General features: G+C 36.9%; 3 protein-coding genes, 1 long non-coding RNA gene, 3 other non-coding genes and 1 pseudogene across 7 annotated transcripts; 3 read left to right on the forward strand and 5 right to left on the reverse strand.

Annotated features, from left to right (window-relative positions):
* Nucleotides 1–11,978: 11,978 nt before the first annotated feature.
* Nucleotides 11,979–12,086, reverse strand: LOC118348547. The gene has a single exon (XR_004801625.1). It is a non-coding gene; the product is annotated as a small nucleolar RNA R71 (small nucleolar RNA).
* A 4,398-nt stretch (nt 12,087–16,484) lies between these two features.
* On the forward strand, nt 16,485–16,591 carry LOC118348540. The gene has a single exon (XR_004801619.1). It is a non-coding gene; the product is annotated as a small nucleolar RNA R71 (small nucleolar RNA).
* Nucleotides 16,592–30,645: 14,054 nt separating this feature from the next.
* LOC108998469 (secoisolariciresinol dehydrogenase-like) lies at nt 30,646–34,278 on the forward strand. Its single transcript, XM_018975018.2, has 2 exons — nt 30,646–30,686; nt 33,480–34,278. Exons 1-2 carry the CDS (start codon nt 30,646–30,648, stop codon nt 34,276–34,278), a joined length of 840 nt encoding a protein of 279 aa, XP_018830563.2.
* Nucleotides 34,279–40,224: 5,946 nt separating this feature from the next.
* On the reverse strand, nt 40,225–40,330 carry LOC118348546. Its single transcript, XR_004801624.1, has one exon. It is a non-coding gene; the product is annotated as a small nucleolar RNA R71 (small nucleolar RNA).
* Nucleotides 40,331–45,852: 5,522 nt separating this feature from the next.
* LOC118348403 (secoisolariciresinol dehydrogenase-like) lies at nt 45,853–47,101 on the reverse strand. The gene is made up of 2 exons (XM_035689979.1): nt 46,905–47,101; nt 45,853–46,791 (listed from the first exon to the last, which is right to left on the reverse strand). The coding sequence occupies exons 1-2, from the start codon at nt 46,946–46,948 to the stop codon at nt 45,993–45,995; spliced, it is 843 nt and encodes a 280-aa protein (XP_035545872.1). The 5' UTR covers nt 46,949–47,101; the 3' UTR covers nt 45,853–45,992.
* A 1,110-nt stretch (nt 47,102–48,211) lies between these two features.
* LOC108998439 lies at nt 48,212–51,437 on the reverse strand. The gene is made up of 2 exons (XR_004801503.1): nt 51,260–51,437; nt 48,212–48,389 (listed from the first exon to the last, which is right to left on the reverse strand). It is a non-coding gene; the product is annotated as an uncharacterized LOC108998439 (long non-coding RNA).
* Nucleotides 51,438–52,987: 1,550 nt separating this feature from the next.
* LOC108998432 lies at nt 52,988–64,979 on the reverse strand (annotated as a pseudogene).
* Nucleotides 64,980–68,363: 3,384 nt separating this feature from the next.
* Nucleotides 68,364–71,904, forward strand: LOC108998486. The gene is made up of 3 exons (XM_018975042.2): nt 68,364–68,748; nt 70,129–70,201; nt 71,435–71,904. The coding sequence occupies exon 3, from the start codon at nt 71,454–71,456 to the stop codon at nt 71,832–71,834; it is 381 nt and encodes a 126-aa protein (XP_018830587.1). The 5' UTR covers nt 68,364–68,748; nt 70,129–70,201; nt 71,435–71,453; the 3' UTR covers nt 71,835–71,904.
* The last annotated feature ends 185 nt before the right edge of the window (nt 71,905–72,089 follow it).

The following is a 72,089-nucleotide window of genomic DNA, read 5'->3' on the forward strand; positions in this document are numbered from 1 at the left end:
TGAAACTAACCCCAACTCAAACTCTTCAAAATCCTCTCAGAATCTGAATCCTCGTAGGAATTGGTTCCTAAAGTCTAGGCAACTTCAAATTATAGCCAATCTCCTGAAGATTCATGTTGTTCCCCTCTCATCGCCTATAAGAGCATTGGCAATGGCCTAGCTATTAGCCAATGTGTAACGCCCCAAACCCGGGTGGCTTGGAGAATTACTACTTGTCACTCATAATTATGTCTCCCAACACATTCGAAGAATAATCTCCAAAAAACTTCATAAATGAAATCAATCTCAAATCTTCTCAATAATCTCATTACAAACTCCACACAAACTTTAATGCAATAATAATAAATCAAAGGGGTCCATAACCTCCCGGTAATAGTAACATACCAAACTGAAAACACCATAGGTCCTACTAAACCCAAACATATAATTAAAACTGAAAGGCAATAAAAACTAAGAACATCAAGAGTCCTTATTCCAACTACATCTCCTCAGCTTAACCATGTTCACCAATCTAATCCAGGTCCTCATTTGGACTCTCCACATCATCTGAAAAATATTATCATGATAGGGGGTGAGTTATCACAACTCAGTAAGCAGAAATCATATGCTAGCGTGCAAACATGAGCATTTATAAAGTAGAGTATGCAGAATAAAATATTTTCCAGAGTTATCATGCAGAACAGAACATATTTTCAAAATAACAGAGCGATGGTTTTAAAACAAGTAAAACCCATGGTACTTTGGCATAACATAAACTGAGTATCATCATCAGATCAAAACAGAGCATCAAACAGAGCAGAGACCATGTTTCACCCCCGTGGTAGGGTTGTGCTAACCCCGGTGGCCAAACCAGGCAGAGACAGAGGTGAAATCTTTCCTTTATTCTTCTCGGAGCCCCGAGTGTGCACACAGGAAAGACCACAATAAAACCACTTTGTTTCCAAAGTGGGTGCACTCAGAGACAGAGAAGTTGGTACCAACCCAAACAGAGCAGAGCATAACAGAGCAGAGCAGAGCAAAGCAGAGACAGAGTCAGATACGAAACCAGTACACCATGCCAAAGGTTTTCAGATATTATATCAAAATAATACAGAGTACCAAAACAGAATCAGAACAGTTTACACACGCTGAACACAAAAGCCAGAACAAAAAAATGCACAACTTTTCATATTCCCAATATCGCTCTTTTTCCAGATTTCAGAAACCACATGACAAAATTTAGCTCATGTCTACACAATGCATGTCAGAATATAATTTTCCTTTTTCACACAGATTTCATGAATAATGCAGATAAGTGACGGAGGTTGATCTTTGTTTTCATAAGTTCCCAACACAACACAAATTATGCAAGTTTTCATAAAATCAACCTCAGTCTTATTAGCTTGTATAAAACCCAGCATAGGAACCCCGCTTACCTGACTCCTGCAGCGTATTATCTAAGCCTTGAAAATGATCTCTATCAATCTCGTCACCTATTCATAAAAATAATATAGATACGCTGAGTATTAAATGATAATTGATATAACGTCCATCTAATAATTAACACTCATATTCTCAACCCATAGTATAGCAAAAACAACTCACTAATACTACTAATAGTAATTTGGACAGCCCGCATTTCAACCCGAAAATACCATATTCTAATTTTAACAATTACCAAAACACCCACCAAAATCCACGTCAAACACAAATAACCAAAATATCAACCCCACCTCAAAGGCCCCTAACTCCAAGCAATCATCACAACTCAACCACAATGCAGCTCCAACTATTAATCTCCACTTCAAACGGTCAAAAAGAAACCCATATAACACAAAAACAGCCCCCAAACAATCCCAAGCATTACTCGATTTACTGCTCGACCAACCCAAAATAATTCACAATTCCAAGACCATTCCAAAACAAAGTGTTGGCTTACTCACTTAAAATTACCAGGAACTAGGAATCACAAGCCACGGAAGTCCAGGAACTGATGAAAAGCAAACCCAACTCACGGCAACAACAAACTGCAGAATGAGGATAGAATCAAAATAAATTCGAAGAGGAAAACCGCATGAGTACGTTACGGCAATGAGAAATACCAGCAGAGGTTTCAATGCTTACCCGAAACTCACCAACCCGAAATACTCTCACGCACAGCAACCAGAAAACTCACAAAATGCTACTCAAACTCACGGCAACAATAAACTGTAAAGATGAGAAACATCAAGAAAAATAAATACCAACAGCAGAAACTGTACACTACAGCAAGGGAATCCGAAAACCAAAGGAATGAAGATGAAACTCTTACCAGTCGAAAATAGAGGGAATGCGAAGTGATGCCCGTGTGTTGCAGAGGAAAACCGAAAAGCACAATGGAGAGAAAACAGAGGAATGCAGGAAACGGTAACCGAACCAGTGCTGCGCAAGAAAGAAACCGAACTTGAGGAAACTTGGGCAGAGAATCGGAACCCACAGACTACGCAGCAAACAAGAGAAAAAAAAAATGAAACCGAAAAGAAAAGAAAGAGACGTGCGCGAGAGAGGTGCGGGAGAAACTGAACTGACGTAGAGAAAAGCGGAAAGAAAAGAGAGAAAGAAACGGAAGTTGAAGAAGAAATACTCACCTCCACAAAAACGACGTCGTTCATACTAAGCACTAAAATGGCTGGGCCATTTTCACGCACGGTCCGGGCCACTGATGAAGAAGCTGGGCCTTACATCCTCCTCCCCTTACAAGAATTCCGTCCTCGGAATTCGCTACAAGCTATAAGAATTCTCTTCGAACAAGTGAGGATACTTGACTCGCATCTCTTCCTCGAATTCCCATGATGCTTCATTGGTAGCATGATTATTCCACAATACTTTAACCAAAGAAATAGTTCGATTCCGCAACACTTGCTCTTTCCTGTCCAGAATCCGCAATGGTTCCTCGGTGTAGGTCATGTCTTCTTGAATTTGCATAACATAAACTGAGCATCATCATCAAATCAAAACAGAGCATTTTACAGAGCAGAGACCATGTTTCACCCCCATGGTACGGTTTTATGCTATCCCCGGTGGCCAAACTGGGCAGAAACAGAGGTGAAATCTTTCCTTTATTCTTCTCGGAGCCCCGAGTGTGCACATAGGAAAGACTATAATAAAACCACTTTGTTTCCAAAGTAGGTGCACTCAGAGACAGAGAAGTTGGTACCAACCCAAACAGAGCAGAGTAGAGACAAAGTCAGATACAAAATCAGTACACCATGCCAAAGGTTTTCAGATGCCATATTAAAATAAAAAATAGTACCAAAACATAATCAGATCATTCTGACGTACTGAAAATAAAAGTCGGAGTATCTTTCTAAATAAATGCACAATTTTTCATATTCTCAATATCGCTATTTCTCAAATTTCAGAGACAATATGACAAAATTTAGCTCATGTCTACACAATGCATCTAAGAAAATATTTTCTCATATAGATTTCTTGAGTAGTGCAAATAAGCGACCGAGGTTGGTTTTTCTCAAGTTCTCATTTCATCACAAAATATACGAAGTTTTCAGAAAGTCAACCTCAGTCTCAATAATTCGTGCAAAATCTAGCATAGGCAACCCGCTTACCTGACTCCTGCAGCGTATTATCTATGTCTTGGATTCGACCTCAAAAAATCTCGTCACCTATTGATAGAAACAAAATATATACACCGAGTATTAAACGACAATTGGCATAACTTCCATCTAATAATTAAAACCCATAATCCCAAACCATATAATAAATTGGACAGCCCGCATTTCAACCCAAAGTACCATATACTAATCTTTGATATTATCCTAAACACCCACCAAAGTCAACGTCAAACACAAATTATAAAATATCAATCCCACTTCAATGGCCCCTAACTCCAAGCAATCACCTACAACTCAACCAAAACAACCATAATATTACTCCAAATAATTTAACCTCCACTCCAACGGTCGTATAAAAACCCGAACAATACCAAAAACAGCAACTACTCGACTCCGAGTATCCATTTGGTTTACTGCACATCCAACCCAAATAATTCAAAACTCAGAACAACCAACACAACCCTGAACAGTTACAAAACTCCTCCCACACAACCACGTCAAACCCAACAACCACCCTTTATAATCCTGTATCAACAACAAAACACCATCAGATTACAAAGCACTCAAATTCGATTATAAACAATAGAAAATTTTCGACGATCAAAATATTAAAAGCCACTAATTTTCACCATGAAAAACAATGTAAAACGGCACTCGGTTTCCTTACACGTTCAATAGAGCTCAGCGTCAACACCACATCAAGGAGATTAACCACTTCGCATACAAAAGAGAACAAAAGAGAAATGGAAGAGAGTGAGCGTCTAATGAGGGAGCTCAGAGTGGGGAAAACACAGCAGCACCACCTAGAAAATTAAAAGCCGGAAACACATGAAATAGAGAAAAAAATAAGAGGAAGGCGTCGACTTGAGAGAGAAAGAGAGAGAGATATACCTGAAGATGAAACACTGCGCAAGAGGGAGAGAAGAGCCGAGTCTGAAGAGAGAACACCAACTGCAGAACTAGAGGGACGCGAGAGAGAGAGAAACACAGTGATCTGCTGCAATGGAGAGATGCGACAAAGTGAGAAACTGATTTTGAGGGAAAAATTGAAAGTGAAAAATGTGTAGGAAAATTTGGGCATGAATTTCGGACTCACAAACAGACCCAACGAAGAGAAGAGAGGAACTCGGGAAGGGGAGTGGGTTATAGGAGAGAGAGGGACACGGGTGAAAACCAGAAAAGAGAAACCGAATCGGGGGGAAAAAGAAAAGTTGAGGAAGAAGAGAACTTACCCCCAAAACAGCACAGTTCACACACCTCCAAGGAAAGGGGTTGGGCCTTTGCGGATGATTCGGGTCTCACAAAAACACTGGGCCTTACAAATACTGCTCCTGCTTGGTTTGTCAAGAAAACATGAAAAATAATGAAGTTTCGTGGTGCTTTCAAAATCCAAATTAATAAAGGAATGGGCTAGATGGCCTTTCTTTCTATATGCATTCTTTTCTTTCTATATGCATTCTGGTTTGTTAGAGATTCGTTGATTTCTATGACTTTCTTGGGTATTGTATGGTGTATTGCATTTCATATTCGGTATTGATTCTCTACCATCTTTGTTGTGGCATATTGTTTGTTGATTTTGGCATATCTACAATTAAGTAAAATTAACAAATTAAAAAGACTGTTAAAGAAGCTTTACTCATGTGTAAGTATGGCTGGATCTCTAACAATTAAGTAATTGCTAAGATTAATATGTATAACTACTGGCTAGGCTGCATATATCTGTGCATATGGGTTAAGAACAATGTCGTGATCAGGGTACACCCATAAATTAATGCCATGATCAGCTCGATCGAGCTATAATCTGCCATCAAGTTGTATATATAGTCTTTGGACCACCAGATTAAATTAATTGAGAGCTAGTTAATCAAACAGAAGATCAAAGGCCTCTTACTTGATGTTCATGCTCATTGCTCATGGATTTTTGGTGAACTTCCAGCATCATCATCACACACACACACACACATATTGTGATGGCAGCAGATTCCACTTGGGATCGGACGGACATCTGAAGCGTCGGGATATGCAACACAAGGTTACTTGTCCCCGTTCATTACATATAAGATGCAATGTTCCTAGCATGCATCTAGCATTATGCAATACATATATATATGAAATATCCTTCTCCAAAGTTTTAATACTCTAATGAACTATATACACACACATATATACAAATAAAAAATTATATTTTGCAAGTCAGTATATAAGATATATAGATTAACTTAAATACCAATTTACAACTAAAATGACTCGTACAAAATACACATGAAACTAAAACAGTGTATCATGTTAACTAAATAACTATCATCAACTTAATTACAAAAATATCTAGCATTAAAGAAGGTTTAGAATTATAGAAACAAGCTAGTAAGAAGTAGAGATTATATACCTTAATTTATCATTAAAAAAATGGAATTGTATATCGAGAAGCAATTGGACAGAAACCCATTAAATCTTGATCATCATCATGGTATAACTTTAAGCACTACAAGACTAGTCACATGACCTCTTCATCTCTCTCCCTCTGTCTCTCTCTCCACACACATGTATATATGTACATATTTTTAAATATAAAGAAAGACACATACACACAGAGGTTATATTGCTTTTAATTTTGAGAAGTTGCTCTTATGATTCTCAGTATGCATCAAACCTCAATTGAACGTGATGTGCTTTGTGACTCTTAAGAAAAATTAGATTCCTTTATCAAAATTCAATCTAGGTCCATAATGAAGTCATGAAGTAGAACTACACCCATGCATGTTCTACTAATTTACAGTGTAACTGCGTTACACCCATTAGGTCCCCCATTCTTAAAACCATGATGTGTGGAAGCTTTTGCACTTAAACATGGAGTTTGTAATGCAACCCTTTTGTTGAAAAGGCTAACAAGTGGCATTTCATTGATTTTGTGGCAGGAAATTATGTTGTGGAGCATCTCTTGGCAGTTCCTCATGGTTTCGAGGAGTATTGTAAAACTTTAATTAGTAATTTGACTAGCTACTGCTACTGAAGTTGGTGAAAATCTTTATAGATGTTTTGTTTTATTGGTGGAATTTAATGTTGGGTAGCAACGGATTTATGAACTGTTTTTATGGCTGGGTAGCAACAAGTTTTGTTTTGTTGGTTAGGTAGTTGCTGAAGTTGGTGGATTTCTCAACTTTTGGATTAAATGTTTGTGGAAATGTTGCTGAATTTGATCTGTGATAGGCATTTTATGGAGATTAAATGTGTGTTTGCAAAATATTAAAAAATTAATATTAAAATAAATAATATTTTATTATTATTTGAACTTTGGGATAGCTAGTCCAATGTGGACTAATCTTGCTAGAAGTTCATGTTATTGCCAAAAGATAATATTCTAGCTAAATTTTAGACTTGGCACATTGCCAATGCTCTAAGAAACCCACAAAGCCTTTGAATTATACACACAAAAATCCTTGGAGAAAAACTCTTTCACGCAGAGAAAGAAAACTCACTCCCGCAAGCACCACTGCAGCCTCCCTCCCGGCAACCAACAGCCACCTCGACGGACCACCTCCCACACCACCACAGAAAACGTCGGCCAACCTAGTCCCATCGCACCCACTCCCTCAGGTAGGCCTTTGCCGTCACACGCACCCTTCTCCCTCTCGGTTATTTGAGTTTTCAACTCCATCTCTCTAAAACTCTCTCCCTTTCTCCCTCTCTCGGTGTCGCACCACCATAGGGACCTCCTAGTTGCACCGCCGTCTCATCCAGCCACCCAGAGCCGCCGTCGCACTCAGCCCCTCTCTCGGTAAGTCATCGCACGACTCCCTCCCACATTCATGAGCTCTCTGTGTTAGCAATGTGCTTCCCATAGAGAAGCTTTCTTTTTAATCTGGAATGGACCATTGGGCCTTAAGCCCAGTCGGTCGAATGCCCCCTTATTTTCTGAGTGGGCTCAATCATTGTGGGCCTGATGTTTATTCTGGGCTTGTAATTCACAGAAAAAAACAATTACACTACTAAATTATTTAGTCACGATTAACTATATATTACAAGCATTTATTATTTTTGCAAGGACATAAGATAACTATTATGTTAAAATTCTAATTTTGTTTTAATCACGTAAAGAACCACGACACATTTATCTAGAAAATTAGTAATGCCCAGTACCTTTTATAGGTAACGCACTATAAGTTGGAAATCAGGAAGCAGCGTGAAGAGGTAAATAGTATGATCATATAAATGCATGAGTACTGTGAATATTATTGTTATGTATGAAAATATGATGTGCTTATGACGGTTATCTACGTTACGCTAGAGACAAGTCAAGGTTAGATTCTCTTTCACAATCTTTGATGAAATATGAGATTATGCTTGAATGAATGAATTTGTTGTTTGATTGATTGAATGTTACTAAAATCATATGGAAGCCATGAGATGTTCATGTTGTAATATAAGTCAAGTATGCCATAGAATAGCCAGATTATGCATGCCATGTTCATGTAATACTTAGATTATGTATGCCATGTTAGGTCATATCATGTTATGCTATATTATGTACAAGAATATGTCATGTTATCTTATACGATGTACAAGAATAGGCCATGTTATGCTATGTCATGTACAAGAATGTGCCATGTTATGCTATGCCATGTACAAGAATATGCCATGTCAGAAATGTTCATGAAGCCTAATAAATTCTCATGCATTAAGAAAGATAATAAGTTTTGCGGTGCCACGGACTTAAGCATGGTTAACCACAAGTTAAGTGAAACACGGACCCAAGCATGTTTCACTCCATATTATGCAAGTTAAGTGAAACACGGACCCAAGCGTGTTTCACTTCATGTTATGCAAGTTAAGTGAAACATGGATTCAAGCGTGTTTCACTCCATGTTTTGCCAGTTAAGTGAAACACGGACTCAAGCGTGTTTCACTTCATGTTATGCAAGTTAAGTGAAACACAGACTTAAGCGCGTTTCACTCCATGTTATGCTAGTTAAGTGAAACACTAATTCAAACGTATTTCACTCCATGTTAAGACAAGATAAATGAGTTTTATACATTCATGTTACATGTTTGCCATGATTAGTATGCTTCTGCTCATGTTAATGATGAATACGTATGCTATATGAATCCATGACGATATATGTATGTATGTAAAGTTTTTCAGAAAGTTATGTTACGAGTATGATTGTAAATCTATGATGTTGTATGTATGTTGTGAAGAGTCTTCAGAAATTAAGTCCATGCTAGGCCAAATTATATGTTACGGTATGATGTGCTACTTACCGAGTATTTGACTCATTTTTTGTTTGTCTTCCTGTTTTCTTCTATGTTTAATTCTCACAGATGGTGACTATGCTGATGCAGAGCTGGATGGCCAGGAGTAGATTTAGTATAACGAATTAGGAAGGAATAAGTGATATTCACACAAGAATTAGATTTCTTTTATGTCATTCATAGGATTAGTTTATGTTCTTCTACTTTACATTTAGTTTTCGAAACAATAATGTTCAATTCAGTTATAACATTTTGATGCTTTTCAATAAATGAGGTATTTTAGAATACGAATCTCTTTATCAAGCATTATGTTATGAATGTTATAATATCTCTATCCTACGGGAAGGGGGTATTATAGGATAGAAAATACCTAGGATGACTCCTGACTAGCTTGAAGTTCAAGAGAAGTCATTTACTATTATGTTTGATGCTTATTGTAATGTTTTGTTGATTGCATGATTGAATTATTACTTGCTCATTGCATGAACAGTGTTGTTAGATAATCGCACAGGTTACTAGGCGTAACGTGCACCCTGAAGATTACTTGAAACCTCCACCGAATGAATTGGAGGTGATAGCTGCTACTACTACCAGACTTCTCCGGTATTTTGCAGATGATCAAGGAATGGGAGCCAGGAATTCCAGGGTCAGTTGTACCCTAAACCAATTTACACAGCAGCATCCTCCGACTTTTGACAACAGGGCAGAAGCACTCAATGCGAAAAGCTGGATCAAAAGAATGGAGAAGAGTTTCAGGGCTCTGTTCTGTATGGATGAACATAAAGTAGAGTATGCCACTTATATGCTGGCAGATGAAGTAGATGAGTAGTGGACCTCTACACAGGAACTACTGCTGCTCGAACTTAAAGAGGGGGTACCTATCACTTGGGATTGTTTCAAACGGGCGATTTTGGACTGATATTTTCCCCTAACTCTCTGTGAGGTAAAAGCTAGGCAATTTCTCGACGTAGTACAGGGAACCATGATGGTGGAACGCTATACCGCGACGTTTGTGGCCTTATCATGGTTTGCAAGTTATCTAGTTCCAGATGAGGAAAAGAAATGCGAAAAGTTCGAATGGGGCTTGCATCAGAGAATTCAAAGTCACCTGATACCCGTAAGGATCCGTAACTTCACCGATTTGGTCACACAAGCCACTTTGGTAAAAGAAGACATGAGGGCGAATGCAGAACTACTCAATCAAAGGAAACGCCAACAACCATTACTTGAGCCCAATAGAAACAAGAAGCCTTCTCCTAGCTACTGGCAACAATTACCTCAGAGTATTCCAACGAATCCAGCTTGCCAGAATTGCGGGAAGAAGCATGAAGGAAACTGCTTAATGGGCCAGAATGCTTCCTTTAGATGTGGGCAACCAAACCATATGGCTCGAGACTACCCAAGGAATGCACTGCCTCTAGCTACAAAGAGTGGTCAGAGGACTACCGCACCAGCCAGAGTTTGTGCCCTTACCCCAGGAGACGCTGAGACATCTAATGATGTGGTTACAAGTACCCTTCTATTATTTTCTCGTTATGCCACTGTTTTATTTGATTTGGGTGCCACACACTCTTTTATAGTATGTGTCTATGCTTGTTTGAATGAAAGAGTACCAGAGAGTCTTGATTGTTCACTATCTATTGCAACACCTACCGGTGAACATATAATTTGCGATACCATACTTAGGAATTGTCTTATAGAAATTTTTGGAAGACACCTTCCAGTAGACTTGGTCATATCTGAGATGTTAGGATTTGATATAATCTTGGGAATGGACTGGTTGTCTCGAAACCACGCATGTGTTGACTGTTTTAAAAAGGAAGTGGTTTTCAAACCCCCGAGCAAGAAGGAATTCAATTTTTGTGCAGAGAGAGGAAATGCTCCACCACAATTGATCTCGGCCTTACAAGCGACTAGATTACTAAGACAAGGATGTTCGGGATTCCTAGCTATTCTAGTAGCACCACTTGCAGAGGGACCTAAACTTGAAGATATCCTCATTGTCAGGGAATTTCTAGATGTGTTTCCAGAGGATATTCCAGAGTTGCCTCCAGATCGAGATGTTGACTTTTCAATCGACATCCTACCAGGAACGCACCTATATCAAAGGCACCATACCATATGGCTCCAGTAGAGCTAAATGAGCTTAAGGAGCAATTGCAGGAGTTGTTAGAAAAGGGTTACATTTGCCCTAGTGTGTCACCATGGGGCACACCAGTCCTTTTTGTGAAAAAGAAGGACAATTCTATGCGAGTTTGTATTGATTATTGAGAACTGAACCGAGCGACAGTTAAAAACAAATACCCACTACCCAGGATTGAAGATTTATTTGACCAATTACATGGGGCCCAAGTTTTCTCCAAGATTGATCTACGATCAGGTTACCACCAACTTAAGATCAAGTCGGAAGATATTTCGAAGACGGCATTTAGAATACGCTACGAACACTATGAGTTTTTAGTCATGCCATTCAGTTTGACAAACGCTCTAGTAGCTTTCATGGACATGATGAACAGAGTGCTTAGGGAGTATGTTGATCAGTTTGTTGTTGTTTTTATCGACGATATTCTCATCTACTCCAAAAGCCAAGTAGATTATGAGGGACACTTAAGAGTTGTGTTGCAGATATTAAGAAAGTAGAAGTTGTTCGCAAAATTCAAGAAGTGTGATTTTTGGTTGCAAGAGATTACTTTTTGGGACATGTTGTGTCAAAAGATGGAATTTCAGTAGATCCGGTGAAAATTAAGCGGTTGTGAAATGGGCCAAGCCAACCAATGTGAATGAAGTTTGAACCTTCTTAGGCCTTGCAGGATATTATAGGAGGTTTGTCAAGGGATTCTCCAGTATCACAGCCCCGATGACTAAGCTGACAAGGAAAAATGAGAAGTTTTTGTGGACAGAAGACTGTGAAAGAAGCTTTCAAGAGCTGAAGAAGAGACTAGTGACAACACCTATACTCATTGTTCCCTCGTGCAATACAAGATTCGTTATTTACAATGATGCTTCTCTCAAGGGATTGGCTTGTGTCTTGATGCAACATGGGTTATTTACAGTGATGCTTCTCTTTGCCGCCCAGCTTCATCACCACCTAGGAGGAGTAGGCCAAAAAATTCTTAACAAAAAATTTCCCTCTGGCCAAGACAGCGAAAATGATATCATTACCTTTACCCAATTTGAGGGTGAATCATTATATGAGGCCTGGGAGAGATACAAGGATTTATTGCGCAAGTGTCCACATCACGACCTCCCAACCTTGCTTCAAGTATAGACATTTTACAATGATTTGAGACCCACAAATCGATCTATGGTTCATGCGGCTACAAGAGTAGCATTAATGAGTAAGACCCATCAAGCCGCATATGAACTTCTGGAAAAATTGGCATCCAACAACTATTAATGGTCTAAGGAGAGAGCAGTGCCAAGAAAGATGGGTGGAGTTTTTTAACTTGATTCTATTACTATATTGGCGGCACAAATGGCAAATCTATCACAACAACTAGGTAAGATGAACGTTAATGCTATTCAAACTAATGTTGTCTGGGATCATTGCGCGGGAAATCATTCAAGTGTAGATTGCCAATTAGGGAATCCGTTTGCCCAACCAAGTTATGAACAAGCCTATTATGTGTCCAATTTTCAACGTCAAAATAATCTTTATTCAAACACGTTCAATCCCTAATGAAGAAATTACGATGGAAGGACGGAGAGAGAGTGATCACAGAATGTGGAAGAAGATGTTACTGAAGAAAAAAGAGAGCAGTGGCTTGATGCGGCGGCCGAGCAGTACGGTGGTGATGTGGAGGTGGGAGTTGGCAGCATGGGATGGTTGGTTTGTGGCACTGGGTGGAAGCAATAATTTCCTCTATTTTGTGGAGTAAAAACAGAGGCCACTTGGAAGTGCAATGGAAGCTTGGAAGGTGGAGGTGGAAGGGGGCAGTAGTGTAGCAAGGTGGTGCAGGGTGTAGCAAGATTGGGTTGTGGCCATTTCCGTCGAGAACGATGGCTAAACGCATGCTTGGGAAGGAAGGTCTGGCTATGGAAGTGCTCTGTTTCTTGGTGCAAAGACAGAGTAGTTTCGGCTTCTTTCAGTCGTGGTCAGGGTTCTTCTGGTGGAGGCTTGCAGTGGTTGGTTTTTGCTTTGGGGGGCGAGGTTGCTGGACAACTTGGGTTGTTCACGGTGGTCTTATTCCAGAAGAGAGGCGTGGAGAATACTACTGAACATAAACTAGGCAGTGAAGCTAGTGCTTATGCTGGCAGCTACGTAAAAGACCATTTTTGCCGAAAAAGCCAAGCAATGGCAACCCTCGTTTAGAAGATGGGGTCTAACGTGTACGTGTTGTATGTATTTAGGGACAGTTGTCATGAACGTAGAGAGGGATAGAGATGTCCATGAGGTGGGAAGTTAGTTGTTGCGCTTGTTTCCTGGACACGTGGAGACGTGGGACTCAGTGTTGTGTTGGCCTCGTCGTGCTTGATAGAAATTTACGTAGAAGGTGTGGCTTGATTTATGTCCATGGGTCTAAATATATAGAAGCGTTTAAGAAATTTTATCACCAAGGGGACTCTAAAATTGTAATTCTAGTGTGCTTAAAATTGGACACGTTAATAGGCTAGGACTCAATAAATAATTTAGGCCATAAATGACCAAAATAAATCTCTCATCCAACAATATCTTCGACGTTTAGAAAAATTTTATTAGGCCAAGTTCTAAATATTCTGGCCCTGCTGTGGTCCGTGATTTATTATTTGTTCCTTCGTCCAATCATTGAGCCCAATAAAAAATTCATACTTTGCCAAAATAAATTTTTTGACCTCGTAAGTAACTCTAAAATAACTCGTTAAAACTCAAATGGACTTTTCATATATAAGCCCAAAATTATTAAACAGACTTGGGCTGGGCCCGAGTGTTACACTTTTCCCCTCTTCCAAGTAAACGCCTCCCATGCCAAAACCCTAGTTAGGATTTTTCCAATGCCTAAGGCCCTTGGTGGCCAATTTTCACTAGCCCATGTTCGGCCCCTTAGTGAGCTTTGGCGCCTCTTTCCTAAGATGGGCAAGGCCCTTGTTGCTTTCTAGGTTTTCTACATGCCATAACTTAAAAAGATAACTAAGTGGGCTAAGACTAAACATAATGAAAATAATAGACGTGAACTTGGCTAAGTCCGAGTTATCACACATGAAAATGCCTAATACTAGGCCTTTTGTCAGTTCATAACTCGTATGGACTTTTAGCTACTGCTTTACTAGGTACTCAATTAGAAGTGATACATATTGACATTCTGGTCCATTCACTATGACATCTTACAATGGTCAAAAATATTTTATCACTTTTATAGATGATTTTGGTCATTATGGGTATACATGAAAAATCACAAGTACGTGACATTTTTAGGGCTTACAAAGATGACGTTGAAAATTAGCTTGATAAGAAAATTAAGGCGATTAGATTAGACCGTTGTGGTGAATACTATGGTAGGTATGATGGATTAGGTAAACAATGTCCAAGTCATTTGTGAGGTATTTAAGAGAATGTGGCTTAGTTTCTCAACACACCATACTAGGGACTCCACACCAAAATGGTGTAGTTGCAAGACGAAATTGAACCCTAAAGGACATAGTTGGGAATATGATAACTGATTCTTTTTTAATAGAGTCACTACGGGGAGATGTCATAAAGACCGTAGTTTTCATCCTTAATTGAGTAGCTAGTAAAACAGTAGCTAAAACTCCATACGAGTTATAGACTAACAAAAGGCCTAGTATTAGGCATTTTCATGTGTTATAATCAGGACTTAGCCAAGTTCTCGTCTATTATTTTCATTATGTTTAGTCTTAGCCCACTTAGTTATATTTTTAAGTTATGGCATGTAGAAAACCTAGAAAGCAACAAGGGCCTTGCCCATTTTAGGAAAGAGGCGCCAAAGCTCACTAAGGGTCCCAACATGGGCTAGTGAAAATCGGCCACCAAGGGCCTTAGGCTTAGGAAAAGCCCTAACTAGGGTTTTGGCATGGGAGGCGTTTACTTGGAAGAGGGGAAAAGTTCATTTGAGTTTTAACGAGTAATTTCAGAGTAACTTACGGGGTCAACAAATTTATTTTGGCAAAGTTGATTTTTGATTGGGCTCAATGATTGGATGAAGGTCCAAATAATAAATCACGGACCAAGGTAGGGCTAGAATATTTAGAACTTGGCCTAATAAAATTTTTCTAAATGTCGAAGATATTGTTGGAAGAGAGATTTATTTTGGTCATTTATGGCCTAAATTATTTATTGAGTCCTTGCCCATTAACGTGTCCAATTTTAAGCACACTAGAATTACAATTTTAGAGTCCCCTTTGTGATAAAATTTCTTAAACCACTACTTCTATATATTTAGACCCATGGACATAAATCAAGCCACACCTTCTACGTAAATTTCTATCAAGCACGACGAGGCCAACACAACACTGAGTCCCACGTCCCCACGTGTCCAGGAAACAACAACAACAGCTAACTTCCCACCTCATGCACATCTCTATCCCTCTACATTCACGACAACAATCTCTATATACATACAACACGTACACGTTAGACCCCATCTTCTAAACTAGGGTTGCCATCGCTTGGATTTTTCGGTGAAAATGGTCTTTTACATAGCCGCCAGCAGAAGCTAGCTTCGCTACGCAGTTTATGTTCAGTAGTATTCTCCATGCCTTACCTCCAGAATAAGACCACCGTGAACAAGCCATGCCATCTAGCAACCTCGCCCCTAAAGCAAAAACCAACCACTGCAAGCCTCTATTGGAAGCAACAAGACCACCACCAAAAGAAGCTGAAACTGCTTTGTCTTTGCACCAAGAAACATAGCACTTCCATAGCCAGACCTTCCTTCCCAAGCACGCGTTTTGCCACCATTCTTGATGGAAATGGCCACAACCATGTCTTGCTACACCCTACACCACCTTGCTACACTACTGCCGCCTTCCACCACCGCCGCCCAAGCTACCATAGCTTGTTCAAGTGGCCTCTGTTTTTACTCCACAAAATAGAGGAAATTATTACTTCCACCGAGTGCCACAAATCAACCATCCCACGTCGCCAACTCCCACCTCCACATCGCCACCGTACTACTCGCCGCCTCATCAAGCCACTACTCTCTCTTCTTGTCGGTAACATCTTCTTCCACATGCCGTGATCACTCTCTCTCTGTCCTTCCATCGTGATTTCTCTATCTGGGATTGAACGTGTTTGAATAAGGATTATTTTGACGTTGAAAATTAGACACATAATGGACTTGTTCATAACTTGGTTGGGTAAACGGATTCCCCACTTGGCAATCTACACTAGAATAATTTCCCGCGCAATGTTCACAAACAACATTAGTTTGAATAGCATTAACATTCATATTACCTACTTGTTGTGATAGATTTTCCTTCTGTGCCGCCAATGTGGTAACATAATCAAGTTCAAAAACTCCAACCATCTTTCTTGGCACTGCTCTCTCCGTAGACCATTGATAGTTGTTCGATGTCAATTCTTCCAGAAGTTCATATGCAGCTTCATGGGTCTTACTCATTAATGTTCCTCTTGTAGCCGAATGAACCATAGATTGATTTGTGGGTCCCAAACCATTGTAAAATGTCTATACTTGAAGCCAGGTTAGGAGGTCGTGATGTGGACACTTGCGCAATAAATCCTTGTATCTCTCCCATGCCTCGTATAATGATTCACCCTCAAATTGGGTGAAGGTAGTGATATCATTCCTTAACTTCGTTGTCTTGGCCGGAGGGAAATATTTTGTTAAGAATTTTTGGGCCAACTCCTCCCAGGTGGTGATGATGCCGGGCGGCAAAGAGTTCAACCAAGCTTTTGCTTTTTCTCTAAGTGAGAAAGGAAAAAATCTCAATCGAATCGCATCATCTATCACTCCGTTGTGTTTAAAATATCACAAATTTTTAAGAAACTTGCAATATGGGCGTTAGGATCCTAATGTGACAGCCCCCCAAAATGGACGGTTTGTTGAATCACTTGAATGATGGCTGACTTGATCTCGAAGTTATTGGCTAGTATAGTTGGTTGCCTGTAATGACCTGATCCTATATTTTTAGGGATAAATGATGGATAATTTTATTAGGTACAATAAATGAGTTAAAGCCTATAAAAGAATTTACTAGAAAGTTATATTTAATTAAACCTAGTGTTAAGGCTCCATTATTATTATTATTTTTAAAAGTCCAAGCACATGAGTGTTAGACTCCAAACACTATTACTTTTATGTTTTCCTTTTCATAATAAAACTCCTAGCTATCAGATTCCTTTCATAAATTTCAACCACGCACGGAACTAGTGATTGAGCTGAATTATTGCATATTTTATACATTTAGAATCAATTTATTTTATTTATTTCATTACATTATTATTGATTTTAGATGAAAAAATGGTTAAAATTAATAAATCTGAGTTGTAATTTAAATTGGTTAATAGCATGATTTATGATTAATTTTATAACTTGTGATTTAAATGGACAATGTTCATTCACATGCACAACATATTTTTGATATTCTATGATTCTTATTTTATTTTATTTCTAATTTCAAATTCAAAGGACTTTCAAGTGGGCGACGTTGGAACAACCTAAGAACTTTCAATGAGTGTAAGACTCTTCGAATAAGAATAATGATGAGGTTTAAGAGTAATTCAGATCAGAGTCTAATATACGTTAGGAGACAGAATGGACACACTTTAGTATTTTAATCATAACTTTTCGTTCAATATCGGATTGATACGATTCTTGATGCGTTGGAAAGCTATCTTAAAGGGCTATTAAGTTGTTTCTAATAAGGATTTCAAAAGTTGAACTCCTGAAGTGCGTACATGGCTGCCAAGTTGAGTCCTAAAATTTAAACGATTTTGTGTGCGGGAATATGAAAACATTAAGGTTTCTTTCCTACCCTAATTAAGCATATCATTAGCATGAAATCGGAGACTTTTGTAGAGTAAGGCCACGCATTTGAAGAACTCTTCCAGGGTCCAATTGCTGCTCTAGCTACCTCCTCCATTGCCTACCACCTCCATCTCCATTCATTTGGCTTGCTCTTTTCACTCTATACTATTTATTTAATTTTAGTTTAAAGTTTATGGAGTAATTTTGAGATTTTTGGCTTAGAAATTTGGGCAATTTATTTGCTATTTATTTTACTTAATGTCGCTATTTTTCTTGCTCCATTAAGATTTCATTGAACAGTGATTACAACTGCAATGGATTAATTTTGAGAATTTGTGATTTGAATACAAGGATGAACCCTAGAATCTTGATTTTAGGGCTTTTAAATTTTCAGTTCGTATTTTGTCAATTACTTTCTAATCTAGTTTAATTATTAGCCTAGTTCCATTGCATATTAAATTGATTAAAGTTTAATTAGGACTTAAATAATTTCATTTTTATTGTTAATTTTCAGATTAATTGAGATTGTTCAGTTTAGTTGATTCTTTGATTGTTAATTTCAATTTGTTAGTCTTCTACATTTCATTTCGACACTCAAAAATCCAAAAATATGAATCTAGTCCATGACTAATGCCCTTTTCATTCTTGTTTCACTCTTCCATCCATTGCACATACCATCATTTTTATTTTCTCTTTTTGAATATTTTCACCATTTTAAATGAGTTTGATTTTAAGTAACTTTCTCTGAGGAGACGATCTAGGAATTTATTTCCAATTATTACGCAATACCCTCCTGCACTTGGCATAGCCCTTGTGCTACTTACATCCCTTTAATAAATTCCTACCGCGCACGAAACTAGCTCCACTGATCCCAAGCACGTACGTCTCTCTTACTTCATCACTAGGGTTTTCCATTGGTCTATATATAGAGCCCCACTTTCATTTTGTTTTTCCCTACATAACTTGTCACATGGCCAACGAAAGCCACTAGCAACCAATGGAGCAGCCCACACGTTACCCAGCTCCTTTACGTCAGCCCTTGCACAACAATGCCACGAGATAATCACAAGCACCACCAAGCCCATGGGCAAACCATGAACCTTCACTCAGTCGTCTCCTCCAAGAAGCCGATCACCACCACGAGTAGCAAGAAGAACATGAATACAGCCCGAGCTGCAGATTGTGTTACAGTCCGTAATTGCCACTGCCCCATGTCGAGCCACCACCTCTTTCTTATGTACTATCCAACAAGCACCTCGACCAGTTGCTCTCTATGCCAATGACCACTACACGGGTTGCCCCTCCACGTCCAGCAATTCATCAACACCCTCAACCTCATCGAAGGACCTCTGTTCTTGCATCCGAAAACAGAGCACGACTCTTCCCTTCGCAAGCTGCCCAGCCGTGAACCACCCTCCACCATAGCAGTCAACATCTCCAAGCATGGCAGCAACGCCCCACAGGATGAAAATATCACCACCCTCTCTCTTGGTAACTTGCCTCATCTCCCTCACACTGTGTCCTCTCCCTCTCGTTCATCTCATCTCTCTCACTCTTCATCTCTCTCTCTCTCTCAGTTGCATAGTCGCCCACTCCTTGGAATTGCTACCGCACCCAGCCACAAGCTGCTGCTTGTTATTGATCACGGTAAGCCACTGCCCACTAGCACTACCTCTCGAGTAAAGCCATTCCATAAGATTTTATATACCTATACCATGAAATATTGTGAGGTGTGTTATGGTAAATTACAAAAGTACCCTGCTCAATTAGTGTTGATAGAAGGGTCTATTTATTAGTATGGTCGGTTCCTATAGTAAAAACCAAGAGAAAATAGATGTTGGACAACAAGACATTTTTGAGTATTATTTCTAAGCGACATGTCGATAGCAGAAATTAGGATAAATAGGATACTTGGGCTTGATAGTATTTTAAAGTTAATCATCTAATAAATTGTGAAATTATGTGAAATTATGAAATTATGTGAAATTAAGTGAAATTGGAGAGTGGTGATTTTTTAAATTTTTTGAGGATTTTAGGTTTAGGAGATATAGATGATTTTAGTAGTTTAGATTTTAAATAAAATCACATGTTTAATTAGAAATTTATGCAAATTACGTGTTTATTTTATAGGTGACCGATTACGTGCTGAAAATAGTAGATTAGCATTGCAAGGCAAGTAGCATGATCATACCCTTACACGTATGTACGGTAAATGGCATATCTTTTATGAAAATATTATGCATGTACACCCTCCATTGGAAGCCCCTTTTTACGTGCCCCAGACTTGATAAAATTATAAAATCTATGATTTAATGAGAATAATTATGCATTAAGTTATTTATGAAAATTCATATTTTATGAAAGGAGTTATGCATCAAACGATTTATGAGAAGTCATGATTTTATGTGAAAGTTATGTATTAAAGTAATTTATCAAAATCCATGCATGATTTTATGTAAAGATTTATGCATCAAAATATTTATGAAAAATCATGATTTTATGTGCGGAAAGATGTATCACGACATTTATGAAAGAATGCGATTTCATTTGAAATCTATGATATGATATGGCAAGATATAACATATATATATGCGATTTATTTTAAAATCTATGATATAACAAGTATGCAAGTATGATTACGATGAAGTATGAATTACAAGATATGTAATGGCCCGTGTTATGATATGAAGACAGTATCTATGTTATGGGCATAATGCATTGCTAAGTCGTACATGCTGGTAGTGCACCCAGTATGTCTTTCTTATGTATGGATTCCACAACTCACGGTCATGGGCGGAATCAAAATCTACTTAGATTCGCTAATCCTAACTCACATGGGTTAACAGTGGGTATCGGCCTATGATAAGTGAAAGATAAGTTCATGTTCATGTTAATGTTATTTACGTATGTATTTATGAGTATGCACATTTTTAAGAAACCTTATGTTTATTATGTGTACTGTATGATGTGTTACTTATTGAGTATTCGATTCATTTTTGTATATTTTTATATTTTTAAACCACCCTAGGTGATGAAATTTATGATGATGAGACTACAGGACAGGACATGATCATAGGAGGCGAGGCAGAGGCCTAGATAGATGTCATGTTCAGTTTATGATTTAAGGTTTAAATAAATTATTCTGATAAGCACATGAGACTTTCGTATATTTTTAAATAAGTACTTCCACAGACTCTATTTTGAATTTTAAGTATTTATTAAACTTTGTTTTATTTATAGAATCTTTCGCATCTGGCGCGTTGTTAAAAAGAAAAGTTTTAAGTTCAAGTTTAGTAGCACACTGGCTCTCCAAAAATTTTAAAAATGTCTTTATTGGGGAGCAGGGTGTTACACTGCCTTATACTAGATGTCGCTCCATTGACAGAGGGCATATCATTGTAACACCCCCTTCCCGTAGGCTAGGTGTGTCACGTATTTTTCATGAAAAATAAACCCGGCAAGCGATTCTCTAATTTCACAATTGAAAAATAAACTGAAGTAATTTATTATGAAATAAAAGGTCTAATAAAAATGTCTTCCCAAAAACAATAAAGAAATAACTGAATAAATTCGTCATAAGAGACACATTTTATTTTAAAAAGTCTGAACAAAACTAAAATGCTCCTTCTACTCCTGGCCTGCCTGCTCGTAATCATCATCTTCACCTGGGTAATTAAAAACATGAAAATAAACTAAAATGAGTCGATGACTCAGTAAGAAATCTATCATAACGAAAACATAATAAACATAAAATTTTCATAAGAACTTTCATGCTGAACTTAAAATTTATGACTGTTCATGCTAATGCTTATGCTATGTATGACTGAATTTTCTGAACTAACTGACTGATTTATCTTACTTATCTGACTGGCCAACACACTTAACCCTGTGTGCAAGGTTGTGCACCAGCCCCACATCCCGCTGCAGCAAGGGGAACTGCTGATAGTATTCTAGCATACTATGGTGGACCACGACTGAGTTCGTGGCTTGCACACCACCCTGAAACTAGACTGCATTGGTACCATGCATCTGAATGACCATCTTATTAACTGATCTGAACTTATCTTACACTTGAATTTAAGATGGCTTATGTGTCTTATATACATGAGATGCATGACATACTACATACATAATCATAAATTTTAAATCTGAACATGATGCGGAATGACATGGTCGTATGCTATGCTAGATGACATGCTTGCATATGATATGAGCGGTTCATAAATAATGGCTGTCAAAGAACTGGCTTGAATAATACATACATATAAGCTAACTGTGATGATCCTAATTTATGATCAAATTTACTTACCTCGATGCGTTTCTTCTTGAATAATACTTCGTAACTTGAGACCTATATTCAATAATTAACTATCACTAAATTGTTTGGAAATACAATAAATGCTAATATCTTACTTAACTAAATTCGGAATTCTAAAACATAGTCAAACCAATATTTGTTTAACACTAAAATCAATAATTCATAGTATTTAAATTACTTAAAATACTAATTTATAATTTAGTAGAAATACTCGAGCTATTTTTAAATAATTCACAAAAACTTAAATTCTTAAACTAAGTTTCATTTCTTAACATAATTATTAAATCTTATAAGAAACTTAATAAATTCCATTAAATTCTTAACATAGAAATTTTATTAAAATCTTACTAAATTGACAAAAGAAATATTAACTCAAATATTAGACTTAAAAAAATTATACTTTAAAACATCTTTCAAATTCTTTAAACATTTATTAAAAAGAACCTTTAACTAAAATATATTTATTTAATAAACTTAACTAGTAATATTAAACTCAATATAAATCACTAAAACAATTATTGAAATAAAATGAGATCAAGTCTAACTTAAAATATAAGCTCAAATAAATATCACTATAATCTGTAAAAAGGGTTAAAAACTCTGGCCCATAAGTATAATACTATACTACATGAGCCCAAACAGGAAACTAAACCCAAACCCAACCTCATACGGGCCTAAGGCCCAAGGCCCAACAAAAGAACTCACGGGTTCCTCAAGAACCCGAGAACAAGTCTAATATCCGATAAAAATGAAAACAGAGAGTTGAGAGAGAAAGTGTCTGCGATGGAGGAGCTCACCGAGGAAGAGGGGCTAACTCGACGGCGGTTCTGGTGGCTGGGAGTGGTCGGCGGCGCGACTGGGGGTTCCTATGGTGGTGCGGCACCGAGTGAGAGAAAGAGAGAGAGAGTTTAGAGAGAGGAACTACTAAACCGAAACAAAAGAAGAGAAAAAGAGAGCTGATGGCGGTCGGCTTACCGAAAATGGGTGGCTGAGCTAGGGCTGGGCTGGTCGGCACCGTCTGTGACGCCGGAAGGTAGTCCCGCGTCTCTGAGTGGCGTGGAGTTACTGCGAGAAGGAGTGGGTGGCTGCGGGTCAGAGAAGAGAACTCAATACAAGTGAGTTTTCTTTGTATTTTTCTTGTGTTTGAATCAGATATTCTAGATGGATTTATAAAGACAATAGAAAGGCTATCTGATAGGGTTTTTCTAATGAGAGTTAGACTCCTACTAGGACTCGAATTTACACACTACAGGATGTGAAAGAGTATGAGATCAGGGTTCAAATTTGAAACAAAGTGGATGAAACTTACGGATTGGTGATTTGAATTTGTCAAACAGCGGCTAACAAAGTGATGAGGTTCGGAGACTAGAAAAATTTAAACTTTAATTTTCAAAACACACATCGCAGTGAAGCGTAATCTGAAATACTTTAGAAATCCTTATTAAAACAAAACTCTAACAAATCATAAATAGCAACCATAATAGAAAATATAGAGATAAATTAAATATAAATTCTGATAAAACTATACTCATAAAAATATAAATTCTAAAATAAAAGTTTACTAGGAAAAATTACTAATATACCCTAAAACCAAAACTGGTATGTCACAATCATAGTCTTTTAACGCCTTGTGCTCCTGGTCGGCTGTAACGCCCCGGTCCTGTAGGGATTGAAGAGTTACTCCCTATAACTTAAAACTCACAATTCATCAATATATTAACAGACTCCAAAATATAAAGTCAATAGAATACTACAAAATCTCTTAATACAATCCACCAATTCTCATAAATCTTTTATGAGTAATCCACTATGTTTAAAAAAATCATCTCACTGATGCTCCATAATCCTGAATTTTAGCTGGACTATTCAAAATCATCTGAAAAAAAATATATGGAGATAAGGGGTGAGTTATCAACAACTCAGTAAGCAGAGGACATATGCTAGTGTGCAAACATGAGCATTTACAAAGTACAATATGCAGAACAAAATATTTTCTAGAATTATCATGTAGAACAAAACATGTCATCAAAAGTAACAGAGCGATGGTTTTAAGACAAGTAAAACCCAGAGTACTTTGGCATAACATAACCTGAGCATCATTATCACATCAAAACAAAGCATCTTACAGAGTAGATACCATGTTTTATCCCTGTGGTAGGGTTGTGCTATCTCCGGTGGCCAAACCGGGTAGAGACAGAAGTGAAATCTTTCCCTTATTCTTCTCGGAGCCCCGAGTATGCACACAAAAAAGACCACAACAAAACTACTTTGTTTCCAAAGTGGGTGCACTCAGAGATAAAGAAGTTAGTACCAACCCAAACAGAGCAGAGCGGAGCAGAGACAGAGTCAGATACTAAATCAGTACACCATGCCAAAGGTTTTCAGATGTTATATCAAAATAAAACAGAGTACCAAAACATAATCAGATCATTTTCACATATTGAAAACAAAAGTCAGAGCATCTTTTTAAATCAATGCACAATTTTTCGGATTCCCAATATCGCTCTTTTTCAGATTTCAGAGACCACATGACAGAATTTAGCTCATGTCTACACAATGCATGTCAGAAAATATTTTTCCTTTTCCACACAGATTTCACGAGTAATGCAAATAAGTGACCGATGTTGGTTTTGTTTTTTCCAAGTTTCCATTTCATCACAAAATATGCAAAGTTTTCAGAAAGTCAATCTCAGTTTTAATAACTCGTATAAAGCCTAGCATATGAACCCTGCTTACCTCAACTTCTCAGCTTTTCAGAAATTTCCTAAGAAATGCTGAACAAATATTAATCGTCACCTATAAAATAATCACGTAATTCCTGTAAATTTCATTTGAACACGTATTTCGATATTTAAGCATAAGTTTCTAAAATAACCTATTTTAGTTTCTCAAAACCTAAAATTCTCATAACCTCAAAACATATCATCTCTGTCTAAGATCATTAATGTCCATCTAATAACTTCGACTAAAACATAAAAAAAATAATCTAACTTATTTACAATTGTAATTAGACTATAAATTTAATACTAGATCATATAACTAAACCAAAATATTTTAAATTAAACAATAACTTTTATTTAATAAACTAGATCATATCTAAAATGTTTAAAAATAAAATTACATCATTATCGATTACTTTTGAAAGAAAACTTTGCTTGATAACAATTTAAATTGTTTAAAAGATTTCTGTAAACATATAAATAAAATAGAGTCCACTAATACATATTTAAAAGTTTAAAACACGCTAATACAACTTGTACTCAAAGGGTAAAGATGTAACTTCATCTCAATTAATATATGCTTGACCAACTATACGGTAAGCTTCGTTATTAGAAAACATGCTCATTCTACGTGAGGTAAGTTTACGCGCCAGAGGCTCACCGTGAGGGAAGGGAACGTGCAACAGCGCACGAAGCTAGTTGAGGTCGGCGGTGGTGGGTGTGAAGCCAGGTGCGGTGGAAGGTGGTGAACTCGGCGGAGCACTGAGAGAGAGAGAGAGAACAACACGGTAAGAGAGATAATGGAGAGAGAGAACGAGGGCAGTGAGAACGTGTTTGTAGTAGCTGGGCCAAGCGGTTTCCGGTGGAGGCTTGCGGTGGTGAAGGTCATGCGGGGGTTGAGAACGTGGAGGCTAGGCTTCTAGGGAGGCAATGGCATGGAGGATAGGGGGTTGGTTGTGGTGCAACTACTCTGTTTCGAGGAGCAAAAACAGGGGAATTCATGGTTTACAGTGGAGGCTACGGGAGGCGTTGGGCGACGGCTTTGTGTGCCTGGGCACAGTGGCTTATGGTTTCACAAGGGGCTAGGCCAAGGCCAGAGGCTTCCATCGTGCAGGGGAAACTCGCACGGGGGTGGTTTCCGTTTAGTTGAGCACATACGGGTGTGGGCTTTGGTGAGGTCGTGCAACTAGGCTGCAAACGAGGTCTAACGCCGTGGGTGTGGAGGTGTAGAGACAGCGATGGTACTACATGGAGGTTGTGGAAGGTGGCGGCTTGTGGTGGATGATGGTTTGTGGGTGGAGCTGCTTCTGTGCGTGCGTGGGTGGAGATTGCCGTGAGAGTTTTTGCGGCACCTATAGGCTTGGTAAACTAACATGCAGGTATGTATATATATATATATTGGCGATGGAAAAAACCCTAGAGAAATGAAGGAGACGTGTGTGGGAGTGAAATCGTGCGGGTGAGGAAAAAGGATGGGCTACTGCGAAGAGCCTAGCTTGGGAATTACAACGGCAAGAGGGCTGTGCAGTGTGCGTGAAATGTGTAATGCAATATATATAGTAAAACAAAAAGAAAATCCTAGAAAGGAACAAAGGGAGAACTATGCAAGAAAGAAGTGCATGAGGAGAAAACAGGTGCGTGGCTTGCATGGCATGGAGACTAAAGGGATTTTCACGGCATGCGTTTTGGATGGGGCTTGGGTCTTGGGCTTTTTCTTACGCATAAGCCTAAAAATATATAAAAATCAGGCTTGACTGGGTCTGGGTGTCACATCGGCCCTATTAAATTTAGATGCGGCGACCTCTTTCTTTTTCTCTTTATTAATCCGACATAAAGTTCTTTCAATCTCATAATCGAAAAGTGTATGCTCCAATGATTTATATCGGGGAATGCACTTCTAATTTATGAAAAGAAAAAATCAAACTGAGATATAATTTAAACCAATAAAATAAAATCTAAAATAGTAAAAATCTAGTTAGTATCAATATCAATAACAAATAAGTAATCCCCGGCAACGGCACCAGAAACTTGTTGTGCTAAAAATATCTGCAAATGTATAAAATCGTAATAAGTAGTAAAGTGTTTTTAAAGAAAATGAATGTCAAACCCACATGGATTAATTATGCTATCGAATACTGAAATTTACTAAATTAATTATTATTTGGAAAATAAAAATTTAAAGAATATATTATCTAAACTAAATTGAAGAAAAGAGCATTAAAATTAAGATTTTAAAGATAATAAGAATAGATCTAGAGCGTTTGATTTCATCTAGAAAATCCCACATAATTTATTCTTCCTTATTATAGAATCCCAATTATCCCAAGTTGACGATAAAAATCCCTTAGTTATTCAATATTTTCTCCTGAACAATACTAAAACTATCTCCAATTAATAACTCCATATCTCTATATGCATTTAACTAATTAGAGACTCATTAAGTTCTTTAAATTTTTCTTGAAAATCACAGTAATCGCAGTAAAGCATCTCTACTTTCACTCAACTAATGATGCTTAATCCTAGAGGTTTAATCGCAGATCACCTCTCAATCTCATTGCGATTCAATAGATCGAATAATAATTAGCTAGAAAATTGCAAGCATTAAGAATAGGGAATAAACACTCAATCATGGAAATATTGAAAATACGATATCTTAGAATATAAATTGTGTATTCAATGCTGGACTACCTCAAAGCTCTAGAAAATCCCTTAAGATGAGATTAAATAGATGTCAAAATTCAAATTCGGAAACAAGATAAATGTGGCTACAATATAGCCTAAAGATTTGGAAAATAGTTTCTAAAGATAAAACTTAACATAAAAGAAATTATCCGAAGAGTAACAGAATTATCTAAAATGGAAGATACAGTAATAAGTGGCTTGATTTACGGAGTTGGGGAGGATTTGCTGGTTAGCAGATTGATTGCAAAACTCTGAAGGGTCCCACCGGATAGATGCCGTGTGCGCTGAATATAACTGGTCTCCGCACCTACCGAGAGTAAAGACTCCCGACCAGGATGATAAAACCCTATCGCCAACCAACCGAGCGGTAAAACTGCTCGCCTTTACTAGTTGTTCCCCAAGATGTCATTTAGATTGGTCTTTTAAGTTGGTCATTTAGACTGGTTGCCCAATCTAATCGCCTGGAGCATTGTTGCCAAAAGGTAAAATATTTCACTTATCGCCTAAGTCTTGTCGCCAATTCTGGTCGCGCCTTCTAGTTGCGAGTTTCCTCGCCTACATTCGAGTTTCGAATGTAGGAGGAACCCTTCTAGTCATGAAATGGAGTTCATGAGCCAAAAGGGAGTAAACCCTAGACATGCCACTCCCACACATGCATCAACTCGAATTTGGGCTTTTGCTTGTGTCTTCATCTAATATTGTTTAATATATTTTAAGCTTGTTATTTGTTAACTCTTCAAATTTTCTATAAGTAGACTCTCCACTTACTTTAGATAATGTTTGTATATGCCGTGTAAACGTTGCATTTATTTGCTATCGTATGCTCTTGTTGATTGATGATAATATCTTCCTATGAAATTGGATTTACATGATGATCTTGCCATACTTACTTATTATGATGTTTTTGGGTATGGTTAGAATATAGTAGGTCAAGTTGTTGGTAATAAGATGATTTATGAGTTTCAATGATTTGGCCATGTCTATAGGTATATGCACGGGTTTAAACATTGTTCTTCCATTGGTTATGAGTTAAGTGCTTTGCCTATGTTGTAAACTAAGTATTCGACTCTTCTAATATTTTTAGGTCGTAACCTGAATTTTCAACGTTTGACTACATGATTACATGACTCATGGCATTCACGTGTTCATATGGTCCAGGAAAAGAAAAGTGGTACGAGTCTTATGCCACATGCATTTGGGTTGTATATCAGTTTCAAAGAAAAGAGTTTGTACATATTTTATAATGACCCAAAATGATAGGACAGGGGATTGTCTTGGTGGAACTCCTATATCCACTCTAGAGTGTTTAAATTGGAGTGGTAGCTCTTGGGTCGACAAAGTATCGTCGGCGGGCCTCGAATAGATCCTTGTAAAATGGATACTGGAGCGTGGTAGCACCTAAAGCTAGTAGGTGCCTCACACGTGTCATATGAGGTGGAGGCGAAATTGTGAACTGCCGCATAGTTAAAGATTATGACATAATCACTACAGTCGAGTGGAGAACCAACAGTGCATAGGGGAGCCGTGAGGTTCCCAACTATATGCTACAAGAAGTGAACAAGGCAATGAGTTAACGATATCTTACGTGTATATTGTTCAATGTGCAAAGATGGAAAATATGTTTTATTTAAAAGTTAAGTTGCATAAGCCAATTTTTGGTGTCAAGCATATGTCTATGCATTCATTTCATGGTTTGCCTCTATATGCCTATGTTATCTATTGTATGTTGTTTGTTTCCTTATATAGATTTGTTGAAATCTCACTGTGATAATTTCCATTACCATTCCCAATCTGGAATGATAGAAGTTGGTACAGGACAAGAGACGGAACATGGGGGAAGCACAAGAGGCTAGCACCATGGATAGTCAAGGAGGCCCAGAAGAGCCCTGAGAATTTGTCGGAGCTATCCATAGTGGAGAGACTTGAAGCTGCCGACCATTTCATTACGGAAGTGCTACAACTTTCTGAAGAGCTAAGGAGGATACTTAATAAGGACAAGGCCAAATAGAGAAGACCTTGTAGGGTTTTGAGAAGGACCTCGGAATATTTTAGTCAAATGAAAACCAGAAAAGAAAAAGGGGTTTATGGTTTATTTTTGGAGGTCCCTCTTGTTTTGGGATATTTCAAAACACTGTTTATTTTGAAGTACTTTGAACAAAATGAAATCTTTTGGGATAATTAGTTTGAGTAATGCTATTATGCCACCTCATTTTGACCGCTCATGCATTTATTTATTTTTTCTTTTACCTACTGATTAAGGAAGTGATTGTTAGTGTATTGGTGTGTTTTTTTAATTTTTAAAAATATTTAAATATGTTAAAAAAAGGTAAAGAAAAAGTGAAGAAAAAAATAAAAAGTAAAATTTGTACTATTGGGCACACCCAACTGTCAAAGTTTGGCGGCACACTAGCACTACTCAAGTATTTTACAAATTTGCTTTAAATCTTACTTAGATTTACATGAATTTTCGTTGCGATTTATTGCATACTGCTAGAATATTATCGGTGTATTGTATCTTAACTGTCATGTACAGGGGTATGCAGCCTTGAGTTATATGTCTCGATGTTTCAGTCACCATCCAATCCCAAGCGGGAAACGGGGGCATCACATCATGTCTGAAATTTTTCTGCTAAGGCTAGGCCCTATAGGCCTAATGAAAGGAAACTAGATCGAATTAAGAACAATTATCAGCTATTTTGTTGGATACTCGAAAAGATCAGTCTTGATGTAATATTTGGCTAGGATATAATTTTTCTTGTGTTTTTGTATATATCAGTATCTTGTTGGAATGAGTCTGGCCTTCTCGAATACAATTCAAGCCTGGAAAACTTTGTTCAATTTAAAGAATTGTGAGCTATTAAACTGTTCTAGTTTTCTTTTTTTATTCTCGAATACATTAATCGCAAATCTGAAATAGTCAGAGTCCTTTTATTTTTAAATTAATAAAAACAAAATCAAATAGAGTACTTCTAATTCAAACGCTTGATGTCATGCAACAATACTTTTATAGGGATTCACACAGCATATAGGTAACGTTTCTGAACCGCTACAATTGAGTTCTCTCCTTATAAAACATCACCAGATCATCACAAGATCATATCCTCACATCAAATTAGCAAGCACTCCCCGCGACAACACAACCAATAACCAATATCGATATCATGAACGGCGCATCGTCCTTGCTAGCTCCCATTGCTAAGAGGTAATAATAAAAAGCAAAGCTTTTGGTACCTATTTGAGTTAATTTCCTAGCTTTTATATAATTATTCTCTCTCTCCATAGTTTATGTCATTCGTTGTGATATTTCAAAATTTCCGGTAATAGAATTTGGAATATGCATGTAACACCCGGATCCAAGCAAGCTCAGCTTTATTTATTTATTTATTTATTTTGTTTTAGTTTATTTTTTTTTATTTTTTTTCTCTCCACACGTTAATTTTTTTTTTATTTTCTTTCCGCGCGTTTTATCCCTTCCGTCTATATTTCTTTTTCACCCATATGTTTTTCCGTCTACTCCATGCACACGCACAACACAAACTTTCATCCGCGCACACATCTCTCTCTCGGCTCTCTAGGGTTTCACTTCATATATATATAGACACTCATAGGTTTTTTCCATGCTATTAGAAACTGCCCAGACTCTAGCCGCCGTACCACCTTGTAATCACAAGCCCAGCCTCCATTCCCTCGGTTTCATGCACTCCCATACCGAGAGTCACCCCACGTAAGCCAGCCCTCCGTCGTCCCTTCTACCGCCACCAGTGCACCCCTCCTAAGCCTCTGATCAGCTAACCCATCTCCATCGTGCACCGACTAGAATTCACGCTGCCCTCCCAAATGAAATCAACTCAACCGTGCATGCATTGCATCTCCACAGATCACAACTCCACCTCGCCGTGCATCACCTCCTCTTGACCATCATTGGAGTCCAGCTCCTCCACCGTACACGACTGCATCACCACCAGAGTGCCGAGAAACAACCATCTACAGAGTGAATCGAAACTCCTCTGTTTTGAGTCCGAAAAATAGAGCATTTGGTTGCTCCCCCAAGCACGGCAGTTTCGCACTGCCAACCCTTTCGGGTGTCTCCTCCGTGGCGCAAAGGGAACCCGTAATCCAGCACCTCAGCCATGCCTCGCCGTGCCACCGACGATAGCCACCCTAGTTTCGCCGCTTGTAACTCTCTCGGTAAGGAGCCCTCTCTCTCTCCGTCTCCTTCTGGGTGCTCTCGTACCTCTCTCTCTCAGTTATCTCTCTCTCTCAGTTATCTCTCTCTCTCTCTCTCTCAGTGCCTCACCCCCGCGACCTTCTTCGCCGCCTCGAGTGCAGCTCCCCCCTTCGCGATGAGTACCTTGCGCCTCTATTCTCGCCGATAGTTGCACCGAGACTGCAGGAATGCATTTTCCAGTCTACGTAAACTGTTATTTTGCATAGTATTTTGAAAAGGGAATTACAGTTCTACCCTTATTTTGAATGTGTTCAAGTTGATATTTTTTGGTCTGTTTTTACGTGGTTTATACGGGTGGTATAAGAAATTTTACAGACAATAAATAAGATTTTCAAATTGTACTTTGGTAGCAAATTATTTTAGTAATTGTGAAATTTTATTTTTAAAACATTTAAATTACAATTAAAGCTATTTGTTTATTATTTAACGAAATTTTTAATTGTACTTACCTTAAATCGCTTGAGTATTTTTAACATGTTATTAAGTAAAGATTTATTTTTTTAAGAGTAAACAATATTGGAGTAATGTTGTTTTTACACTTTAGATATGTTTTAGTCTATTTAATAATAGTTATGGTTTATTTTAAAGTATTTTGGGATAATTAAATTACTCAGTATTAAACATCATAAGTTGTTTTCATTAATAAATAAGTTAGATTTTTAAATGTTTTTAGTCGAAGTTATCAAATGGTCTTTGACGATTTTAGAAAAAGATGGTATATTTTAAGGTTATGAAATTTTAGGTTTTAAGGAATTAAGTAGGTTATTTTAGAAGTTTAGGATTAAATATCGAAATAAGTGGTTGATTGGAAATTTACGGGAATTACTTGATTATTTGATAGGTGACGATTGTTAATTGTTCGACATTTTGAGGAAAATTCTGAAAAGCTAAGAAGTTCAGGTAAGCGGGGTTCCTATGCTAGACTTTGCATTTAAAATAAAATGAGCTGAGGTTATTTTTGGAAAATATACATATTTGATGTTGAAAAGAAATTTGAATTGCCTTAGTTATTTGTTCTGCATTACTCATGAGATTTTGTTTAAGAAGAAATTTCTATCATGACTGGTGTAGACATGAGCTTATTTTTGACATTCTGTTTCCGAACTTTGAAAAAGAGAACGAATATGAAATTTTGTGCATAAATTATGTTGTGTAATGATTTTGTTCTGTTCTGAAGATTTTCTGTACTCTGATATTATCTGATGTGATTTCTGAAAACCTCTGGCATAACATTCTGTTTCTGTTTCTGTTCCATTCTGACCTCACCACGGGTGTAAAACTGTGGCCTCTGTACGGGTTGGTACCAACTTTTCATTGTGATACCCCATATGATATGGATAAGGGTAGGTGGTGTATGGGATCCCACATTGCTTGGGAAGGAGAAGTTCTTGCTCTTTATAAGGTTCTAATGGGGCTCCAATTGTATCATTGACTAGTCCTTTTGGAGTATAGGCCATGTGGTTTGGGCCTTTCATTGGGGCGTTACAAATGGTAACAGAGCCTATCCCAACTAGAAATGTGGGACTTGAGCCGTGCCACCTATAATGGACAGGCCCGACGAAGACGTCGGGAATTTAAGGGGGGTATATTGTGATACCCCATATGATATGGATAAGGGTAGGTGATGTATGGGAGCCCACATTGCTTGGGAATGAGAAGTTCTTGCTCTTTATAAGGTTCCTATGGGGCTCCAATTGTATCATTGACTAGTCCTTTTGGAGTATAGGCCATGTGGTTTGGGCCTTTCATTGGGGCGTTACAATGCAGATTAGCAGGCAAGGTTGCTTTGATAACCGGAGGTGCAAGTGGCATTGGCGAGAGTACGGCAAGACTATTCGCTGAACATGGTGCTAAGGTCATCATTTCTGACGTCCAAGACGAGCTTGGTTTCTCAGTTTCCCAAGACAAAAGCATCAATGGTGCCATTTCCTACGTCCACTGCGATGTCACTAGCGAGTGTGATGTCCAGAATGCTGTCAATACTGCGGTGTCGAAGCATGGAAAACTGGACATAATGTTCAACACTGCAGGCTGTACTGGCCAAAACAAAGCATCCATCTTAGACCACGAGCAAAAGGATTACAAGACTGTTTTTGATGTGAATGTCTTGGGGTCATTTCTGGGGGCAAAACACGTGGCCAAAGTAATGATTCCAGTGAAAAGGGGCACCATTCTATTCACCGCAAGTTGTGTAACAGAGTCACATGGATTGGCCTCACACAGTTACACGGCATCCAAGCATGCCGTTGTGGGACTAACAAAGAATTTATGTGTTGAGTTGGGTCAGTACGGAATTAGAGTCAATTGCATATCACCATATGGTGCGGCCACCCCTTTATTCCTAAAAGGGATGGGAATAGACAAGAAGGAAAAGGCGGAAGAGATTTTATCCTCTGCGGCAAGTTTGAAAGGGCCAGTTTTGGAAGCAGGAGATTTGGCAGAGGCAGCGCTGTTCTTGGCGAGCGAGGAGTCCAAGCACGTGAGTGTGCTCAACCTAGTCGTGGATGGTGGTTATAGCGCAACCAATGTAGCTTTTACAGAGACCATACAAAAGTTCTTCACCTAAGAACAAAAACATTATGGTCATCTTTTTTCCAAGCATATATATATGCATGTTTTAAGCATAACTACGGGTCTCAATCGTAATGTTTGTATGTTGAGATCTAAATAATTTCCTATGATGTTCAATAACTGAAATTTAATAGCATATTCCGTTTCTAATCTCGAATCGAGTATTTTATTCTTTATAAAGAGGTTTTCTCGTTACTATAATATTTAAAGAGGTACGTAAAGGGTATGTGCAAGGTGGATAATTGTTCAATAGCACAGTAATTGAATCGAGATTTTCCCTTATGATCTTCATGGAACACGTGCTGGAAACGACAATTGAGAGTACGAGTCAAACAAACAAGCTCTCCCAAAAATTCTCCAGGTACCAAACACTACATCGCCCTCTATTCCACCAAGAAATAACCACCATCGAATCAATCTCTACTATCACATTTGAAATATTTAGTGATTTGCAAAGTCTCAAACCTTTAAGGAGCGCTAGGAGTTCTGCTCTATTGTTTGATCAAAAACCAATAGGATAGGCAAAGGCCTGGGCAAGCCGACCTAAATAATTATGAATAACACCACCAATGCCACAAGAGCCCGGGTTATCGAGACTACTACCATCCGTGTTCAACTTGCACCACCTTGGCGGCGGCTTAAGCCACTTTACCACTTTGCAACAGTTAGCTTTTGGTGCAACCAGTTTAATCCATTGGGCCTCCAGGATCATGCTATCCCAGCGGAACAACCTATTGGGGTTCTTAGCCGCATGATAAAGGGAGCCTATCCACACACAAATAGAATGAACAACAGCTTCATGAGTTTCCAAATTACCTTCCATTCGAGCAAGACATTCTGTCCGCCAAAGACTCCAAGTAACAATAATGGGCATGATACCAATTATAAAACCCACCTGGGAGGAAGAGCTATCATGCCTGAACCAAGTCATAGAATTAGATTTCCAAGATCTACCAAGACGAATACCAAAAAGGTTGCCAAAAAAGGACCATACTTTTTGAGGAAATTCATCCTCAAATAGAACATGGTTAATATCTTCATGATGGCCTACACTATAATAATCACATTTGGGAACAAGGGGAATACCAATACAGCGCAATCTATCATCCACACTCAAGGCCATATGCCAAGCCATCCAAAAAATGGATAAACATTCTTAACAGAAGGCTTTTATGCCAAATCCAAGCTTGCCAATCAAGAGAGGAACCTCTGAAACGAGTATAATGCCATCCAGATTGGGTAAAGAACATACCTGTCTCTGTAGGAGTCCAAACTAGTACATCGTTTCCGGAATTAGCCCCAGATAAAGTGACTATAATATCATCTACATTATCTTGACCTACTAAGTTCTCAAGAAGATCCACATCCCAACTATCCAACAACCTATTCTCTTTAACTTTTTGCAGAACTGAACCCACTAATGGCATCTCATTAATTAGAGGACTATTATCCCTCCATTTATCATACCAACAAAAAATCTCTCTTTTGCTAATCTTCCATTTAGAGTTATTCAACAGTAACGGAATACAATTAGCAACCATTCTCCAAAATCTTGACCCTTTAGTAGCATCTATTAGAAACCAAGGTTTTAATCCCACATATTTAGCTTTGAAAAAATTAGCCTATAGAGAAGTACCTTGTAGAAGGTTCCAAGCAAACTGCATATGTAAAGCTCTTTGAGAGTCCTGGAGATGCCGTAAATCGAGTCCCCCTTCTTCCATTGGGATGCAAATATGTTTCCAAGCCATTCATTTCTTTCTATCTCACCCATTGGATTCTCCCCAAAGGAAAGAACTCATCAACCTATGAATCGTGTTGATAGTAGCTTGAGGGACTTGTAAAACAACAGAAAGGTGAAGGGCCTTCTGGATATAACATGCCTTAAGAGAATAAGTTTTTTGCCGGTAGACAGAAGCCTCATCTTCAAACCACTGATTTTTTGCCTCACTTATTCACCATGCCTTCAAGATGAGATTGCTTAAGACGCCCCAGAATTATAGACACCCCTAGATATTGAAAAGGGAAAGTCCCCTCCCCGAATATATAGAATCATCTACCTTGATAATGTCTCTAGTATAACCTTTGGTCTCCTTTATATAGGCCACCTTGTATAGAGTATTCGTTTTGTGATTAATTAATATTGATCCCAACATGGTAGACAAATAAGGAATATTTTAATTACTATTCCAAGAATCAGGAATATTATTGCTATTGTAGACAAATAAGTGTGATTTTAATTACTCTTTTATTTATGATAAATGTCATTTTTCCTTCAATAGTATTGATTTTATTTTATTTCTATATATTTTTCTTTATTTTCTTGGATTTGAAAGATTGAGAAGATTTAGTGCGAAAGGAGAGCATTTTGGTATAAAAGAAGAGACTACGGATCCAGACCAATGAGAGACAACAAGATTTGAAGAGAGTCGAGGAGATTTGGGGTAAGAAATTTGCTACCAGAAGGTGTGACAAGAGTTAGGCGATAAGCGAGACATTTTACCTTCTGGGCGAGAAGACTCAGCGCATGGCTCCGGGCGGCTAGATTGGGCGACCAGTCTAAGCGATCAACTTAAGCAACCAACTTAAACGACATCGTAGGCAACAACTAGCAAATGCGAGTAGCTTTACTGCTCGGTAGGTTGGTGAGAGAGTTCTATCATCCCGGTCAAGAGTCTTTCCTCTCGGTAGGCAAGGAGACCAGTTATATTCAGCGCACACAACATCTACTTGTTATAATTCTGTGCACTTGCAGATATTTTTAGTACAACAAGTTTTTGGCGCCATTGCCGATGATTAGTTATTAGTTATTGATATTGATACTAGCTAGATTTTTACTACTTTGGCTATTATTTTATTAGTTTAAATTAGATCTCAGTTTGATTTTTCTTTTTAGGAATTAGAAGTGCATGCCCCGATGTAAATCATTAGAACATACACTTTTCGATCTCGAGATTGAAAAAACCATATGTCGGATTAGTAAAGAGAAAAAAGAAAGAGGTCGCCGCGTTTAAATTTAATATGGCCAAGCAGGAGCGCAAAATATTAAGAGACTATGCTATGCCCTCTGTCAATGGGGCGACATCCAATATAAGGTGGCCAGCCTAGAAATTTGTGATACTTTTAAACACAAAAGAGTGACAGATGACGCTATTTGACTGAGAATTTTTCCTTTCTCACTTAGGAAAAAAGCAAAAGCTTAGTTGAACTCTTTGCTACCTGGCATCATGTAACACCCCAAACCCGGTTGGCCTGGAGAATTACTACCTGTCACTTAAGAACATGTTTCCCAACACAACTAAAATAAAACTCCAAAACTTCATTAGCAAAACTCAATCTCATGTACTCTAAATAACCACATTGAAAACTCTACAAAGTCATTACTGCAGCAAAATAAACTAAGGAGTCCAAAATCTCCCGGTAATCATAACAAACCAAACTAATACTTTCATAAGCCTTACTAAACCCAAGCCCAAGATATAATTAAATCTAGAAGACATTAAAACTAAAGGACATCAGAATTCATTCTTCTAACATCATCTCCCAGCTTAATCATGCTCATTAATCTAATCCAGGTCCTCAGTTGGACTCTCCACATCATCTGAAAAATATTATGAAGATAGGGGGTGAGTTATCAACAACTCAGTAAGCAGAGGACATATGCCAGCGTGCAAACATGAGCATTTACAAAGTATAGCATGCAGAACAAAATATTTTCCAAAGTTATCATGCAGAACAGAACATATTTTCAAAACTAACAGAGAAATGGTTTTAAGACACGAAAAACCCATAATACTTTGGCATAACATAAACTGAGTATCATCATCAGATCAAAACAGAGCATCACACAGAGCAGAGATCATGTTTCACCCCCATGGTAGGGTTATGCTAACCCCGGTGGCCAAACCAGGCAGAGACAGAGGTGAAATCTTTCTTTTATTCTTCTCGGAGCCCTAAGTGTGCACACAGGAAAGACCACAATAAAACCATTTTGTTTTCAAAGTGGGTGCACTCAGAGACAGAGAAGTTGGTACCAACCCAAACAGAGCAGAGTAGAGACAGAGTCAGATACAAATACCAGTACACCATGCCAAAGGTTTTCAGATGTTATATCAAAATAATACAGAGTATCAAAACAGAATTAGACAGTTTACACACACTGACAACAAAAGCCAGAACATCTTTCCAAATAAATGCACAATTTTCCATATTCTCAATATCGCTCCCTTTCTCAGATTTTAGAAACCACATGATAGAATTTAGCTCATGTCTACACAATGCATATCAGAATATATTTTTCCTTTTTCACACAGATTTCATGAATAATGCAGATAAGTGACCGAGGTTGATCTTTGTTTTCACAAGTTCTCATCATATCACAAAATATGCAAGTTTTCATAAAATCAACCTCAGTCTTATTAACTTGTATAAAACATAGCATAGGAACCTCGCTTACCTTTACAACTTAGCTTTTCAGAATTTTCCTCAAAAAATGTCGAGTTGAATATAAATCGTCACCTATAAAAAAATAATCATATAATTTTCATAAGATTTCAATCAATCACGGATTTCAATATTTAATCCTAAACTTCTAAAATAACCTATTTTAATATCTCAAAACTTAAAACCCTCATAATCCCAAAATATATCATCACTTCCTAAAAATCACCAATATTCACCACGACCAACGTCAAACTCAAAACACCAATATTTAAACCTGAAACAGCCAACAAATTTCATAGCATAAACCAATCTCACACAAACAACTCCATCATCCAATCCAACCGATCCCCTTACTCCTCGGACTCAGTCCGGCACAACCAACAAATTCACAGTAAATATGAATTAGCGCATAAATACATTTAAATCTCAAAAGTTCTTTGGGAAAAATACTTACAATGCTATAATATAATTTTTGAAAGATCATGGAGGTGCTAGAAGCGGCAACGCAGCAACAAAATAGTGCCAAATGCATTGTGGCCGTGGGTCTAAAAAACCCACTTTTGAACGGGTGTAAACGAAGACCTGAGATTGATAGGGTAAGGCTTAGGGATGTCGATGAAGCTAGTGGTGGTGGTGGTTGGCTGTGGGTGGCGGCGCAATAGGCGGTTGAAGTGCAAAATCACCCAAAACGGAAATAGAGTTGGAAGTGCTTCACCGGTGACAGATCGGAGGTGGGGTTGAGTTCATTGGGTTGCTATGAGGTCGAGGATGATGTGGTGAGAAGATGGTGGCCGGAGGTGGTGCGACGGCGGTGCAGCGGCGCAAGGAGTGCCGCGGCTTGGTGTGGTGCGTGGGGGCTATCGGCGGTGAGCTAAGGGCTGAAATCACAGGGGGGTGATTGCCGGTCGAAGGGGAGGTGAGAGGGAGGGGCAGTGTTGGTTGCCGCCGGTGCACGGGGACGGGCTGGGGGTCGACGCACGGAGGGAGAGAAGAAAGAGGGAGAGACGTGCAGCGCGCGGGAGAGTAGAGGAGAAAAAGAAAAGAAAAAGAAGGAAAAGAAAAAAATAGGAAAGGGAAAAAGAAAAAGTGATGGAAAGAAATGCGATCCAATCCTCACATCTTGGGTCACAAAAATGATTCAACGGAAACGATTTTAAAACAACAAGTGAAATAAAATAATTCAAACGTAGTGATTAAAAAGAAAATAAATAATTAAATCCAACAAGAAGTTAATTTAATATGAAAAGAAAATTAAATGCATAACAATAATTAATATTAAGGAAACATGTCAAATTTAATTTTCACAAATTAAAAATCATAAAAAATAAACCCACTGAAATCTGAAAATTTAAAACAAGATAATCAAATTTTAAATTAATAACAAATAATCCTTTAATTAAAAAATACACTAAAAAAATACGGGGTGTTACACATCATCACCACCTAGGAGGAGTTGGCCCAAAAATTCATAGCAAAATATTTCCTTCCAGCCAAGACAGCGAAGTTAAGGAATGATATCACTATCTTCACCCGATTTAAGGGTGAATCATTATATGAGGCATAGGAGAGATACAAGATTTATTGTGCAAGTGTCCACATCACGACCTCCTAGCTTGGCTTTAAGTACAAACATTTTACAATAGTTTAGGACCCACAAATTGATCTATGGTTGATGTGGCTGTAGGAGGAGCATTAATAAGTAGGACCCATGAAGCTGCATATGAACTTCTGGAAGAATTGGCATTTAACAACTGTGGAGAGAGCAGTGTCAAGAAAGACTGCTGGAGTTTTTGAACTTGATTCTATTACCACATTGGCGGCGCAAATGGCAAATCTATCACAACAACTAAGTAAGATGAACGTTAATGATATTCAAACTAATGTTGTTTATGATGATTGTGCAGGAAATCATTCAAGTGTAGATTGCCAAGTGGGGAATCCGTTTGCCCAACCGAGTTATGAACAAGCCCATTATGTGTCCAGTTTCCAATGTTCAAATAATCTTTACTCAAATACGTTCAATCATGGATGGAGAAATCACCCGAACTTTTTATGGAACAATAACTAAGTGCGGACTAAACCACCCCAACAAGTTTCCATAGTACAAGAAGAAGTTAACACTTGAAGATATGATTATGCAGTACATGCAAAAGACTGATATGGTGATCCAAAACAACTTGGCTTACATGCCAAAGACTGATATTGTGAGCCAAAACAACTCGGCTTCAATCCGTAATCTTGAGGCACAAATCGGTCAGCTCTTAAACATACTTACCGAGAGGACAACAAGGACTTTACCAAGCAACACTGTGACTAATCCAAGGGAACATGTCAAAACCATAACATTAAGAAGTGGGAGACATATGACCAGCCACAGACAGTAAATATTGTTAGAATGTTATTAATGCCCACTCATATATCTGAAACTTATTCTCCTTCAATTTATGATCCACCAATTCCTTTTCCACAAAGATTAACAAAAAATAAGATTGATAATCAGTCCTCTAAATTTCTGAGTATATTTAAGCAACAGCATATTAATATTCCTCTCAATGAAGCTTTAGAGCAAATGCTTAAATATGCAAAATTTTTTAAGGATATATTATCAAACAAATTGAAGTTGGACACATAAGACTGTAATGCTAACCGACGAGAGCAATGCAATTTTACAAAAGAAACTGTCGCCTAAGGAACTAGGCCTTAGAGAAGCAAAGCCGACCACTATCTCTCTACAATTGGCGGACGTATCTATTAAATACCCTAGATGACTCATTGAGGAAGTACTAGTGAAAGGTGATAAGTTCATCTTCCCGGCCGACTTCATTGTACTCGATATGGACAAGGACGAGGAGATCCCTTTGATACTGGGCCGACCTCTCCTTGCGATGGGGAGAACTTTAATAAATGCCCAACAAGGGAAACTCATTGTGAGGGTCAACGAGGAGCAGGTCACTTTTGACGTATTTAAATCTATGGAATTCCCTTCTGAGGTACATTCTTGTTTTCAAATAAGCGACCAAGATGTGGTCATGACCGACGAGACTTATGGAGCTAAATTTCCAAAGCTACCACTTAAGGAACCACCCAAGCTAGAACTCAAACCACTTCCATCAAATTTAAGGAACAAAGTGGCTAGGGAGATCTCCAAGGGGTACACGACTGCACCTTCAAAGAAAATATTAAATTGGAAGACCAGAAAAAAGGGTACATCTTTTACCTTCTCTCATTTTTTGCTTTAGTTTTTCTTCCTTTTTCCCATTGAGGATAATTTCCTTTTTCCCGTCCCAAATTTATCAATATGCCCTCACTTATGGCAGATGAATACTGTGGTTACAAGCGAAGCATCTAGGAGATTACAAATAAGCAAATAAAACCCTCCCAAATACAAACCAACAAACATAAAGCAGGTAAACAAACTAAACAAGCCTATAATAAGACCAAGACTAAACATGCCTATATAATAAAACCAATAATCTCTAAACAAGCCTTAAAAAACGACAATCAAAGAACATAAACAAAAAGAACAACCAACCAAGATAAAACTGTGATTTTTTTATAATTTTTATTACTATTTTATTTATGAAAAATGTCATTTTCCTTCAATACCATTGGTTTTATTTTATTTCTATATATTTTTCTTCATTTTCCTGGATTTTAATGAATGTGAAGATTTAGTGCGAAATGAGAGCATTTTGGTTTAAAAGAAGAGACTACGGATCCAAATCGATGAGAGGAAGCGAGTTCTAAAGAGAGCCAAGGAGATTTAGACTAGGAAATTCTCGACCAGAAGGCACGATAAGAGTTAGGCGCTAAGTGAGATATTTTACCTTCTGGGCGAGAAGACTTGGCACAAGGCTCCGGGCGATTAGATTGGGCAACCAGTCTAAACGACCAACTCAAGCAACCAACCAAAATGACATCGTAGGCAACAACTAGCCAAGGCAAGGAACTTTACCACTCGGTAGGTGGGCAAGAGGATTATATCATCCTGATTGGGAGTATTTTCTCTCGGTAGGCAAGGAGACTAGCTATATTCAACACGCACGGCATTACCCGGTGGGACCCTTCCAAGTTCCGCAATCAATCTGTTGACCATCAAATCCTCCCAAACACCGTAAATCAAGCCGCTTATTACTGAATCTTCCATTTTAGATAATCTCTTTATTCTTGGGATAATTTCTTTTATGTTAACATTTATCTTTATTTAGAAACTATTTTTTAGATATTTAGGCTAGATTGTAGCCGTATTTATCTTATTTCCGGATTTGAGTTTTGACATCTATTTAATCTCATCTTGTGTGATGAGTAGGGAAGTTAGTTTTAAGGAAAGTCTTGCATTTAGAGTAAAAATATTCTAGATGGCAGATCTGGAAGAGGCGGATCTGGAGGGCCGCATGCTTCATCAACCAACTCCAACGAAAAACACTAGTTTTATTCTTATTATTTTCAATTTCATTATGAACAAATTTTATTTTCTAGAGTTTTGATGTAGTCTAGCATTGAACACATAATTTATATTCTAAGTTGTTATATTTTCAATATTTTCATAATTGAGTGTTTATTTTTTGTTCTTAATGCTTGTAATTTTCTAACTAAGTATTGTTTGATCTATTGAATCGTAATGAGACCGAGAGGTGATTTGTGATTAAAGTTCTAGAATTCATCACCATTAGTTGAGTGAAAGTAGAGATACTTTACCGTCATTAGTGTGATTTTCAAGAAAAATTCAAAGAACTTAATGAGTCTCCAATTAGTTAATTTTAGATGAGAAATGATAGTTACAGTCGTGAGTATGTAAAAGCCTCGTAATCATTTTTAAAAAAATGAATAAATAGAGAATCTACATAAAAAAAAAAAAAAATTAATTTTTTAATAATAAACGGTATTATTTTTCAAAATAATTATACAATATTTATACACTCCACAACAATAAATATGATTACTCTTTTCCCTCAAACCAATAATGGAGATGAACTCTTACATGTTGAGTGTGAGAACTACATCATTTCCAATTTTCCAGCTTTCAGCTTACCATCATTTTATAGTGGATCTAACTATTTTATATAAACCTGTCCGCTATCATTGGAGTCGGAGACCGGAGATGGAGAATCTGACTCCGTCCTTAGATGGCGCCTCTACAACCTACTTCATCCTTTTTATAAATATTAACAATGGATCGATAAATATTATCAATTTTATATAAAACAAGTTGATGAAAACCTGCCGGAATATATGGTTCATCGCCTAAAGGGCAACTAATTGAATACAAGTGGTTGCCCAAGAATGAAAGGAATATGTATAACTCAAAATGTTTATCTTATTATGGGTTGACCCTAACCCATTTTGACCAATTCATTGGTATTCTGAGTAGTTAGTTAACTGGGTTTGATGGCCTAGTTGACTGTGTCGTCCGGTTTGTTTTTTATCTTGACTTGATCTGATCGATTAAAATTATAATATTTTATTATTTTAATAATATTTAAAAAAAAAAACTTCTTCCTTTATCTGAATATCTCTATTATAGACATTTTATTTAATATTATTTTATTTATTTTCATAATTACTTTGTTTGAGAAATTCATTGGCAATCCATATCGAAGGCTTTGAAAGATTAAAGTGATAGGTTGCTTAAGTGACCTCTATCATGGAAATTTTTTCCTTGGCCTAAAAAATGTCAAAAAAAGAAAAAGAAAAAAAAAATTCAATGGATTGTATCCATGCGAATAACAATCTGTCCAAAGCAAGGTTGTTACTTGGCCAGATCAAAGATAGTATAAGGCAGTTGAAATCAACCTATGTATTCAATACTTGGCCAGGTCAAAGATAGTATAAGGCAGTTGAATGTAAGTTGTGTAATTTTGGGATCAACCTATGTATTCAATACTTGGCTAAAAGGAAGACTATTTTAAACCTGTCCGCTATAGTACTGGATCTAACTATTTTATATAAGAGAACTAAAAAACAAAAGCACAAGTACGAAAGCTGCCAACTCGCACAGATTCAATGCAGGATTAGGTGTGGGTGGATGACTTGCCTGCATCGGCATGTCTTATGCATCTTTATATTTGCATAATATTTTATTAAATTAAATCTATATTAAATTATATATTTTTAAAATTTTACATAACTATTCACTCTTTAAATATTATTTTATTATTTTTTTCTCTCTTATTCATTAAAATCAATTTTATAGAATTTGTATTAAAATAATTTTAATATATAAAATTTATATTAAGTTGATGATACAAAATATTTTTTAATACATATTAATATTTATTGATAAACTGATGATTTTGATATATAAAATTGGTAATATTTAGATATATGAAATTGGTATTTTTTAGCACATGGTGCTAATCATAAAATATATAAAAAAATAATAATTTTAAGAAAAAAAATTATTATTATTTAATTCAAAGATGTATAATTCAATGTGAGAGTGTTTTTTTTATATATAAAATCAATATTCAAAAGATGTAATTTTAAAGAGAATAAATATAGATAGCAGCCACTGTTTAGAAGCAACCATTTTGTACACATGATATGGTATCATCTAGACCCTACATTTCCTCAAGTCTAATTTACCATCCAACCAAGAAAGAGACAATAAGAGAGAAAGAGATGAGAGAGAGACCGAGAATGTGTTTTGCAGAGGAAAAAAAAAAACAAATGGACCACATGCATCTACGTAGTGTGTACATTATGTGTACTGCTACAGTAGATACTATATAGAAGGACTCTTTTAAAGATGCATATAGAAAAAGCAAGGTTAGTGCTCTAATAAGACGCGGAGCTCCAGATACTGAACTCCACGTTCATTAACCCCACCATGTCGTAACTTTCTCGCCACCTTAACTTTCTTGTTCACCACTCCATGATTGGTTTGAGGGAAAATTTGGATTCAATTACTGTTTCTATTGCATCCCATGCATCATGCACCCTGCTCGTAGCCCCTACATTAGGTTATAATGAAAAAGCCTCTTTATAAAGGGTAGAATACTCAATCCAAGGTTCAAGGTTAAGAAACTTCAAAGTTTTTAATTCCTTTGTTATTTGATCAAGCCATTTACCATATAACATGAAGAGTCCGAGAGTTCAACACCTTTTGGCTACTAAGCAAATTGGCAAAGTTGAAAGTAAAACATTTATGTGTAATTTCATGGGACATTAATGTTTAGATTTCACCGTACAACATTACAGCTGCGACACATAAGCCGAAAACAAACTGCGTATATGCTTGGAGAGAACATTACAATAATGCTTTGGGTCTTAGGTACTGAAGAACTTTTGTATGCTGTGTGTAAAAGCTACATTGGTGGTGCTATACCCACCATCCACGACTAGGTTGAGCCCACTCACGTACTTGGACTCCTCACTCGCCAAGAACAATGCTGCCTCTGCTATATCTCCAGCTTCCAAAACCACCCCTTTCAAATTTGCAGCTTCGCGTACAATTCCTTCGAATTTTTTCTTGTCTATTCCTCCCCTTTTGAGCACCATAGGGGTGGCCACACCAAACGGTGATATGCAATTGACTCTGATTCCGTACTGTCCCAATTCAACGCACAAATTCTTGGTTAGTCCCACTAAGGCATGCTTGGACGCCGTGTATAGGTGTGAAGTTGGCCCGTGTGTCACTGATGCAGAGCTTGAAGTGAACAAAATGGTTCCCTTTTTCTCAGGGATCATTACTTTGGCGGCATGTTTTGCCCCCAAGAGTGACCCCAAGACATTCACGCCAAAGACTTTCTTGTACTCTTCCTGATTGAGGGCACAGATATCTGACGTTTCTGGGTCAGAATAGCCTGCGTTGTTGAACATTATGTCGAGTTTCCCATGCTTCGACACCGCAGTGTCGACAGCATTCTTGACATCAGGCTCGTTAGTGACGTCGCAGTGGACATAGGAAACGGCACCATCAGTGCTTTTGTCGTCGCAAATAGAGAGACCAAGCTCGTCTTGGACGTCAGCAATGACGACCTTAGCACCATGTTGAGCGAATAGCCTTGCACTGCTCTCACCAATCCCACTCGCACCTCCGGTTATCAACGCAACCTTGCCTGCTAATCTGTACAATCCAAGTGAAATATAAAGATCTATAGAGAAACAGAGAACAAATTAAAGAACGTATCAAAGTGTTTATTGTCTAAAAAAACTCCAAGGGTAGTTTCTATTGCTTACCTCTTAGCAATGGGTGCTAGCAAGCTGGAAGCTGCGCTGTTCATATTCAACTTCTTATTGTTTTTGTAATGTTGACGAATGTAGCGATCAGCTCCGGTATGGGGAGCAATTTATAAGGAAACTTTGAATGCACGTGATGCAATATGTATAGTAAATATATATTTGTTGCCATCACTTTGAACGTTGAATGCTCAAGTAAAGATTAATATTGCTTCTCTCCATGCTTTTCTTAATGGAAAATGATAGCGGTGGCTCCCGCTGGGAGTCGTCGCTGACTCTATAATGTATTTTTTAATATATTTGTTTTACAATTATTTTTATATAAATTTATTTAACAATCTTAAATATTTAAAAAAAATAAAAAAATATTTATAATATTATTAAAAAATACTTCCTTAATCACGAAATAAATAAAAAAGTAATTATTTTTTACATTAAAGAAATATTTTTTAATAATTTTTTTATTTTATAATTAAAGAATTATTTTTTAATAATATTATAAATTTATTTTATTTTTTTTAAATATTTAAAAATATTAAAAAAATTTCTATAAAAAATAATTATAAAAAAAATACATAAAAAAATACTAGAGCCAACGGTGGCTCTAGCAGTACTCTTGCTTAATATGTAAGTGGCCGACCATTCCTACCGCTTGGTTGGTAGAAATTTATTAAGCCAGCCAATACTTTTTGACTTATGATTAAAGGTAATCATAGTCTTCACACTTCCATTGTCCAGAGAGTTAAATGATTTTTTGCTGCTTATTTGGAAATAATTCAGATCCTCTCAAAACTCAAATATATATTTAGTCTTTAAATTTCCCATTCTTGAACATGCTCTAAACTCATAATCACCATCTTATTGTAGTTAAAAGGGTGGCATTGGGGTCAGCAAAACCAAATCCTTTCTTTTAACACAAATTCTGATTGCAAGTCAGCATGCAGGATTTGGGGTTTGTTTAAAATTGAAAGTCAGACTGAAAGTATTTATATGGACATACACACATGTTAAAAGACTCTTTTTATATGTCTATCTCATTTTCATTTGAAAACCAAATTTATTAGTAAAAATGGAGAGGACTTTGGTCCGGAGCATATTTGTCATGGGGCATGTTTCATTTGTTGAGTCTTGCCGTCCATAGATCAATTTTGTAAAATGTTTGAATTGCTTAATCTTATTTGTTTGCTATAAATCATGTTCAACCTCTTCATCTATGTCACGTAGTTGATGGGGCTGGATATACGAGTCATATAATCTTCGGCACTTATTTGCAAGAGATGTATACAATTGAATGAGCTTTTGGGCAATTGAATAAGGGTGGGCGATTCTCTATGTCATCTTCTAAAAATGGAACAACAAGTCAAAAAGGGAGAAAGAGTCATTCCTGATCCGCTATGACAATTCGGGCCCCGATCGGTGTGGTGTGGAGCCCCTACTGGTGGCTGTACATGAACATGAACGTGAACATGAATCTTGAATCTTGACCTGAATAACATGAACGTGAACTTGAAGCGTGGCTGAACATGAACATGAACTTGAACATAACATGAATGTGAACTTGAAATATAGCATGAACGTGAACGTGAGCATAGCATGAACGTGAACTTGAACATAGCATGAACGTGAACTTGAAATATAACATGAACGTGAACTTGAAACATATCATGAATATGAACTTGAAACATATCATGAACGTAAACTTGAACATAGAATGAACATGAACTTGAACATAGCATGAATGTGAACTTGAAACATATCATGAACATGAACTTGAAACATATCATGAACGTGAACTTGAAATGCATTAACGTGAACTTGAAACATATCATGAACGTGAACTTAAAACATATCATGAATGTGAACTTGAAATGCATTATTATCTCATGGAGTTACCACGATGCTCTTGTCTCATGGGATTACCTTAATGATATTCTTATCTTATGGGGTTACCATAATGACATTCATATCTCATGGGATTATCATAATAGAGTAATCTTGTATATCCAATGTGATAATTAAAAGTGACCATGTGGGTGCTACACGAATCCCCTTAAGTCATGTGTTACTGTCGATTACCGCGTCACAGCACAAATATATGCACCAACTGTGAGTGTGTTAACATATGTGCCACAATTGTTGTGGACACACGTGTTGTACATGCCACAATTGTTATGGTCACATGTATTATATATGCCAACAATTGTTGTGGACACACATATTGTATATGTCACAATTGTTGTGGACATATGTATTGTATGTATCTCATATCAGGTATATGAACTCGCACGAGTACCTATAAGGTGGAATGAAATATGGCTCTATTAGTGTCAGTGTCTAGTGCGCTCCGGTGACCAGTTACTTAAGCTTCATTCGCAACCGTTGACTGTACTTTTTTTAACTTTAGAGAATTTCATACTAATTTAGAAACTTCAGCTTGAACAAAGGAGTTTCATTAGGATATTAACTCATCCTAACACTTAGGGTCGTGATAGACGTAAACATTCTTGATATAACTTGAAAGGTTGTTCCCAAGATACATAAATTGTACTCGAGATGAAACATGATCTGAAATGAAAGGACAGAAGCCCTAATGTAACGTAACATGACATAAATGTGAGGCGAAAGACATGACATACAATGAGCCAGAAAACATTTCGTAGCATGTAATAGACAACATTTCGTAGCATGACATAACATATAACATACAATATTTCGTAACATGACTTAACATGTAACGTACAACATTTCACAACATGGCATAACATGTAAAGTACAATATTTTGTAACATGACATACATAGAACAGATAGCATTACGTAAGATGATATACTTATAACAGTTAGAAATACATGACATAATAAATTGTATAATAGATAATCATGAAGTGACATGGCATAGTATGACATATATGATAACATACATACATAGACTGTAGTTTCATTATCCGTCACACATACGCACTAATCTGATAGTAAGTTAAGAGGTAACTTACAGTGATCGTCATGTTTTACGAGGTAATGCACAAAATACGAAAAATTTGAAAGTAGGAGCTCTAAATGTTATGAACTTAATTACTAACAAATAGAAACATGAAGAAATGCTAACTTATAGTAAAATTACCATTTTACCTTCTACATGCGAAAAAATGACCATTTTTTACCCCTAATTTAAGAATTTCACATCCTAACTCCGAAAGTCTCCAAGGAATGTAAATTTTGCCTTAAACTCAAATATCAACTTAGAAAAATTTAAAACAAAACAAAATTATGAAAAACACCATGGGGCCGAAACAATCAAATGTCATTTCTTTTTTATTTTTGTTGCAATTTTATCCAACTCCAAAACTTATGATTAAACCGAATATTGCAACAAAGATCCTCATATCCTTAGTTTAAAAATATGCTTAAAACATCCAACAAGATTATAATTCACATAATCACAAAACTCTTTAGTAAAAATATCCAAACTTTTTAACTAAAATTCAACTCTTGAATCTCAAGGTTTTACCTGTTTCAAAGCATTTCCAAAAACTCTAAAAATTCAAAAGTTTCTTCTAACATGTTCATAACAAAAACCTAAGAACTAACATACTTTGAATCAACACATAAAAGTCACAAAAAATCACAAAATAGCACATGAAGCACTCGGCTTCTACCCTAAGCCAAAAACAGAATTTCTTTCCCAACTAGTTTTGATCAAACACTTGATCTAAGGCATTCTATGGTGAGATCTTCAAAAAATAAACATAAAATGGTTTAAAATTCTGTCCTAAAGTATATCCAAGCATTAAACTTAAAATACATGGATAAAAATAACTCAAAATATGGATCTAACTAAAAACATCAAACTTTTGACCCAACCGTATAATATCTTGCATAAAGATTCACATATTTGGAATCGATGTCAAAAAGCTTCAAACTAACATCCTAACATGTAGATAAATGGTTTAGAATCATCAAATAAAAATATGAAAGCCATTGGATTAAGATTAAACTACAAAAAACTCAAACTTTCTAAAAACAGAAACTGTGTTTCCTCTTCCAGTTTCTAAGTATCTATATTTGAGAAAATATTTCTTCAAAATCTTTAATCATGCAACTAATCTTGACAAAACATTCATATATAGATGTTAACAACACTCCATAAAACTTTCGGACCAAGAATCGTCCATTAGCTTGGTCAAAAAGTTCAAAACTCATCACACCATCCAGATTGTCATCTAGATTGACCTTTCCATAGTTAAAATAAATTTTGACGAATCAAACGACTATGAAATCAAACAAACAAGATACCCACATAAATTAGACTCAAAGAAGAACAATGTTCATGAAGGAATCATTGTGAGATGAAACTTACAAGGGTTCCAGAAATGGCACACAAAAAGCCACTGAAAGCTGCCCAAGAGAGCTCCTAAGGGTTTTTTTGCAAGAATTTGAGTGAAAAGTGGTGAAGTGAAGGAAGTAAAGACCTGAATGCCTCTTACACATTCTGAAGAGTGAAAGGAGAGCATGAGTGACATTTTGGTGATTATGGGTTTGGCCAAAACAAAGGGCAAAACAGTGGGCAATAGTGAGTGGTTTTTAGCCAAAGAAATATCCAATAGAAGGGTGGTGGTGAGGTGACCTTTGGCCTCACATCATGCATGACTTTGGGGCAAGCTTTGGGCAGAGGCTGGTCTACCATGGGTGGGAGAAAACTTACTCAAAAAGCTTTGCCAAGTAGCCAAAATTCGTTAGCCTTAATGAGCCTTGAACAAATGGGTTTCATTTGGAGTTTAGAGAAGGTTCGGTTAAGGTATGAGATGCTATCAAATTCAAATCAATTTTTTTTTTTTTTTGGTCCATTCAAATTTTCAAGATTTAAATGGGTGGATAAGCTAAATACTTGACGGCAACTATTGAAAACCGGCAGCTAAACCGACTCTTGGAACTTAGGCACCTGCGTGAATGGAGTGAGGTAGGACGCATCTAGAAGCTCTTAAGGTCAAGGAATCCGTCAGTGCCACCCGTGTGGTCAAAAGAGTCATAGAATAGTAAGAATAAGTGCCACCCGGCAATTATTGTTTCGTGTCTTGCGACTCCTGGCTCTTTGGTTTTGACATAATAGCAAGAATTCATAGCTCAGCTAATTTGTTGCAATTGGTAAATGAGATGTAGAGATCAAATCCTAACCTTCCATTGATCAAATCCTAATCTTCACTCAAATCGACTTTAACAAAATCTAAAAATGATGATATTTAAGTTATTATATCAAGCTTAAGAAATGAAAAATTACGCTGGAATTCACACCAGAAATTTGTGCGCTTGATCTTTGCTCAACATTGGCTATAGCAAATTCAACTTCGGCGATGTTGGCTCGAGCAAACATAATTTCTTTCCCTAATAATAAAACAAAAGGAAAGTTTGTGCAAACTCCGCTTGACCCGCGATTGGCCTGGGAACTTGCTCAAAACCAACTTCACATTATTCCTCACCCATTGTGCTCAAGCCGCCCCACAATGCACTCCGCTCAATCTTCGGCCATTAGAATTCTCCCCATCCTTGGTGTTAAGAGAATGGCTTTGTTTATCCGCCATCATGGGTGTCTTCCCATTGCCTCCACATTTCAAATTCCCAACACTAACAATCGGTCAAAGCTGATTTTGGAAATGGGCTCTAAAACGATTAGCATCCGCTGCTCCAATTTCAAGACACGTAATCTCGTCCCCAACCATCCATGCCTGATTCACCGATTTCCACATGTTTTCACTCTAACTTTGAAAGCAGAGTTCTATCTCTCTCGAAAGTTGAACTTGTAAAACACATTGATGGTGGCAAATCTGCTACCATCCAGCCTCATTTAGAATCATGGAAAAAAGATGGTTGTCGACTCATGTAGAACATAACACAACTTTACAAAATCCCATTATTACTTGGGGCTCCAAGAGAGAGAGAAAACTAGTTATATTGAACCAGATTTCGTTGCCTTGATTTAGTTGGAGTTGTGATTTTCATTTCTTTTAGCCAACGAAACACCTTTTTCCTTTCTTTTCTTGATAGCCAAACAAAAAGGGAAAAACCAGTGCTGGAGAAAGACCCAGAAAATATAACTTCTCTATATCAAATAGACTGTACAGTGCACTTACCGTTTTCTTGAATGGAATACTGGTACAAGATGGTTCATATTGGCACTGGGAAGACCATTAATATACAATATAAACACGATTAAGCGAAAGGACGATGATAATAGCTATTTCCGACTAGGTTGTTATAATTAACCAGAGTAGCCAAAAGCCTTCATGGCCTATGCTGCTCTTTGGTCTTCTTCAAATTCATTTAGATGCAGTGATCCCTGGCATTAACTGTAATACTACCCAGGTTTTACTAATAATAATATCATTTATTGGATCCATCTGGGTCTAAGGTTCAATCAGATAAACCAGCATTTCTCTTGAGATGCCCCTTCAAGTCCATGATATCGCCTTCCCACCGCGTAACAGCTTGATTCTCACAAACCCATATCTCATATGCTTACCTGGTTTATGAGCCTGAAATCATGGCTAACAAGAACCATACCCCCATCCCGCTCTTTCAATGCTTCTGCCAATGAATCAATTGTCTCAATATCCAAGTGATTAGTTGGCTCATCAAGCAGCAGCAAGTGGGGCTGCCTGTCTGCCAACAATGCAAAGATCACCGTCTCCTTTGCCCGTCCAATAAATTCTTCATTGGCATCACCTGAGCTTTACCGGACAGTTCAAATTTCCCAATTGCTGCCCTCATCCTCTCTTCCTCATTCCCTGGGCATTCTTTAATCATATATTGAAATGCAGACATTTCCATGTCATTTTTCTCAGCCAAAAGCTGATGCAATTTTCAAGTGATTATGCCTCCGGACCATGCCATCAATAGGAACCAGGTCACCTGTCATCAGCTTCAGCAATGTACTCTTCCCAGCTCCATTGGGTCCAACCAAAGCAATCCTCGAGTCCAAGTCTACCCCAAAATCGATGTTAAAGTATATGAGATTCTCAGGTGTATAACCAAATGTTATTTCCACAAATTGAAGCACTGGCGGTGGAAGCTTCCCCACATCAACAAAGCGGAAGACCAATACCTTGTCTCCCACCACCTTTCTCAGTAAGTCCACCTCGCTCCATTTTTGCCAATGTTTTCTCTTTGCTCTGAGCCTGGCGAGCTAGCTTTGCTGAACCATGCCCAAATCGTGCTATATATTCCTTCTTCGAAGTAATCTGTTCCTGCTCCCCACATTTACTGTTTCATCTGGTTCTATTCCAGTTCAGCACGAGTCTGAACTGCATATTGATCAAAGTTACCAGTGTAGAGCTTCAATTTGTGCAGACACCATTAAGGAAGTCCTGGGAGTGTGATACCACAACCAGGATGCGGTCAAACTTCTTCAAAGTCTCCTCCAACCAGACACAAGCTTCTAGATCTGTCCTCCAGACACAAATGGTAAATCAACACAAATGGTAAATCAACCAGACCATCAAATCTGTCCATTTTTTTAAACCACATAATAAAACAAACATAGCAACATCCTTTTTCTAAGTTACATGGGAACATTTAAAACAACTTGAAGTAAGAAATGCGAATCAATCAAAGGCATTCAGCTATCAGATTCGGAAAAAACTATTTTTGGTTGTGTCACAGAGACTAGGTCAATCCTGTCTCCATATATAATTTTCGTGAGAAAGGAACAGGGCAATGGGATGGGAGAAAAATACCTCCCTTTATGTCCAAGGGGCCTAATGGGTATCCAATAGAGCAAATGAAGAGTGGGGTGAAGGACAAGGCTGTAGAACAGCCACAGATGTACAACCAACAAATATTATTACCACATTTTAACGTTTAAACTATCTAATTCCTACCTCAAACAAAAAAAGATCACAATTTCACCAAAAGACCAAACACATTCCTCAAACAAATGTCCATTAACCTGTGAAACTTCAAAAAGGTATATACAAGTAACAAGATGCCCAATGTGGAAGCACCTAAAAATGTTTTCCCATAGAAAGATATATTGCGAGTTAGTCAATATTAAATTACTCAAGAAGCAAATTATTAGCTTTGTCACAACATAGTCAGACAAAGAAACAATAAGAATTGGTCTTCCTTCGCAGGCTCCACCAATTTCAGACTTCAATAAAATTAGGAAGTCCCAACAAAAGACCATGTAACAGAGAACACGCTATTTGATCAAATGACACGCCAAGATGATTGGTAGGTTCATCAAGCAAAAGAATGGTTGGATTCATAAATAGAGCCTGCGCTAAAGCAATCCTCATTCTCCAGCCACCTGAAAAATCATGAGTTTTCTTCGCCTGCATCTGTTTATTGAATCCAAGACCATACAAAATTTCAGCAACACGCTTCTCAGCAGTTGCTGCATCTAAGGCTTCCAAACGCTCATAAACTCGTTCAAGAGTTTCCCCACCTCCATCGTCCTAGAGCCAATGCGTATATGGAAGTCACAAGAGACAGTTAATTTAAAAAGTTGAAAGAAAAAATAACAAAAGCCAAAGTATACACACCTGGGCAACCAAAAGTTCAACTTCTTTCTCCAATCTCAACGTCTGAACAGGTCCAATTCAGAACAGGTCCAGATTAATTGAAGTAATTATATGGATCCAAATAAAGACTCTTCACACGACTAGACAAATAGAGTAAGAAGGTAAGACTCACGAACCTGCCATAGTTAAGCGCCAATTCAGAATCGACTATGAGATCATGCCCATGACACGTAACAGACAAAGATTCTATCTGTAATGAAACAAAAGTCAGTTCATCATCAATATTTTTTCACTCCAGTGGCTCTACTTCATGTATTCAGAAAATTTTTTACTTCACAATATTACCTCCTCCAAGGATTCCAACAGGCCTGTAATTTTTGTCCCAAAATATCTTTTGGGACAGTTTTATTGGAACAATTTTGAGACTTTTTTTTTTTGTGAAATTTTTGTCTTTTGGGATGAAACTTTTCGTTCCAAATGACCTTATTTGTTGTAGTGAGGGATGCATAGTGAGTTTTAGTCAGAAGGGAATTTTCAAGTATCTGGTCCTGGCAAAATAAAGGCCCTGGTGACAGACCCAGCTGCTCAACTAGGCGTTTGTCTAGGTGCACCAAGCTAGCAACAATAAGGTAAAAAGGAGATGACGACATCATTTATATTTTACATTCTGTAGAGTCATCTGAGGACTCTAAACTATAACACTTACCTAAGAAATTATTTTGATGATGTTATTACTTTAATTTACTATATGTTAACAAGATTAATATGGGTACAACCCAACATAATTCCACTCTTGGATAAAATCATTAACTGGAATTATATGCTGCAATTCCAAAACGTGAACAGAAGTTATCATTTTCATTAGACAATATCCCAATTTGATCATCCATTAAATAGTTACCATAACCCTGTCCAACATGCCTAGTTGAAAGTACAAGCCCATGTGTCAAATATCAGATTAGGTACTTCAGGCCGTAAGCACTTTTAACAGCTCTAATGCTGTCCGATCCCTTCAAACATGGTAGAGGCCACTGGTTGCCTGATGAGAATCAATGAAAGTTCAGCATTCCTCCATCCAATTAGGGACGGTCACCACTACTTCTCTTTTATGATTTCTGACCAATGCATTGAGGGGAACATGCCACCATAATAGTGTAACACCCCAGACTGTGTACAAGAAGGGTGGCAAATAGAAGCCCACATTGCCTAGGAAGAAATTCTTACAGTTTATAATAATTTCTAAAGTGCTTAATTGTAACCTTGATTAGTCACTTTTTAATATAAGCCATTGTGTCACTTGTCCATAAAAGGGGGGTATAAGCCCATAAAAGGGGGTATAAGTCCATGTATGACTTCAGTTTTCCCCTTGTTGGTTCAAGCAAGCTCAAGTGCAAATCACAATGCGCCAAGGCGGAAGCACTTTGTTACCAAAGACAATCGCATATTCGGCACGGCAGATTTTTAGTAAACTTAAAGCACAAAAAGTGTGGTTTTATAGTTTGTCAATTTTAACTATATGCTATTTGTTTGGATCATTAATTTAAATGATGTAGATGCTGATGAGGATTATAAATTTTTTGATAGCAATGATGATGGTCCTATGCTCGATGATGAGGGTGCTTATATACTTTAGATCTGCAAATTATTTCATATATTAGCATTGAATTCAATATTTTGTAAAGCACAAGAGAATTATATTAAATATTGTGTTTAAATTTTATGTAATCAGTTATAAGATTGTCATGTTGCATAATACTTTACTTCAAACAAAAGGGTACTTGCCCTTTGTACTTTGCATCTAGGCTCTAGGTGGTGTGTATGCTGAAGTGCATTTGCTACTTTCACTAACATCTCTTTTCTTAAATCGTTACAAATAATAACAGAGTCAGTTTCCAGTCAAAAGTGTGGAAATCAAACATCCACATGGGGGGGGGGAGATTGTAGCACTTCAGATGAAATATAGGAAACGTGGTGAATGATATCCTACATTTCCTGAAAAAGAGAATGTTAGTGAAAGTAGCAAATGCACCCCGTTTCAGATGGCCACCAGATCAACATGAGGATGGCCGTGGTCACTCCTAGTTTCTCAAAGGGCATGAAGGCACCCAGTGAGATCGAGGGGCCACCCATTGAAGAGAAAGAGGGTGCTGCAGCCACCGCCAGTTCTCAAAGTGGGTGGCCATGGCGGTCACACCCTTTGATTTGGCAGGGGAGGTGCCTGCCCCTCCTCCTCCTCCAATTATTGTTTATAACTTGTTAAACGTTTTTTGATACGCAAGTATTTTTATTGGTTTTTCTTTTTATTTTTAAGTTCTTTCTTTTAATTTTAATTTTAATTTTTTTTGTTATTTATATTATATTTTTATTTTTCCTGACATGTGGCATGTCCAGTAAGAATTTTTAATAGTTAATTAATATAATATTAAAAGAACGACTGATTTAATCAAAGTGAAAGCACAGAAAATAAAATTTTCAAAATTAGAATATAGGTAGTAACCTGGCCAAAAGGCAAACTATAGGAGCTATTTTAGTATATGTAACTCAAGCAGCAGTACTTTCAGAGTCAATGTTAATAGTTATTTTAACTCAATTAATTTTAAGGGTTACAAACTAAAATGATGTTAATAGTTAATAGTTTTAATGTCAATAGTTAATTTTAATGTTAATAGTTTTTTAAAAGTGATTGTGAGACGCTTGTACATTCACAACTGCAACTATCATTTCCATGCAATAAACTACTAATCATTCCATAATTCAATGTGTTGTCTAGTATTCCTGAAGAGTTCCATTCAATGTGTTGTCTAACTTTAATCATTTGCACCTTAAGTTCATATATGATTAAATGCATGACCAACCTATATAAATCAGAACCTTACAATGCCATGATCAATCCAGCTAAAAAAGTCAAATCAAAGCGAATATAAACCATGAACCCAAGAAAAACACCCACATATGCTGTAATTTGAGATCAGAGAAAGGCAACCTCTTCATTGTATTTTTCTCACTAAGACCCAATATTTCATAATTTCCAAATAATACAACTATGGGGAAAGATTAATGTAAATTTTCTAGACAAACAAATCTCTTGGCTTCAGTTCCATAAGCATAACTAGCGACATTGCACCAAATCAATTTATTTTATCTTATAATTTGAACTGCTTTCTTACCTTATTATGTTTCCAAAATATTTTTATAATTTTTATTTTTTTTATAAGCCCAGAAGATTCAAAGTGCTCTGTTTGTTTCAAAAAAACTTTCTTTTGAAGCGAAAAGCTTTTCTCCATGTTAACTTCCCTCACTCCACCTGATTTCTCCAAAATTAATTGGAGATGAACAATTCTGTCAGAATACAAAGCCGAAGTACCTATCATAAGCAAAATTCACCTACCTGAATCGGGTTTTCTTAAAAAGTTTAGGGTCAACATCATACAAAGTCTTGGACTCATACATACACGCAGAGCATAAGTAACGTATTAGGCATTAATACAAGAAATTTAAAAAGAAAGAAAAAACAGAGCATTAACCAAACTCGTATATATCCCTCCTCCCCCTTCTTTTTCCACTCATCCAAACCAGAAAACGATAACATAATTTCATTGAACCGTGAAAGAAGTTTTAGATTAACGATGCGTGAGGAACTTACGCGGATATCTGGTGAGAGCGGATGCGAGCAGAGCAAGCCAGTACATGTCCGTTCCGGTATACTATGCGCTCCAACTCCGTGACTGATTTTCCTGCCAAGGCTGGGGTTTAAATACGGAATGGATCGATGAGATGAATGTAACACCCCGTTTTTAGAGGTTAAGAGAGTAAGCTCCAGTTAGTTAGGAATATCTCTAATAATAAAAAAAAATTTAAATACGGAATGGATCGAAGATATGAATGTAACGTTCCCCTTTTTTGAGGTTTAGAGACTTAGCTCTTATTACTCAAGAACATCTCTAATAATAAAAAATAAAAACAATAAAATTCTACAAGATACTTAACTTATTTGTTCGATTCAAAAATCCATGTTCCTCCATAGAAATACTAAACAAAAACCTCAATAAGATAAAATAAGATATCCATAAAGACTCAAATTATTCATAACTTGTTATACCAAAATAACCGCTTGAGATAAAACTATTAAATATGATCCTCTAAAATACTTGTACTCTTAGTACTCATTCATCTATAATCATTAGACTTTTCCAATACTTCATACTCTTGTTCTCCAACTAAATCATAAAAATATCTGAAAAATGTTATGGAGATAAAGGGTGAGTCATCAACAACTCAGTAAGCAGAGAATATATGCTAGTATGTAAACATGAGCATTTTCACAGAGTTTAAAATACAGAAACAAAACATTTCAATTTCAATATACAAATCTCAAAAATACATATTAGCAAAAAATCAGAGCAACATTTCAAACATTTCATATTCAGAAACCTACTTTTCATATTTAAAGACTCATTTGGCACAACATGACTGAACACCTTCATCTTATCATATCATATCATAACATCATATCAGAATAGAGGCCTTGTTTAACCCACGTGGTAGGGTTGTGCATTCTGCGAAAATCCAAGCAGAAGATAAATCACCATGTTATCAAAGCGATTGCACTCAGAGTAGAGACCACTATTATATCATGTGATATGATATTATATCTCATGACAGGGCCAGAGGTCACTATTGTATCCCGTTACAGAGACGAAGGTCACTATTATATCCCGTGACAGGGCCACGTATCAGAGCAAAACAGAATCATAATCATTATATCAAAATCAGAATCAGAAAGTCATGCCAAAGGTTTTTCAAATGCCACATCATATCAAAATAGAGTACTGAAATTCATATAATTTCACATTTTCCAAAATAGATTCATAACATCTTCATGTCACATGCAAATTTATCAAATTTGCATATTCACTCATTTTTCTCAGTTCAATAACAGAATGCCAAAGATAAACTCATATCTACACTAGTCATGCCAGAAAAATACCTTATTTTTATATAGAATCTCATGAGTAATCCAGAACAAATAATTGAGGTCGTTCAGAATTCTTTTCATAACAAAAAATTATATTTTTCAAAATTGACCTCAATTCATTTTATTTTTATACAAAGTCTAGCATAGGATAGGAACTCCACTTATCTGGACTTCTCAGCTTTTTCAGAATTTTTCTAAAAAATTCTGAACAATAATTAATCGTCACCTATAAAATAATCATGTAATTCCTGTAAATTTTCAATCAATCACGAATTTCGATATTTAAGCTTAAGCTCCTAAAATAACCTATTTTAATTCCTTAAAACCTAAAATTCTCATAACCTCAAAATATATCATCACTTTCTAAAATCATCAATGTTCATTTAATAATTTTGTCTAAAACATCTAAAAGTCTGAGCTATTTACTATTGAAGTGTAATTATAAAATATGATACTAGATAATATAATTATACCAAAATATTTTAAATTATACAACAACAATATAATAAGCTAGATCATAATAAAAAAAAATACAACATTATTGTTTACTTTTTGAAAGAAAAACCTTGCCTAATACCAATTTAATTTACTTAAAATATTTATGTAAAATATAAATAAATTAGAAAGCACTAATACATAATAAAAGTTTAAAAGCACATTAATACAACTTGTAGTAAAGTGTCCTAATGTAATTTCATTTAATTAATAGACCAATTATTCGGTAAGGTATAGTTAGGCATTTTGTTGTTTGAAAACATATATAACATGCGTGAAATTAGCTTTGTATGGCAGGGGCTCACCGAGAAGAGAACGTGTGACTGCGCATGGAGCTGGTTGTGGTCGACGACGGTGAGGGCGGCGCCTGGGCAGCTAAAATGATAGAGAGGGAGAGAGAGAGAGATGAACGAGAGAAGCACACGATGAGAGAATGAGGGAGAGATGGAGAGACATCGAGAGAAAAGAGAAAAACAAAAATAAACGGCATGAGCTTACTGGGGCCTAAGGCAGCGTGCGGCGGACTAGAGTGATGGGTAGGAGTGTAAATTTAAACTGAAAAACTGGACTGGACCGGACCGAACCGAACCAGTTGGTTCGATTTTGAACTAGTCCAATCCAAAACCAATTCCTATATTATGAAAACCGGCCAGACCCGGTCCGATTCGGTTCTGTAGTTTTTGGGACTGGACCAGACCAAACCGGACCAGTTGGAAAAAAAATATATATATAAGATTTATATATTATATATAATTATATATTAAATTTATATATATAATTATATATCATATATGAAATAATTTCATATTATAATTTATAAATTATAACATGAAATGTTAATCTTAAATATGAACATTTGTAATTTGTTTGATTATATGTTTTTAATATAATTATTTATAAGATAATGTTATTATAATTTATAAAATAAAAGTTTAATCTTAAATATGAAAATTTAATTGATCATATGCTTTAAACATAATATATATATATATATATATTAAATTATTAATAACATTTTATCATAAGAAGTAACATTTTATTATATATTTTTTACATTTTAAAAAAATCGAAAAACCGGACCGGACCGAACCGGAAACTGGTAAAACTAGAGGTATCGGTTTTGGAGAGTAATCAAGGCGTAATCGGTTTTGAAAAATGCAAAACCGGTACATATCAATTCTGTCCAAAATCAGACCGAACCGAACCGGTTACACCCCTATTGACGTGGAGTCTTCGTTGACAGTTTCTGTGTACACTTGTCATGGTTGATTGCACCGAGAAGGAGCTGGGGATGGCTATAAGTGGTGGCTCTGTTTCGGTGTGGGAAAATCAGAGGACAACGGTTGGCGGCTTTCTGTGAGATGGGGGAGGGGTGGTGGCATCGGTGGCTTCTGCCATGTGAAGGAAGTCTCGTCCTGATGCTAGGGGCCATTGTGACGTGAGGTGGACTGGTGGTGCACGGCTAGGTGGGCTTGGGATATGGAGGCTGGGTTGTCTCCATTCGAGGCTAGTGTCTTCCATCGTGCAAGGGCCGATCGTGTGGGTTGCGGCGTGGAAGAGCTTGGTAGTGGGACTGCCCTTCGGTGGTGGTTGTGCGGTTTCTCGTGGGGCTCGGGCAGTGACTATCACATGGTGGTACGCATGGCTGGGTTAGTGAATGTCCATGAAGGGTGGTGCATGGCAGCATGGGTGAAACAACCAATTTGTTGTTGGTTGCTGGGCGTTCCTTGATAGGGAGGCATGAAGGCATGGAGATGCTAGTCGCAGCAATGGTGGTTTTAAATGGAGGGCTCACTCATGGCAGTGGGAAGCTGAGACAAGCTTGGGCAGCACAAAGGTTCGACGGCAACGGGGAGAGCTTGATAGGGGTTTTATGATGGTCGCTGGCTAGTGGAGGAAGGGTTCGAGAAGGTTAATCTGGTGGTGCGGCGGCATTCTAGTCTAGGTTAAAGATCATTTATGTCTACCACGTATGAGTAGTTCTATATATATATATATATATATATATATATATAGGGACAGTTGCCATGAAAATAGAATAGAAACGTGCGTAAACTATGAAGTTAATTGTGAGTATATAGGTGATTGAAACAAAAACAAAAAACAAAACCCTAAAGCTAAGGAGAATAGAGGCTTACGTGCATATGGGAGTGCTAGAGTTGTGCGTGGTGGGGCTTTAAAAAAACATTAACCCAATTATCAAGCCCAATAAAATCATAACCTGCCAAAACAAAGATTTTAAACCCGTAGTCTATTAAAAAAAAAAAAAATACTCGAACACTCAATTGGGTTTTTCATACGCATAAGTCCAAAAGTGTTTAAAAATTGGGCTTGGTTGGGTTTGGGTGTTACAATGAATACTTTATCTAATCAATTAAGAGGTATTCTTCGCATGGATAGAATTGAATACTTTGTAATTTTTTGGCTTTCTTAGTTTGTGGTTGGGTCTTTTGGTTTTTGATACCTATGTTTTGGTCTTTATGCTTACTAGCCTATAACCCACACAATGCGCGGATTATTGTATTTGTTGTGTATAAGGGGGAAAGATTTAGAGAGAGATCGGATTTTATAATGGAGAAATTCGAAACGGCTTATAGGGCAGTTTATTTGACGAAATAATATAAAGGTTGAAATAGGGCCTTTGGGTAGAGAATGGAATCGGTTTATATCATTATATGTAAGAAAATAAATGAAACTTAAAAGTTACAACAGTTCATAGTGAAACATTACTTTTAAAAGGATTACCGCTTTATAAACATAACACTTCAAGTTTAATGGGTAAAATGTCACATCGGAGTCATATGACTTCTCTTAAAATATAAAACAATATAAATGTTGATGATCATGAATTAGTGCTTTTGGGAGGAGTCTTGAATCAGTTTATATCTTTACATGTAAGAAAAGAAATGAAACTTAAAAATTACAATGGTTCATAATGAAACTGATGGGCACCAAGATGGATCTAGTCTTAAAGATCCTTTGTAAGTTCTAGATGGGTCAATTACAAGGTCAAGAGCCAAGAAGATCAAAGAGGTAATGTAAGGATTGATACAATCCACTTGGGATGAAGCTAGCAAGACTCCAACACTCAAGATGGACTTGAAAGATGAAGATTCAGTTTTGATTCATTTGATAAGCTATGGAACATGGCAACAACATGACTTAAAGGCTTTGGGCCCTTGAAGTCTTTCAATTTATTTAATTAATGAAGAATCAAATACCTGACTCTCACAGAAACATGATTGGTAGTAACCTTGTTATTGGAGATGGTGTTCCTCTGGCCGTGGCCGAAAGCTGTGGTCTACAAGCAGTGAGAGGGATGCGAGGGGTGGCCGTGTCGGCGAGGCAGTGCGATAGTCTGGGCATGGTCTTGTCGGCGAGGGGGCGTTCCTCTTGGCTAGTGGTGCAAGCAAGGGATTCCTAGCTTCTGAATGGAACAGATGCGAGGGTTCTGAATGGAAATTCCCTGATGTGCGGCCACATGAAACATATCGTGTGATGTCTTTGGGGGGATGTTATTTGGGGGTTATAAGATCAACTAGTTATAAGATTTTCTCTTCTCTTTATCCACTCCTTGGCATGTGGGCAAATAGTAGCTGGGTGAAAGAAACGGATGGTAAATTGTGTTGAACAATGTATGGAAAGTATCATTATTTACCGTCTATTTTTTTCACCAATGCATTGTTTGCTCGTGTATATACCACGGTTCTTTCATAATTGCCTCTACTCTTCCTGTCTCAAGTGTGCATCGCTGAGTCAGATTCTAGACATTGATTGTAAGTAGTGCGAACTCCAAAAATACTATAAAGTTCACATATACTATTTATTTATTTTCTAGTTGAAAATAATAATTTAGAGGAATACTCATCTTGTGGCATCCTGTCCCTCGACAAAGGTTTCGTCAAGGTTTCGTAGTGCTAGCCAAACGGTCAAGATTCAAGATTTTGACAGGTTAGGTGTGCCTCATCCAGATAGAAGTACATATGTTAGGTTTCAGATATAAAAGTCACAGTGGGAAAACATTAGTTTAGATGGTAAGTTAGAACTTACAGTACTAGAAGTATAAAACACATCATATAAATGATTACCGTCATTCCTCATAAATATTAGCCTAGAGTTACTAACAACACAAATAATTTATTTATTGCCAAATGGTAGCCTTTTTTCTTAAAAGACTAGGTGCAACTCAAAATAATGCATAACTCGAACCACAAAGACAAGCCTTCATCTTTTGGGTTTGGATGGGGTTGACTCTTCTCCTTAGATATCACTTCTGGTTCTAATTCTGAATCAAAACCTGTTGTTCCGAGAATGAAACCATAAATAGTTTAGGCAACTATGACGAAAACTGCTAATAGAAAATAATGCTCCTAAAAATGTAATGAACAGTTCATATAAGCAGTGAAAGGACAGATATGTGCACCTTTGGCAAGAAATCGCCCTCTTTGACATAGATACATGAGACCCATAAACATGGCAAGGAATCACCCTCTTAACACATACACACACACACATAAACATGACGAAGAATCACCCTCTGAGAATTTACCCTCTTAAGTAATATATTTCAAAGCATAAATATTACTTAGGCAAGGAATCACTCATCACTCCAGTTTATCAAATCCATGGAATCATGTTGATTCCAAAGGCACAGTTACTATCACACAAATATTTATCACATAGATAATCGTCACATAGGTATAGGTCGCGTGTTTGGGCAAATAGGGAATGAGCTACTCCACCATTTGACATCAGGGAAATCTCTTATACCCAATTGACATGGTGCAAGCCCACTGGCCTCGACCCCGACATAGGTCAACTCTCACACAGAGATAACATGTTGCACCGGGAAAATGTCTACCCAGGCAACCAACTCAAAGATACCAACACGTGATACACTGTGAGATTTTTCATCCCGATTATCAGGTGAGGCCAACACGATACCACCCCACCCCAATCGTTCACAAAGAATCCCTCTACCCATTCAAAACTCGTGGTGACGTCTCGCAGAAATGGTCTAGGTAACTTTGTCTTGTCCCATGATTATTGAAGCATGGTACACTTACTCACACATAGATATAGACATCCACACCAGGGTCATAAATTAGGAGTAAACATCAAATATATTCAAAGTCTCAAAAACAGGAAACGATCATAAAATAAGCATAACGAGTAATAGATTTATTCATGTTTAGAGAGGGAAATGTTACATAATATGCAAATGTCTCTTACATACAACATTCACCCTACATTTTAGGGTACTTTTTTAGAAGCTAACCTACCTCACAACTTTGAGTTCACTACTTCATTGCGGTGCTCCTTCCTCGCCTCTTCTGAAGAATCCGGCTCCACAAGATTTCAGATGTTTAGGATCTCAAAAGTGAGATTTTGTCCCATGTTCAAATCTCTTTTATTAGACGAGATTACTAGACATCATTCTGACTCTAGGTATGCCTGGATAGGATTCCTTTAGCCTCATCTGTCGTACTGCAGGATGACAGAGACAAATGGTCGGGGCATGATCCGCACTTTTTTACGGTGTGCCAACTCCTCAACCCTTCCTTGAATGAAGGAATTCCACGTAGAATTAGGCCATACCTTTGGGTTTAGATGATATGACTTCTCAAGTTGTAATCCCCTTCAACATATCCACTCCAGATGTGACCCATTAGGTGAAGTATGGGTTTTTGCATACGACACTGACACTTTTTTTCGTGTAGTTTTGAAAGCTCCCATATCTTCTCCAATCTGCCCTAGACCTTTGCTTACCTTGGGCAAGTACCTCTTCTCTCATCAGAGCCACTGGCCTCTTCACCTTTTCGTTCTCGCTTTCACGACGGACGACTTTCCTAGCTCACCTACATGAGGTGAGAAGTTCATCTCCACCTCATGTTGGAATGTATCCGCCAGGCCTTCTACAAGGTGCTTGCTTGTCCACATGTTGGACTAGCTACACTCTACAACACCTGCAACTATTTTTTTCACCAAACCAATTGAATGTTCCTCATCTTTCTTTCTACTCAACCTCCATTGGTGGTCTGTCCCCTTGCATTGGCAAGACCCTCACACATCTACTTACATACGTGCTTGATTAAACAGAATGACACTATATACAACTTTAAGATAATTACAACTTTTAAACTTTAAAAAATATGGTCATAATCTTTACAAATTCAAATAATTGTCATTTGTATCTCAGAAATCACTTTTTTAATTTATTTTCAAACAAACGTAACATATTTGAAAGTGGTTTAAACATATGGTTACTAAACAATAAATAAATTTTTAATAGTAGAACTTATTACATAAGTTATAAGGTATAAACTATGAGTTTTGCTACACAACTTCCACCACACTCTACACTCCACATTTTTTTTAATTTTTAAAATTTTCAATATTTTTTTAAAATTTTTTTTGAGTTTATTTTTTATTTTTTAATTTTTTAAATGTTTTATTCATTATTTATATAATAAATATTTGATAAAAAAACAAAATAATAAAAAATTTAAAAAAAAATATGGAGTGTAGAGTATTAGGAAGTTATGAAAATTTTTTGATAAACTATATTTCTCACTGCAATCCTAAATATGCACTAAATTTACGCAGATATGCTTGATAATAAAATTTTTCTTTACTCATCCAATCAAGTTAGGCCGCACTTGCTCGATGATTAACCCTTAATTAAAGCTTGAGAAATTGCCCGTGTCAAGAGAAGGAAAACCAAAAGTTTGACTTTGTTTGAGATTGCGTTAGAGTCTTAATAACAGTTTAAATAGGTTTAAAAGTTCTTTAACGAAAAAATTAGATTATTTGAATGTTACATATTAAATTATTTTTTATTTCAAATAAGTTAAAAAATATGTTTGAAAAAAAATCAAAATTATGTTTTTCCTCAAACATTATTTTCTAGATAATCCAGAATGTATTTCAAATTTTAAAATGATTGTTAATCGACGAAAATAGTTATACAACTTTTAAACTTTTAAGGATATTATTATAATGTTTAAAAAATCAAATGATCGTTATTTTTACCTCAAAAAGTAATTTTCAAATAAATATAACATATTTACATATGATTACCAAACAATAAATAATTTTAATAATAAAACTTATTACTTAAAATTATAATATAAATGATATATTTCCTATTGAATCCCAAACATTAAGGCCCGTTTGGATGTTGGAATGTCCTGACATCAATTTAGTTTAGTATAATTTTAAGTTGAGTCTAATATTCAAATACTTAACTCTCGAATCACTAAATATCACTCAACTCAATATTTTATACAAGAGATTTATAACTTTTTTCAACTCAATATCTTTTTATACGAAGGATCAATTACATTTTTTAACTTTCTATAAATACATTTAAACTTATCTTAATATTTAAATATATGTAAATTTATTTTAAATAATTTTTATAAAATTCATTTTACCAACTCAAGTCGCTGTTATTCATGAATAAATAAAATCAAGCTATGCATTCCTAACTTTCTCTCTCTTTGAGATGACCAAAACCTTAACATCGGCAAGCTCTCTAGTTATCCGGTCTCCACAGCCATCTGTTTCCGGCTAGCACTTCCAGCCACACACGGCCCAACTGTAGCCATGTCTTTTCCCGATCCAAAGTGCGCTGCGCCGCCACCCACCCAGCGGTCTTGCACACCACCGCCCTAGTCTAGCCATCGTCCACGGTAAACATAGCAATCTCTCTCTCTCTCTCTCTCCATTTGCTATTTTCTTCTTTTTCAGACACCCGTGGCCATACCCTCCCTCTGCCGTCTGCGGTGACGCGGTCTGTTGCTCTCCAAGATTCCACCACGTCTCGGCTTCTCTCGGTTGCTGATGTAAATTTGGAGCAAGGTTGAATACTTTTGTTCCATGAATTTTTTATGGAGTTTTACGATCACTGAACTGACATGTAGTTAAATTTTAGGATTACCGGTTGTAATGGGATTTATTTTACACTACTCTTTTGTTTATTTGATGATAATCAGGAAATATGAGAATTTTATCAAATCATGCTCCTAAGATATTACATATTTTAAGTATTCTCAAGTGAAAGATGACAGTGAAAAATAAGGGAAAAATTGTTGTTGCAAATGAGAGTTAGTTATACTTAATATCTATGGATTACTTAGATTTCTCTGTTAATTTCAGAAAAGATTACCATGATGGAGAACGGTTCAATGTAAATCCTCTTCAGTATCTTCTTCTAGGAATTTCATTATGTAATAGCAATGTGTTGTAGCCAAATGTCCTATTCTCTGCTTTGGATGATGAACTTCCATCCCACATCTGGAGGAAGTCAGGTGTGCATTGTAATTCTCACGGGTAGATTTGTTTTTCAATATGAATCTATGTTCTATCAGGTTTCCGTTAAAGCCAGATATTTCAAAAGATTTGATAGAACATTCATGGGTTCGGTTGTGCAAATGCAGCCCTTCATAGTTCATTTGTCTTAGATAAATCTGGTTAATTGAATATCTAATTGGGGCTAATCTGATTGTGACAAGTAAACACGATGTAAACAAGCATGTAGCCTCACAAGTCATAAATGTTTGGTTCTGCTTCAAACTCATACAAAGTAATGCTGTGTTCTTATTAAATTTGAAAAATTAGAATTTTATGTTTGTCTAAGATTAGAATTTTTAGTTGATAGATGATGAATTCGATGATGATGATGAATTATGCTGTAATTTATCAATCAAGAATGAACTTTATATAAATATATATATGTAAATGTATAAACGCTTCATAAATCGTCTATGTAGCTGGCAACAATAAGATTCTGAATAGTAGTAGTTTGAGAGTAGGAATTTGATTACAGATAATCTAGCGGTCTAAATTTTGGAATGATCATTTCTATTTCCTGTTCTTCCTTTCATGTTTCATCTGTCAAATCCATGTGATTTTAAATTTGTTTCTTACTATGGGCTTTTATCTTGAATAGAGTTTTAAATTCCTGTTAGTACGAGTTCCAGAATTTCTTAGAGAGGGTGGATAAGCTCTTATTTAAGAAATACATAGCTTAGCCCATTTCTAAAAAGTGAGGATTTTAATGATTTAAAGAGTTATCTGTTTTGGTGTACGCTATATGTTTATACGTACGGTCCTCTTATTCTTTCGATGGAGAAGGGTTTGTAATTAATTGTAATTTTATTTGTGTATTTTTTTAATTAACCACCGGTTATATGGCCTAATTTTGTATAACTTTTGAAGTTCTGATGTTAGCTTGGTTAGCTTGCTGCAGTTTCTGACAGCTTGAGATTCAGAAGCCTGCGTGAATAAAGGAAAAGGCCATCAAGCATCTGAGGTACAATTTTTCTTTCTGCTTTTTTCCTTCCTTTATGTGTTTTGTTAGCCTTTATACGCTAAGATGAATCCTATGTCTCCCTGCCCCCCATGGCCTTCCGGGTGGCCAAGTAGGGTATCATTCTGTTTGTTTTTTGTTTGCTTTTACTTTTATATACGAATCCATTGACTTGATTTGATTGTTTGTTCTGTTTATTCTACCTTGTTCCGATGACTGTCTTTGAAAATATTTATTACTATCCACAACCCTTCCTTTTGCACCTCTGTTGTTGCCGCATATGAGTGTAATGATACACAATTCAAAAGCTTTATCATTGTTTGTGGTTAGGAGCAAATCAGTGAATTAGTTGATATGGTATTTCTCCTCCAAGCATTTGAACTTGATTTGTGAACATGGAGCTGTCAAGTTCTTTAATGGTCTACCAATAATCTGGTTTGATCATTTAATCTGCTTTCTTTAGCTTGATCCAGTTGGTTGGGACTTGGGAAGTGAATATATTACATTATCACTAGGAAGACAAAGCAACCTACTGATAAAAAAAAAAAAAAGGAAAAAGATAAAAGGAAGACACAACAAACTAAGCCCTAGTGCGAGATTAGCTGGACCTCTCCCTCAAGTTCTTCTATATCCTGCCACTAACATTATAAGGTAGCATTCATTATAAGAGCCTTTGAGAACAAACATCATCTGATCCAGTAAATATCTTTTAGCTTTATTTAATTTCCTCCTTATCAATCTTGGTTTGGCCAGATTGTTTTAGCATCTCTTCTTCCATTATTATTGCCAAAATTCCTGTTCTAGTAATCAAATATTACCCCAAAAAAAAAAAAAAAAGGCCTAACCTTACAGCTGTAGGGTGTTGTTATTTTGGTGCAATCAGGGTTATCCTCATACCTCTTGGTTGTTGGCAAATGTGAGTCGCTCTAGCGCAACAACTGTAATTTTTGTTTTGAAGACCTTTTCTTCTATTTTCGTATTCTTTTAGTTCTTTTTTGTAGCCACTTTAGTTCTTCTACATCCTGAAACATTTGTTATTTTTGTAGACTGGAATAGAAATTGTATGTGGCAAATGCCACCACAATAGTTACATGATTAATTTGTTAAAGTTCCTCTGTGGACCATGTTCATGGCTTGGTTAGCCCACAGAAAATTTAGATGTAATGTTTTTAGGGTTAGAATCTTCTGACAGATGCAATTTGAAATCTAATTGGCTCATTGTTAACAATAAATCAGGACTTTGGACTTTTGAAGGATGACGGTTTTAAAGCGGTATGTGCTTCGATTGTTCATATCAATAAAGTACATCACAGCGAATGTCGTGGACAGAAATAATGGACGGATTGTTGTAACAGCATCAACAGTGGAACACGATATCAAGGGATCACTTGAGTGTGGCCGGTCTTGCAATGCCAAGGCGGCAGCAGTTGTTGGAGAGGTACTGGCTATGCGACTCAGGGTGGAGGGTCTTGAAGAGGGTCAGGGAAGAGGGATTCACGTTGATGTTAACAAGGAAGTAGAAAAGAAAGGCTTTAAAAACCGTACCAAGATATGGGCCATTGTCAATGCTCTTAAAAGCAATGGGATCAAACTTATTCTGGATGATAAGGATGACAATACTAGGTCAAATTACTGATATGTTCCTTTTCCGGGTTCTCCCCTTATAATTTATGGAAGAGATTTTAAGATTTTTCTCGTCTTTTCAATTTTTTTTTATTCTATTTACCATCTGAAGACAGTCTCGTTACTCTGGATTCTGGTTACCTTTGTGGAAGACTCATGAAGCCATCTGATCTATTATTACTGAGCATAATGAAATGCTTCCTAGTCATCTTCCTTATGAGGTGTTACTGGCCTGATTGAGTCTAGTTGTCCCAGAGGAGGCTCACGC

This window comes from Juglans regia, chromosome 5, assembly GCF_001411555.2.
Source record: "Juglans regia cultivar Chandler chromosome 5, Walnut 2.0, whole genome shotgun sequence".
In the NCBI taxonomy this organism is placed as follows: Eukaryota; Viridiplantae; Streptophyta; class Magnoliopsida; order Fagales; family Juglandaceae; genus Juglans; species Juglans regia.

Excerpts from the sequence above, each read along its gene's own strand:
- LOC108998469 (XM_018975018.2), top strand. The coding sequence starts at position 30,646 with ATGAACGGCGCATCGTCCTTGCTAGCTCCCATTGCTAAGAG. Across the intron at positions 30,687-33,479 it reads CTAGCTCCCATTGCTAAGAG|ATTAGCAGGCAAGGTTGCTT; the intron begins GTAATAATAAAA and ends GTTACAATGCAG.
- LOC118348403 (XM_035689979.1), bottom strand. The coding sequence starts at position 46,948 with ATGAACAGCGCAGCTTCCAGCTTGCTAGCACCCATTGCTAAGAG. Across the intron at positions 46,792-46,904 it reads CTAGCACCCATTGCTAAGAG|ATTAGCAGGCAAGGTTGCGT; the intron begins GTAAGCAATAGA and ends TGGATTGTACAG.
- LOC108998486 (XM_018975042.2), top strand. The coding sequence starts at position 71,454 with ATGACGGTTTTAAAGCGGTATGTGCTTCGATTGTTCATATCAATAAAG.